The following is a 60,948-nucleotide window of genomic DNA, read 5'->3' on the forward strand; positions in this document are numbered from 1 at the left end:
CTTGGACGATTCATGAACACATACAAACATGAATGAAAAACAAATTGCCCAATCTTATTTATTGATAAGAATCAATTATAAATTTGTGCTCCAGATTACAAATATGCGTCAGCCACGTTAGCTTTTAGGGCATACTTCTAACAATCTTCCACTTGCACTAAAGCCAATCAGACATATATTTAAGTCCCATTTTCTCAAGATGGACTTTTAATTTCTTCTGACTCAGCTGCTTAGTGAATGGGTCCGCCATGTTATCAGTGGAGTCTACTCTCTGCACCTCTACAACTTGTTTTCGGGGTAGTCGCGAATTAGATGAAATCGCCGTTCTATGTGCTTGGACTTCTGGTGAGACATCGGCTCCTTAGCCAGTGCTATGGCGCCGTTGTTGTCGCATAAAAGGGTTATGGCATCTGATGACATGACTCCTAGTTCTTTGAAAACTTCTTGTACCAGAACGCTTCCTTCGCAGCATCCAATATAGCAATGTACTCTGCTTCCATGGTAGAATCTGCAATAATCGGTTGCTTGGAACTTTTCCAATTTACCAATCCTCCATTGCATAAGAATATGTATCCTGATGTAGACTTTCTATCATCAGGGTTAGTCATGAAGTCTGAATCAGTATATCCTTCTACTTTTAACTCTATGCCTTCCCCAAAGATCAAAAACATATCCTTGGTCCTTCTCAAGTACTTAAGGATATTTTTCACAGCTATCCAGTGTTCCTCGTCAGGATTCGACTGATATCTGCTCGTGACACTCACAGCATGTGCTATATCAGGTCGAGTACATAGCATGGCATACATGAGGCTCCCTATTGCCGATGCATAAGGGATCCTACTCATGCGCTGAATCTCTTCAGATATTTTGGGGTACATTTTCTTGGAGAGATTTATCCCATGCCTTAGGGGTAACAATCCCCTCTTAGAGTTTTCCATGCTGAACCTCTTCAGCACTTCCTCTATGTACATTTTCTGTGATAGGCCAAGCATCTTCTTAGATCTATTTCTATAGACCTTAATCCCCAAAATATAAGATGCTTCACCTAGGTTTTTCATGGAGAACTCTTTAGACAACCATAACTTGACCGATGTGAGCATAGGAATATCATTCCCAATCAGGAGTATATCATCCACATATAATACGAGAAATTTAATAGCCCTTCCACTGACCTTTTTGTACACACATGGTTTCTCTTTGTTCTTGATGAAATCAAACGATTTGATTACATCGTTAAAACAAGTGTTCCAACTTCAAGATACTTGTTTTAATCCATAAATAGATCTTTGCAGCTTGCTGACCTTGTGATCACTATCACTGGAAGTGAAACCCTGAGGCCATGGTCTGCCGTACCGGTCCGTACCGGCCGGTACCGGCCGATACGTATCGGTCCGGCCTGGGACCGGTACCGGATCAGCGTAAAATTCGGTACCGGTAATCTATTGTTGAAGAACCGGTACGGACCGGTACGGGACCGGTTCAGACCGGTATGGGACCGGTTCGGACCGATACGCCACCGGTACGGACCGGTACGCCACCGGTACGGACCGATACGGGACCGGTACGGAACCGGTTTCGTACTGGTCCGGGCCGCCACCGGTACGCCGATCGGTACCGGTACGGCGGACCTTGCCTGAGGCTGTTCCATATAGATATTTTCCTCAAGATATCAATTAAGAAATGCAGTTTTCACATTCATCTGCTATATCTCATAATCATGATAAGCTGAAATGGCAAGCAACGTTCGAATGGACTTCAGCATGGCTACCGGTGAAAAGGTATCCTGATAGTCAATGCCTTCGCGCTGACTATAACATTTTGCCACCAACCTTGCCTTATAGGTCTCTACCTTGCCATCCGAACCCATTTTTCTTTTGTAGATCCATTTACACCCAATAGGTACTATACCTTCAGGCGGATCTACTAAGGTCCATACTTGGCTGGAATGCATGAAGTCTATTTCTGACTTCATCGCATCCATTCATTTTTTGGAGTCAATGTCTAACATTGCTTCGTTGTAGGTCTTGGGATCATCACTATAATCTCTTTCTCCCATGAGGAACTCTTCCTCTATTTTCTCTGTAAGCATACCTAAGTATCTTTCAGGAGGATGGGAGATTCTACTGGATCTATGAAGTGGACGAGGTTCTTCATGTATTGGCTCAATGTGAATAGGTTCACTAGGCTCAATTGCTCGTTGCTCTTCAGAGATTTTTTTTTCAAGCTCAATTTTTCTTCCACTGCCTCTATCAAGGATAAACTGTTTTTCCAAGAAGATGGCATGTCGGCTCACAAACACTTTGTGATCTTTTGGAATGTAAAAATTGTATCCTAACAACTCTTTAGGATATCCAATGAAACGAGCACCAATTGTCCTAGACTCTAACTTGTCCGCCTGTTGTCGCTTGACTTGGGCTGGACATCCCCAAATCTTGAGATAACCAAGACTTGATTTCTTACCATGCCATATCTCATACGGTGTAGTAGGATCCGACTTAGAGGGAACTCTATTCAATATGTAGATAGCTGTAAGTAGGGCATCTCCCCACAAGAATAAAGGTAAGTCAATGAAACTCATCATGGACCTGACCATATCGAATAGGGTCCGATTCCTCCTTTCTGACACTCCGTTGAGTTAAGGTATTCTAGGAGGTGCCCATTGTGAAACTATACCATTTTGTTTGAGATAATCGCGAAACTCTTCACTAAGGTATTCTCCTCCTCGATCTGATCGAAGAACCTTAATGAGTTTTTCTGTCTGTTTTTCTACTTCAAATCTGAATTCTTTGAACCTTTCAAATGCTTCAGATTTATGTCTCATAAGATAGACATAACCATACCGTGAGTAATCATCGGTAAAAGTAATAAAGTAGAAAAATTGATCCCTAGTCTGCACATCGAATGGGCCACATAAATCAGTGTGTACTAGGGCAAGTATTTCAGTGGACCTCTCCCCGTGTCCAACAAAGGGTAATTTGGCCATTTTTCCTTGAAGGCAGGATTCACAAATCGGATATGACTCAGAAGTTAATGAACTCAAAAGCCCATGTTTCTTCAGTTTGTTAATTCTGTCTTCTCCTATATGACCAAGTCTGAGGTGCCACAAATACTTTTGATTTATCTCATCTTTAGATTTTTTAGATCCTATGGTACTCACTGTATGCTCAGATATGTTCACAAATACATCCATATGTAAGTGATAGAGACCGTCAATCATAAAACCACGTCCAAACAGTTTATTTCGAAAATAAATGAAAATGTAGTCTTTATTGAAATTGAATTCATAATGTTTCTGTGCTAAACAAGATACAGAAATTAGATTTCTGCTAGCACTAGGTACGAAATAACAATCTCTAAGTATCAAACTAAATCCTAATGGTAAATGCAAAGAAAATGTGCCCACAGCAACAACAGCAACTCTTGCTTCATTGTCAATCCGTAGGGTTACCGCACCTTCCGTAAGCCTTCTACTTTCCTTTAGACCCTGCATGGTAGTGCACAAGTGAACACTAGAACCAGAGTCTATAATCCAACTGAAAATAGAAAAAATCATTAGATTAGTTTCAATAATGAGCATATTAGACATATCTTCAGAAGGCATGTCACTCTTCTTGCTCTTTATGTTTCTCATATAGATAGGATAATTCCTCTTCCAATGCCCGTCTTCATTGCAATGGAAACATTTTCCTTTGGATTCGGCCTTCTTCTTAGGAACTTCCTTCTTCAGCTTTTTCTCGATCTTCTGCTTCTTCGCAGGCTTCTTCTTCTTCTTCCCAGTAGACTTTCTCTTAGAAGTAAAAGCTAGCTCAGCAGCGAGAACTGTGCCCCTTGAACCTTTCAAGGCTCCCTCATTTGTCACTAACTGTTGGGGGAAAACCCAAGTCGCGTCGACCAGAAGGCGCCCGACCAGGGAGCGCCGACCAAAATGCGCCGACCTAGCGACGCTTGAGTTCAAGGCGCCCAACTGGGCAACTGGCTTGGCTCGGCACCCGGCCAACCCCAAAATGCCTTGTCCAAATATTCGACCCCGGCCTGATTCCTTAGAGAGAACCTGACAACTAGATATCTAACTCCACCGTACTCTGCTACCGTCGTCAAGCCATTAAGGCACATGGCCTTCGCAGGCCTCCGGCACACCCGATCATTAATGCGTGTGGCCTCTGCAGGCCTTCAGTGCACTCAACCATTAATGAACACGGCTCAAGATGATCTCCGGATCACTTGACCATCAAAACGTATGGCTTTCCCTGATCACCGGTTCCCTCAACAATTAATGCGCTTGTTATCTACGGACTCCAGGCCCTCCACAGCAGGCGGTTGAACCACTCCACCAGGTCCGATCAACCACAACAATTCGCTGACTCCGGTCTGATCCGGTCTCATCCTCCACAACGCCATTAATGAACATGATCGTGCTCAATTATCACGAAGAGGACAATCTGCCCTGTCACCTCCCAGGTAATATCATATCCTTCTATAAAAGGAAAACCCGGGGGGGAGGGACGACAAGAACAACAGAAAATAAGAAGAGAAATATTCTCCTCCTATTCTCCCATCTACTGCTATCTCCACTCATATACTGCCCCCCTTCTGACTTAAGCGTCGGAGGGCCGGCGCCGGGAACCCCGACCACCGGCTTCTTGCAGGTCTCCAGGAGGACGCCACCAGCCGACGTACCGCCACCCACCGTTCCAGCAGCGGAGCTCCTCCCCCCTCAGCCGACGGTCGCCCCCGGGTCCAATTTCTAGCAACACTAACATATTCAACAATTCAAGATTGGTGCATTTAATTTTATTCATATGGTAGTTTACAATAAACTGCCCATATGAAGATGGCAACGATTGTAGGATCAAATCCGTTTGCAAATTCTTGTGCATGGTCATGCCAAGCTTCTCAAGTTTCTCAAGATCCTTGATCATGGTCAAACCATGTTCATGGACGGACTGCCCATCACGCATCTTGGCTTTGAAGAGTCGCTTGGACACTTCAAACCTCGCTGCGCGATTCTGTTCACCATATAACTCTTGTAGGTGATCAAGTATGTCCTTAGCAGTCTTCATGCTCTCATGCTGGCATTGCAATTCGTTGGACATGGATGTCAAAATGTAGCACCTAACCTTATTATCGTCATCCAACTATTTTGCATGCGTCTCACGCTGCTCATTGGTTGCACGGGCTGGTAACATCGGAAGTTCATGGTCAAAAACATAAGCTATCTTCTCGCAACTCAAGGCGATCTTCAAGTTGTGGAGCCAATCTTTGTAGTTTGGTCTGGTCAACCTATTGTTACCTAGAATTCGAACTATCAGGTTGGAAACCATTGACATCTGCAGAGAGTAAAGATTCTAATTAGAAATTTGTATTTGACATTAATTTGTTTTAGGAACTTTTAAAACAAAATTGGAACAAATCCTCCCACTATTTCTCGGATCTCTCACACTCCCCTGGTAAAGATATGGAAACCTGCGACTTAGGGTTTCGAGTGGGGTGTTGCGGTCCCACCAATCTACATGTCACCTCACCTAACAGTTACTAGCCCACTGTATCCAGCTGAGACTAATCAACGCCGGAAAGATCTTAGCAATTCTACTATGGTGGAAGACCAATCGACTTATTATTGGATAATCAGATCTTAGTGATTCCAACTTTGAGCTTTCCATAGAAGGTAGTCGATCAATTGGCCAGATAAGCAGGTGGGAGGCTCTCCTTACTCAGAGAGTAAGGTCCTAATTAAGTAACCACCTTTAAGCTTTTCTAGACACCAATTAGATCAATTAATCAAATATGGCTAGCTCAATGTATCATTCACTCTCGATTGATTTAGGAAGGTTTTAGGTTTTTTGGGATTTACATCTAATGTAACCATCTACCCCATACCATATGTTATTCGATTTACATCTTATGTAAATGTCACATTAGTTCAAATTTACATCTTATGTAATTATGAAACCCTTTCATATATTATGTGATTACATCTTATGTAACGTGACCTACAGCTAGGTCTTCGCTTTTTGAGACTTTCTCTACCCACATCTCTATGTGCCCGCAGCACTTCCATATGGAGAAAGATGGGCTTACCATGTTCCATCAATAGCACCTAACCTATGCCGACATAATTGTTTCAGTTTACATCTTATGTAAATGTCCTATTGTTTAAGGGTTTTATTTACATCTCATGCAAATAAATTTTGTTTAACTAATACATACATCTCATGCATACATTGTTTTAAACATATCCTTAAACAAGTATGAACATTATGATTACCACATGCATCTCATGTATATTTTCAGATCTGAAACTTTAAACCTATTATGCTATTCTCTAGATTTTAGATCATGCATTACTTGATTTCAAACATTGTAATCTAACTGCAATTCTAAAATAATTTGCAAGATCAAAGCAAATAAAAAATCTGCATGCTGAAAATTTCAGCAACCTGAAATTTCAGCACGCAGAAAATCCAACAAGCATAATTGTTTTAAACATATCCTTAAACAAGTATGAACATTATGATTACCATCTAGATTTTAGATCATGCATTACTTGATTTCAAACATTGTAATCTAACTGCAATTCTAAAATAATTTGCAAGATCAAAGCAAATAAAAAATCTGCATGCTGAAAATTTCAGCAACCTGAAATTTCAGCACGCAGAAAATCCAACAAGCATAATTGTTTTAAACATATCCTTAAACAAGTATGAACATTATGATTACCACGTGCATCTCATGTATATTTTCAGATCTGAAACTTTAAACCTATTATGCTATTCTCTAGATTTTAGATCATGCATTACTTGATTTCAAACATTGTAATCTAACTGCAATTCTAAAATAATTTGCAAGATCAAAGCAAATAAAAAATCTGCATGCTGAAAATTTCAGCAACCTGAAATTTCAGCACGCAGAAAATCTAACAAGCATAATTTCTTTAAAAATTAGATTAAAAATGTGGTAATCAATCCTTAAGTCCTAATCATGCTCCCTAGAATCATAGCTCTGATACCATTGATGAGTTATGCCCCGTTCGATGCGACGTTCGCAGCGGAATTCGAATGGGACGTCGTTCATCGTATGAACGCGCCTCGGATCGTAGAATTCAAAATTTTTTTTGATCCAAATCTAGAGGATCTTTGAACTCATTAGGGAGGGGAGATTAGGATTTGAGGAGGGTTGATTAAGATTTATAAAACTGAAACAAAAATCAAAAGTTTTAGATTTGAAGATTTCATCTTCAAAAATTCTGCAGGTGTAGAACACCGTAGCCTGATGATCTATTCTAGGTTCCTGTTTGAGCCGCACAATTGTCCGGCCTCTACAGGTATCCACACGAGAATTTAATCATCTGAGAATAGGTCTTACCGGAGTGCTAGCTCCTTGCAAAGACCTCTCATGACTATCATAAGTTGGAATAAGAATCTGCAATTTAGCTCCTTAAAATAGAACCTTTTCTTCTTCAACCTTGCTTGCGATGGAGGAAGAGGAAGAAGGAACCTTGCATGTGGATCTTCCTTGCCTTGCTACTGTGGAAGTAGAGGAGGATGAAGACCCCTTGCTGCCGTGGAGGAGGAAGAAAAAGGGCTATGTGGCGTGAGGAAGAACTCCTTCCTTGCTACCGTGTGGTCTTTCTTTCTTTCTTTTCTTCTCAAACTTCCAACGCCTTGGAAGAGGAAGAAGGGAACTCCTTTGCTGCCGTGGAAGAAGAGGATGAAGGCTCCTCTTGCTGCCGTGTGAAGGAGGAAGAAAGGAAGAGGAGGCGTGGAGAGGAAGAGGAGAGAATTTTTTTTAATCCATAACGTCTCCCTTACTACCCTTTTATAGTTTGGGTTTAGGGCTTCTCCTAATCTTATTAGGAGTATGGGACTATAACCCATCTTTGGATTAATGCCAAGTGTCCAATCCTTGTGCTCAGAGATGTATGACATGTGTCCACTTAATCAATTGATTAATTCCTAATCACATTAGGACTCCTAATCTCATTAGAAGAATTAATTGATTTGGGAGCATGCATCCAATGATGCCATGTGGACTTTAAAGTCCGCATAGTGTGAATACGACTTAAGTCATTTTTATCCTACGACGACATGTGGACTTTAAAATCCGCATAAATTCTGGTTTAATCCAATTGACCCAATCATGAACCCAAATCAATTTGGATCAAATCCAATTTGATTTGGCTCATTAAATCAGCCCAATTGCAATCCAATTGCAATCAATTCCACTTAATTCTTCTTCGATTAACTCACTGACACTTAGTGGGTTAATTCAATCACCAATCATATTGATGATTGATTTCTATTGTGATTCCAAATCACAATTATGATAGTCTGACTAATTAAATCCTCTATGTGTGTGACCTCGTAGATTATATTCTTCTTCCATTAACTCACTAACACCTAGCAGTATGTGGTGGCAACTTAGTAGAATGGAATGTCTAAACCTCTAGGTGCAGTTAGCGTATGATACAGTTCCTCTATCATGGATCCCGACGTGACGGAGGTTGTAGATATCTCGTCAAACCCCATCGTCCGTCATATGTTAAATTTATTCGACTTCCGGTTCGAGATATGGAAAACTCTTTTTCCAAAATATCTGATCAGGAATTTATCGAACTCAGTCTCATAAATCACATATGATCACTCCTAATCTATCAAGGTCGATAGATCCCATCTAGATACAACCCTATTCCAAACCTACTGTAGCCAATCTGCACTACAAAGATCCGAATGGCTAGGGCCCAAGTTCACATGCTCGTCAAAGTACAACAACCTCACAGTGAATAGCTGAGGCATCGTAGGTCAAAGGATCGGTCATACAACTGCAGCATAAGTAGTCACTGACGAGTGGATAGACATCCATGTGACTACTATCTTTCGTCACACTCAGTACCTTGTTCTCTAACAAGTACTCGCATAATCACTCCAGTGTCTCTACACTGTGGACTCGAGACTCGTCCATCTGACTAAGTGATCCGTGCACTAATCTCAGCGGATCAATCACTGTCCCTCGTGATGGATCCATCGATCAGGAGCATTTAGAAATTCATCTCTAATGACACATGCTTCAAATTCTCAACTTCTTGAGAATATGTGTCATCATCTATTAATTTCTTGGACGATTCATGGACATATACAAACATGAATGAAAAACAAATTGCCCAATCTTATTTATTGATAAGAGTCAAATTACAAATTTGTGCCACAGATTACAAATATGCGTCAGCTACGTTGGCTTGTAGGGCATACTTCTAACAATTTATGCTTCATTCTGTGAATTATTTGTACCTTTCTTCTTCTACTTCTTTTATTGGATCATCTATGAGGTCATTGGTTGTTTAGGTTGTCTTTAACAGAAAATCTTTGCTTCATTCTGTGAATTATTTGTACTTTTCTTCTTCTTCTTCTTCTTCTTCTTCTTCTTCTGCTAAGCTGGATATATTATACATTCCATGTTGCCACCCAATCGGCTGCACTGTTTTCCTCTTTGTATGTGTGGACCACCTCAATGAATTCTAGGCCTATCAGCATTTGCCAATAGTCCTAAAGCAGGGAGTGAGCGCAGCCATCACTAGATGCTAAAGTTGGACAGCCATTTGATCACCATTCTATGTGTAGACCACCTCAATGCATTCTAGGCCCGTCAACATTCGCCGATGGTCCTAAAGTAGGGAGTGAGTGCAACCATCACTAGATGCCTAAGTTTGACAGCCATTTGATCACCATTCTAGAGTCCCATGTTAGCAAAATGTTGGATGCCCCCAAGACCTTGGTTGCATAAGTCACCCCTTCTCAAGCTCCATGAACTTCGGCCCATTGGAATAGATGTATCGGAGATATGTGAGTCACCTGCATGAAGGAAGGAGTAGCTGTGACACTTGACAACAAAATCGGCTCCACCAAAGGCTCCTTTCTTGTGCACACTGCTATCAAAGTTAATCTTGAGGAAGCAAGGGGGTGCTGGCTCCCATAAAAAGTAATTTTGGTAACCTGTATCTTTCTTTTTTAGGATAGAGTTTTATAGCATTACTAATTTGCATGAAGCCATGGTTGTATGCCAAGCACCTCATCCATTTTATTAACCATTAATGTCCATCATTGTCATTAACTTGTTTTGGACATACTGCAAATTCTATTTCTATTCAAGATATGGCAAGCGGGTGCTCTATTTAATTGTTCTTTTAAACTGAAAGTGATCTTTTCTTTTTATTAACTTTTTAATGCATATACCTAAATGACTCTGTAGTAGTAACTCCAACAGCATATACAAAGCTTAATTTTAAAAATATCTAATGCAACAAAAGTATTCCGAGCATCTGTCATCTCAGAAATGCTAAATTATGATCTTCAAGTTATGGCTTACATATGAAGTGAATGATAAAGAAGACTTGGTTAAGCTAACTTCAAAGAATTGAAATACGTTCTTAACCTAGGAAGAAACTACTCAACGTTGGATGTGTATATGGAAGCTCTTTTTTGTTGCTGTATAGGGAATCTAAAGTTAACATTCACGTCTCCCCTTGGAGAGTGTGAATTACAGTGGGTGCAGGAAATTGCAAAATCCTCTGAAAAAGGAGCCATTATCTCTATTTGTGGAACAACCTTGACTTTTCTGTTACAGAAAGTACCATCTCGGTATCTTAGATCTGAGAAAGATTGCATCTTACATGCTTTTATCCACATCTGTAATGCTGGGCGTGCTCCAGACCATTCAATAGTAAGCTGCCGTAATACTGGGCATAATTGGAGTTTTTTTTTCACTTGTATATTTTAGTTGCTACTTGCAATAGGCTACAAACATCCAAGCTTCTTTACTGCTTTCATCAGTAACTAGTAAGTGTTTTCTTTTGTGACCTTTCATAATGTCAAGCTTAACAAGCCTTGTCCTGTTGATACAGGATCCACTTTAATGGTCAATGTATGATCCATTATAGTTCAAGAAAGCTTAATCACTGGCTTGCAGCTCATATTAAACTTGCTTAACACATTAAATTAGAGTTGAATTCTGGAAAAGGTGGCTGCTTGCTTTGAAAGATAAAGGCCATTTGTAAAGTAGAGAAATATGCCTACTTGGTGTGACAAATTAATATGATGCAATTAGGAAACAACCATCTGCGATTGCACAGCTAGGATAGAGCTCTGAGAGGGATGAAGGCTGGTTTAATGTTGGAAACAACTTTCACTGCTAAGGCACGGATAGCTAGTATTGACCCTGCTATAACATTTGCTCTAGTATCATATTACCCATCCATACCATAATGCACAATTGGAGTTTTCACTTGTATATTCATATTTTAGTTACTGCTTACGATAGGCTACAAAAAATCCAGGCCTCTTTACTGTTTTCATTAGTAACTACTAAGTGTTTTCTTGACCGGCTATTGACCTTTCATAACGTCAATCTTAACAAGCCTTGCCCCATTGATAAGGGATGCACTTTAATGATCAATATATGATCCATTAAAGTTCAAGAGAGCTTTAATACTGGCTTGTGACTCATATTGAACTTCCTTAACACATTAATTTAGTGTTGAATTCTGGAAATGACAAATTAAAATCATGCAATTAGGAAACAGCCATCTGGTATTGCACAACCAGGATAGTTGCTCTAAGAGGGATGAAGACATGTTTAATGTGGGGAACTGCAGTCATTGCTAAGGCACAGACAGCTAGTATTGTGACCCAGCTCTAGTATCATATTGCATGTGCTACTGTCTCAAGACATGCAGCCTGTATGCAAAGTTTGAAAAACAAGGTTTCAGTTTTGACAAAATGAGAAATATCTCGATCAAAATCAATCTAGAACTGATGTTGATTTCAGGTTTTTTGTTTTTGACTGAAAGCAACCATTATGAGTCCCTTTTATCTGTTTTAGCAGCAGAAGCTAATAGAAATTGATGAACATCTAAATAGCATCACAAGTTTGCGTGTTTTCCTATTTTATTTGTGCATGCATGCTCCTGCTCACGTGTGTTGGCTGGGTGTGATTTTTTGTAGTTTGTGGTTAATCAGCCTGTGGGAATATATTTGCAAGATCAAACTTAATTTTTGCCAAGTTAAGATTAGGTTCTAAAATTTCTGGAAACGGCAAAACTTTTCTTAAACTTGTCTCTGTTAATGGGCATATATATGCAATTTAAGCAAGATCTCGTGGATATTATATGGCAAGGATTTCATAAAATTCTCAACTACTTTGTAGGAAAAAAAATGCTAAGATTCAAGAATAAATACATTTTTTAATCCAAAGTTTGCTGTACCGGTCGGTACTATATCATACTGGGTATATTGTATCGTACTGGTTCCAAAATGGTATGCAGTCTCGTATACCTCTCTATCTCGTACCGTACCATGTACCGATATTGCAATAGGATGGTACTGGTACGGGATCCGATACCGAGACGGCGAACCTTATTCTAATCATTATCATTCTAATTTTCATGAAGAAAACTTTTGTTACATCTGTAGAATTTGTTGGTTATGTGACAGAAATCAAATAAAAATGATGTCACAGGTTTACAAACCAGCTTGAAGAATAAACTGAGTACAAAATGGGTTAGGTGGTAAAGAGTGATTTAAAGACTACAAGGAGATTTGAGTCTCGTGAAAGAGATTCAGGGTCTGTAAGAATTCATAAATACAAATAGAATGACCATGCATAACGTGATGAAAAGGAAAAAAAGATATCTTGCAAGAGTTTGGAGGATGATACTACAAACTAAATAAATAAAATATTAGATCAGTAAGGTATCAAGACCTGATGGATCCTCCAAATAGGGACATCAGAAATCTGAAGTGGTAATTTATTGTGCATTTGATGGAGAAAATTTGGGAAGTTAAGGGACAACAGTGGGGCCGACGATGTTACAAAAAGTACTGGTAATTGAGACTGAGACAATCTTACAATATTCATAAGGTGTTAGTTTTGGATAAAAATGCCGAGGCTGAACCTGTAGTAAATCAGGAAGGAAAAAGTATCAACAAGTACATTTAGAAGATGCTTTGAAATTGCATGTACAGAGAAAATAATGACTGCATTGTAGGATTTGCACATGCTCGGTGCTTTATGGAAGGGTCAATAAAGTAGAAAATTTACCTATAAAAATGGGGTTGACAGTTATAATAAAACCTTTGAAAGATTGGGTAACAGACGATGGTTTATAAAGCTGATACCAAATATATTAAATTGGCTAGTTGATGTTTCACTTAAAACCTTGTCCTTATGTTTACTTTTTGTACCATTATCTGACCATCGTAAGTGAGATTGTTTTTTCTTTTTTCCTGGGCGGGGGGCGCAGAGGTGGGCGGTGTTCTAATAAATTGAAAATAAGTAGCATAAATGGTTTGAATATCTTAAATTTGATTGAGATAAGTGAGGAGAAAATAAGATCAGTTGTGCCATAAAAGTTCTATTGTGTATAACTTAATCCATTTAATGATATCTAGTAGCTGTGTACATTACTTTTCCTTGCTTAATTCATAATATTGGAACTGTTGTTTATGAGCTTTTCATCAGAACTGTATTAAATATGAGATTGGGAATATTCAGGGCCTATGATTTCTGTATTAATCTTGGTACATAAAATCAACTGAAGCTGGATTTGATAAGAACTTTTTATTCACCTTAGTATTAAGTGTGCCTTGTTTTCAGGAAGAACGAGAGGCAGCACTTAAGCAACTTAGAAAGAGCCTGACTTTCAAAGCTATGCCTATGCCGAGCTTCTACCGTGAAGGTCCTCTACCAAAGGTTGAGCTTAAAAAGGTACTAATCTAAACTAACTGCTTCTATGCAACCATTTGTCTAGTCCATTAGAAAGAGATATATGCTGGCTCTGTACTATGTAACAGATTTTGAAGCTTTCATTATTCATGGATATGGTTCTCAACAGGCCATGATTTGGCTGCTGTAGATGTCTAACCTCTATGACTTTTTATCAGTGAATTTGTCCAATAAATGCACAGGTTATACATCTGTAGCATAATTAAGGTTTGTCAGATTGTAGTTCTTGAGTGGCTACAGCATACTGAAGTCTTTGAGAGCTCTAGGTGTTGCAGTTGAATTTTTTGCCATGATGGGCTATGGTAAAAACGAAAAACATGCTTCTTAGTAGCTTGCTGCTTGACTTGTTATAATTCAGATATATGCTCTTCCACCCAACCCACTTGAAAACCTGTTTAAACTTGGAAAATTAATTTATGAACTGTTAAACTCAAGTTCAATATAGACTTTAGTGATGATCGGGTGGCTTTCGGGCTACAAATTATGTTGACATATGTGGTCATAGTCCCTTATATTGAATTGCTATGCAACCGTTCAGATTTTAATGCTAGATAAATAAGGCTGTTCTACTTCATTTCCTACTTCATTTGAAGCTACCTACAACTCGTCCAAAGTCACCAAAACTTGGTCGAAGGCAAAGCTGTAGTGATGTGAACAATCCATCCAATGGAGATAACAATGATGGAGCATGCGGTCGAGTGAACCGTCACAGCTCAGGGAGTTTCAAGGAAGAGACCAACAAACTGCAGAGTGGTGTGAAGTATGGAAATGCAGTTTCTAAAGATAAAGAAGAGACCAAACTGGTGAGGGAGAGTTCCAAGCCCCTTTCTCAGAAGGCTGATATCACTGTGCATTCCTAGCATGTGAATTTCTCCTATATTCTGTTAATTTGTCTTACGTGACATAAACGGACCCTTTTTCTGGAAGATGTAGTGTCGTTATGAGAACTTGTTGCTAGAATTTGTGAGATTTATGATGGGGTAGATTTTGTAAGTCATACAGAAAGATGCTGATATCATTTTTGAAGCCGTCTGAGTAGCAATGATTTTGGTTGTAACTTGCGACAGTTATGTAGTATATGTTGTTATCATTATAATTATAGTTGTGATTGCTGTTATAGTGGTAGTAGTTGTTCTTTTGTTGTTATTGCCTTGGTTATTATTGCACATTTTAGATTATTACTCATTAGAGCATATGAGAATTAGATTATCGGTGCAATCACCTTTTACTTTTGCTTTGCTTATTAAATATACTTTCTTTCTAAGTAAACCTTGATATTTCTTTAAGTTGCCATTGAAGAACATCACGTGTGATCTTATCAACATTAAACTTGGACTGTCTGAAGTTCCCTTCAGTCTTGGCTTTTGTACCCATGATAGATTCATGCTTGGTCCTTCTCTTGTTTTAATTTTGGGAGATGCCATGCTTGGTCTGCTTAAGATGGATCGGAACCTATTCTGCAGCTTGATCTGTCAAATCTTCCAATTTTGCAGCCATTCAATCCCATTATAACTCAGTCAAATTCCTTTCTCTACTTCCTATCATTGACCCTCCTGTAAATTTACTGCAAGAATTATGTTAATTTTCATTTTTCCTCATCTGTGATGGTACCTCTGTACTGTACCAACTTTATCAGATGTCTCCCAAGAGAGAATTTATGATGGTGATTTTAACATTCTCTTCATTTTAATTGCTGGCCAGTTTGGAATGTGGGCTCAGATGTGGAGATTCATCACTAGTTTGTCGCCCGTTTTATTATCCATCCAATGGTTGAACATCTAGATAATCCTTCTTGATCAGGTTCCTGGATTATCTTGATTGAAGAAATCAATTCTATCCATATTATGCTCCTTTCTTCTGAATAAGCCTTAGCCATGTGCATTCTAGTGGGACGGCTTTCTAGTCTACTTTTATACTTGATGAAGTTATTGTGGCTTGCTTCGCATTAATATCTGGTGCTAATGATAGCCCAAAAGAGGTCATTTGGTAGATGGATCACTCATCCGATCCATGTTGCCAAAACCTATTTAGTGAATAATGGAAATAGTTGTATACAAGCTAAAATATGGTAGTGATAACAAGTATTCTTTTTTTTTTTGCGGGTGCGTGTTTTCAAGACAAGACTTTCTAAACTTTTTGGATTAATTGATTTATCAGCTAAATGAGAAATAAGATATTTGTTTTACTAATGGTTAAGTAAAGCAAATCCTAACAAGCATTCAAGAGACATCACCATCTGAGTTCTTTTTCGTTGCTTGCTTCTCGATGAGAGATTATTTGGGTACCAATGGTCTGGCAATATATTATGTTGAACTTTTCAGGAATTTTCCTTTAGTATACTATTCTTGAGATAGAAGCATGTTTTCCTTGCAGACCTTCTAATCTAGTAAAGTTATTGAGCTTACTAAGGTGTTTTTTTCCAAAATAAATTGCATGTGTATCTTTTAACCTACCAACTTCTTGCTTATTGTCTCCTATAATTGTCATATCATCCACATATGACAATATTTTATACCAAATTTGTCTCATTACTGAATGGTTTAGCATTGGCATTTGAGGCAGCATAACACCAGTACCAAAGGGGCCAAGTTCTAGCTATTTTATCATACTATGTCTGTGGCTCTTGATTGAGTACATAAAAAGCATTTTTCAAGTAGGAGTATATAATGGGGAATCTCCATGCATGAACCCGGGTGGCATAGGAGGGTGGGTGAGACAGGGTTCGAAGATGGTTTAGCCAGAAAGGATGGCGCTTTGGCTAGAGTTAGGCCGAGCTATTCGAGCGGATTTGGCTTGATTAATAGCCTTGAAGAGCCAAATAGTAAATTTGAATGCCTTCGTCCTCCTCTCTAGGGTTTCTTGGATTGGAGGAGATACCATCTTCAGCATGGTGGATGTGGTGCCGCCGTAAATCATTCGAGGGAGATCGACCCTAGGGTCCATTCCAAAAATTCCCATTTGTATATTCCTCCTTGCTTTTGATCGTTTTGAGGGCTAGAGGAGTCTTCAAATCGGGGAGCTTGCTCTGAAATATAATTAGCAGATATTAGAACCGAATAGGTGAATAAACTAATAGCTACACTAACGTCTTCTAGGATGTTTTTGAGCTGTTCGTAGAAGAAAACCACATCCAAGCGAAGAACCGAGGGTCCTGCAGCACATGAATCTGAGACCTGGTACCTAGCTACCATATAAATTGGAATTGATTATGTGAAGCAGCAGCCACTATTTTCCAACCATATGATGGAACTTTGTTGGGGCTGTTGGTAGTTGTACCATGAGCTTGCAAAGTGGCATTTAGCAGCCTCTAGTTTAGCCCACAATGATTCCGATTTAAATACTAATTGGCTAGCAAACTTACGCATGAATGCTTGCTACCGGACTCGAAGTGACTTGAGGCCTAGTCCTCCTTTTGATTTAGGAAATTAGGAGAGCACATCACATTCCAAGAAATCAGGTGGAACCCTCTCTTGTCAACTTCGTGGCCCCACAAGAAGTCTTTAAGGTCCTTCTTGCAGCCGCTGAAGTATACTGGTGGGGACATGCACGGCAGCCATTAGTATATATACAGGCGATGATGACGAAACTGAGTGCGGCAAAGTTGCTGCGCTCGCAAAGGATAGATAGAGCGTCCCATTGCCGCACCCCTTCTTTTATCGGAACTTGGAATGGTCGCAAATTTGAAATTTTAGATGTGTTACGAGTGAGAGACTTGAACTTGATGTAGGATTTTGAGGCATTAATGGCCTGCTTCAATAGGTTGCACTACAGGCTAAGCAACATCTTCAAACACAGAGTCCCTGATTGTTGCTCTAGCCACCAATAAGCAGTTATCACGCCAAAAAAAAAATAAGGGAAATTGAAGGCCCCATCCAGCCTAGCATATAAACTTGAAGAGCATTTGCTTCTACTGCAAACTGCGTCAATCTAGACAAGATTTCAGAGTAGACAATAAATAGATATGGCGAGAGAGAGCAACCTTGTCATAGGGCCCATTGATAGGTTGAACCGGAGGGCAGGTGTGCCATTAATTAATAGTGCAAACCTAAGAGCACACATTTCTGGATCCACTTAATAAATCTTGGATGAAAGCCGATATTGGTTAACACTAGGAAGAGGAATTGCTAATTTCTACGATCATATGCCTTTACCATATCTACCTCGATGGTCATAAGGCTTCTAAAACTAGGTGCTTTCATCAAAGAATGCATAAGCTTTTGTACAAGCAATATATTTTTTGGGCGACAAAGATATGATTTTGATGCCACTTCAATGTAGGGACTGATGAAGAAATTTGATATTTGTATTGCCCTCCTTAGGCCAAGGTCATCCTGGATTTCTATCTCCAGAAAGTTTTCTGCATTATTAGGTTCTTATGATAGACTCGAAGGACCTTTAGTAGCTGCATGTCCTCTTGTTTTTTTGACCCTCCAGGCTTGGCCTCCTTAATGCTTCATAGAAGGCCCCGCCATTTCGGAAGATATGTCTTCTATTCCATCTCCAAAGTCCGGCCCTTGTATTCCATAGCTTGAGCGAACCCTTGGAAAGTGGTCACCTGCACATGTCCATGCTTGTCGAACCACTTCACGGGTACCTTCACATACTAACCAGAACTTTTCAAATTGAAATGGCTTAAAGCCTAGTATTGTATGATCCATTATAGATAACAACACTGGGCAAGGCCTATAGTCGGCACCATATAGATGTGCCACAAAGGGCCAAGCACACATTGTACTCAGGGTATTGACCCTTGTGACAATCATATCTCCAAAAAGAAACAGATAATTGGGTTATGAGTACGTAACACATTTTTAGTGTAACTTACAAAGGAGTGTTTGGTAGCTCCTCTATATTTCTAAAACAGCCCCTTCATATTTGCAGATCGGTGGTTTGCCTTGGGCGACTCATGACCCACTCTATTATCATAGGTTTTGCTTGCTCAATAGGCCCAAGGGCCTTTTTTTTGAGGCTCACTAGACCCAAATACTCGTTGTGAACCATACATTGCGCACCCCTAAATAGATAACTGATCTAAGTACATGGATGCATGTCAGAAACATTACCCTCGTAGTTGACTCGCCATGGGGAGCTTGGAGATATAGTGGCCCCATTTGTGATCTTCTGCTGAGTCAATGAGTTCCTTTCTTGGCCAGCGGGGGAGGCTATGGTCCCTTCTTGCTCTGTCGTTGGTTTGGAACCCTTCATTGTTGTCGGAGTAGCAGAGCTGCAGAGGTAACCTCAACCAAGGATGATGGCTGCACACCTGCCTGGTTTTTACACTCCTCCAAAATGAGAACATTGGCTTGTGGGAAGGATTTGAAACCTCGCATGCGCACAGCCCCCAAAGATTTAACCTCTTTTTCTTTACCCTTGCCTGCCATTTGAAATCTAGACCCTTGCAATAGCTGTAATAACCCAGAATCTCATCCAAAATTGCTAGTCGGAAGGTATTATTTGAATTCCTTGATTCTATATAAGTATCCAAGATCTACCCAGCAAATAACCGATGTAAGAATAAACAAACACCCGCATGGGTCATCACATACTTTTCCTGTTTAAGCTCTCACATCCTCATCAGGCTAAGAGTTCAAATCTATTTAAATCTAATCACAAGCACCACGATCAGCCCGTGGTCAGGCCTAGTGGATCTGTGCTGTAGTGTCTTTTAGTTCATATAGGTTATGAACTGGATCCGCTCTGACACCATTTGTAATAATTCAGAACCTCACTCAAAATGGCTAGTCAGAAGTTATTATTTAGATTCTTTGATCCTATATAAGTACCTAAGATTTACCCAGTGAATAATCGATGTGGGAATAAACAAATACCTGTACAAATCCTCACAATAACGATCCATCTCCGCAAGCATGATTGGTGGACCTTAGAAAGGGTCGATGTGTAGCCTTCCTTGATAGAGCCCAACCCATTGTTTTAACGGCAGAGGGTGCCATTAATGTTAATGATTTGCAACTTCTCACACTAGTAGCTGCCCCCAATAGAACCCTAACTGCTCTGACTAGGGTCCGTACAATAGCCTATTTTTTTTCTTTGTTTTGCTTTTTTTGATACAACAACTACTTACACTAGCCTAGCATAAGGATAGCCAATAGAGTCAAGAGAGACAAGATGACTTAGGGGTGGAGGAACAGTTATATGACATATCTACAGGAGCTCTCCGGAGTGTTAGATAGCAAAGGAGGCGACCTAGTCAGCAGCTCTATTCATCTCGGGGTATACATGCACGACCTGAAAGGCGCTGCACTTACGCTGTTGGGAATTGTATCCTAAATATCAATCGTCAGCATATTGATGATTGAATTTTGTAAATGAATTGACAAATTAATAAAGTATTATTTGGCATTATTCAGCATTTCATCTTCAAATGAACTCTTATATGATGAAGTCCTTAGGACTTATGTTATGATAAAGGAGGATTTATCTTTGAGTCCTTAAACTTGTTCGCGACCAAATGATATGTTGTTATTAGGACGACAACATTATCGAGATTAGGTTGTTGTGTGACATATACGTTGGTTGTCCTTTTAACCAAGGAGTGTGGAGACACTGGTATGCCATACAGGTGAAGTGTAGGAGTACATTTCACTGAACGTGACCAATTCCGGAATGCTCTACTATCAAGAGATATTCCGAGTAGATATGGGTATAAGTTTAGCCCTCTGACCTGAGATCGCAATCTGTGACTAGCAAGCAACTCACTGTACTTTGGTACCGGACTACCTGAATTTCTAATTCAGTGACGGAAGATCACTGGGTGCAGTCAAGTACTTGCGTAGTCAGTTGTGAGTCGAGATGGAATTGACCCCTCCTGAAAACAGGAGATAATGTCTTGTGATTAATTTAGCAAAATCTTGGCCAGGGTAATCCCAGTGAGGAGTCACGGGATATCTAAAGTTAATCACATAATGGATGTACTAATTATAGGGTTGATAGTGAGCTCTAAGTCATCCTAGCATTAGGAGTTAAAGGGATTGAATTATACAGTAACCATAGTCCAGGGTTCCAGAATATTTGCTTCGCATATATTCGGCCTATCCGGACGTCGGGCACCATTGCTAGATGGTCACATCAATTAGTATAGGAAGATGTTCCTATACTACCGGCTTAGGTTCGAACCTATGAGGTCACATGCATAGAAGTTTCTAGGTTGATCAAATGGCTGATTGATGATTAAGAATCATTCAGGGATAATTTGGTCAATTCGATTGACAAATTATCCTAAGCAAAAGTTACATTAAAATAATTATTGAATTATTGGAGGATTAATTAGCAATTAGATTGCTAATGAACTCAATTTGATTGAGTAATTGGGCTTAGGTTGAGCCAAATTGAATAGGATTCAATTTGGGCTGCATCAGGGTTTGACCTAATTGGATTGGGTTCAACCCAAGTAGATTGAGCTTGACCCAATTGATGGGACTTGACCCAATTGGATTGTACTTGATCCAAATCAATTAGAAGACTTTATTTGATAAGGATTATGAGTCCAAATAATCAGAATTGGATAAGGAGAAGAATTCCTAAATTTTAGGAACCCATCCTTATCTTCTTGGAGAACAATGATACCTTAATTTATCCCCAATATTTTCTATGCCTATCCTCTTTATTTTTGGCCAAAAAATGGCGTGAGAAGAGAGGAGGCGTCGGGCTATATTTCCTATAAAAATGGCGCCTTAAATTTTTCTAGCAAGATTTAGATGAATTTCCTAATTTGTAGAGATTGCATGGCGCATGAAATAGGGTGGTCTGCAACTGAACTTTGGACGCATGAATTCCTATCTTTTAGGGATCCAAAATGCACGAAATTTGGATATGTTTATCTCCTCTTACCTACCAAACCACCAGAAGTTTTTGGAAATTTTATCAGCCAAATTAGTTGGCTAAATTAGGTGTGAGTCATGGGGTGGTCTTTTGGCTATAAAAGACCCCCATGCCTTGGGTTCAAGATATACCATATTTAGAGGTTTCAAAAAATTCTGAAAAAATTCTCTGAGGGCCTCCATCCCTTCTCCTTCTTCCTCACGTCCATCCTCCATCTCCTTGAAGAACAATCAAAGGTTGAGTGTTTAGAAGGAGAAAGCTTCAGCCATTGCAACGTTCCTGCGCGAGCTAGCACTCCCGCGGAAGACGATCTACCTAGGGCTTCGCGTGTACTTCTCATAGAGGCCATTCGTGTGCATGGCTGTGAAGTCAAGGATCAGATCCACAAGTTTCTTCTATCATAAAAGGTATTAATCCCACATCAATATTTTATTTTGGAGTCAGGGTCTAGGTCTGATTCCCCGAGGTTTTACCCTCCTTTGGGGTTCCTCACGGAGTTATCTCCAGAATCCATTCGATGGATATTCAGAGATTAATCAAAATAGAGTGTTTACCTTTCAGATCTGATAGTTAATCATGCATGAATATTTTAACATAATTGTTTAAACGATTCCGGCATAATCCTATGTATTCTTAAGGTGCTGATTTTTAGATTTGATATTGTAAGCATGCATGAATTAAATTGTTTGATTTGGTTTTTCTGCTGCATTTTAAAACTTAAAAAGAACTACGTATGGCTTGATCCCCCTTATGAAGGGGTACGTAGGCAACCCGATCAGGTTCAGCCATGGTTTTTTTAAAAAAAAATTCAGCATGCTTAATACCGAAGAACCTAGGAATCACTTTCAGTGGTATCAGAGCCAGGTTTATGTTTAAACTTTTATGTTTTAATTTTTATAATTAAATCTGAAATCATTAGCATGCTTAGATTAGATCTAAAGTATTTTTATGATTGATTTAATTGCTGATTATGCATGATTAACTAGATCTGAAATTTTGATGCATATGATGCATGCTTGTGTTAAGATTTGTAACATAAATAAATCTGAAATCATAATATTGTTTAGATTAGATCTAAATAAAATTTATGATTTATATGATCTCTGATTTTAATGAACAAATCAGATCTGAAAATAAAAGTGAAAAAACAAATACATAAAATGTATGTTGTTTGTATTAATTCATGTTGTTATGTATATGTGATGCATGAACATAAAATATAATGACTTAAATATGAATTAAATCTGATTACATGTGATTAATTACAAAAACTCAGATCTGAAAATATGGTTTAAGAACTGAAAGATTGTAATTAATATGTAATTAAAAAGAAATATGCAATGATCAAAACTTTCATAAGTCTAAACTTAATTGAGAATTAAGTGTTATGAAATAGAATTGTAACTCAATTAATTGACATTGCATAATTCTTTGGGCATATGGGTTAGCTTGAATCAAGTTCCTAGGATTGGGTTAGACCTAAGGTTAGAATCATACATGGACAAATAGAATTAATTGATCAAATCTAATTAAGTAGTAACTAGATTAGGTCAAGAAAATTCTAGGTCAATTTACAATAGTTGTAGATGGATCAAGTCCATGTCTTTGATTAGACCAAGATGAAACTTGATTTAGGCTCAGAGGTGTAGCCCGAGTCATTTGAGTAATCAAATCGAAATTGATTAACCAGTCGGTGTCTAAGGTAAGTTTGGCAGTTTTGACCGGTGGTTTTTAATTGGGAGCTACTCGCACTGATTCATCTTTGTCGAGTTAATGGCATATCCCTTCCACCGATCTCACTTACCTGGCCGATATGGTCGATCACATTTTGATTGGATCACTTAATGATTCGAGTTAGCCCATGCCTATAAGGAAAATCAGTTTGACTGATTTAGGTGCCTCCTTAACCGGTTTGAGTCTAATCTGATTTGGTGAAGTCAGTAGGAGAAATTAGACTGATCCAATATCTCATAGATTGGCATTGTGGAACTGGTTAGCCTCTCCAATTGCTTAATTTCTTCCTTGTATCTCCTCTTCTCAGTTCCCATCCCCATTCTGGAGGATGTCCTTATGACATTGGCAAGAGGGCATCAAAGGAGGCACTTAGGGCGTGTTTGGATACCGAGAGATCTTATGTCTGATGAGATCATGCTGTGGGTGTTTTCTTCTAATAACTGCATCGAAATGAGGAAGGAACTGGTTATTCTCATCTATCCTAATTATGAAATCCTCTCAAATTATTAGGTCCTTAAAATGAAATGGTTATGGAGATAACTAGGTCATAGCCTCCCATTAAGTTGGGTGATAATGGGTCTAATGTTTTGATAATTATTGGAGGCGCCACACGTCTGGTACTTATCAAGCATTGAAATTGTCATTCAATATATGATGAGTTAAGTGTACCTTCAATAGGCGGTCAGGTGAGCCCTCATTGATGGCTTTAGGACAGTGTTCTTTCATTAGAATGAATTAGATAGCATTGCTGTGCTTTTGCACAATTTTGAAAATTATTGGAATGAATTATCATTCTGACTCTTACCATTCCTTCTTTACCACCTATCCATCCACCATCTTCGGGACTCCTTGTAATTATTCCTTATATGTCATGCCGCAATGTTAGCATCTTTTTTCCTGTTTGGGGTCCATCAGCATGCATGCAACACACAACCGTCAAGAAGCAGATCACCATATAAGCCATGGCTGGATATCTGCAAACAGTTTAATGAGCAGGATTTGTGCCTATGTACTTTTTTAATGAAATACTCACTAATTTCAGGCAAAAGCCCTTGCAGGGAAGAATATGTGTCATTTTCTTGGTCAAAGAGAGCAAGCGGAGAGAAATGTGAGATGTATTTCTTCATGAACACCATGCTGTCAGGGAAATTGCAGGCTTTGCTTTCCCATCTACTTGATCCAACTGTGGCTGCAGACGTTAGCAGAGTCCTTTGATGCTGAAGTCGGAAGGTGGTCAAATGGAAAAGAAGGGAATTTGTGAGCATTGCTATACACACTGCAATATGTGTGCATTCTCAAACCATTGTCTTTCATGCTTGATTGTTATATTTAAGACATCACATGTGACACCTAAAATTCATAGCCAAAAATAGTTTTTATGTAGATGTAGACGGATATGCAGTGGATTTTTCATTTACTGTCAGAAATTGAATGATAAGCAACAGCATGTCCAATGCTGTACGATAAACCCTGCTAACGATCAATACATCTGAATGGCCTTTACTGTCAGAAAAGCCTTTTGTTTGTTGCATGCGATAGGCACGTATGCCTAGCTTTGCGAACTCTGACCAGGAAGCCGGAAACATCACTTCATTTTCGCTGTTTTTTGCTTCTTTATTCTTATTTGTACTTTTTTGAACAGCCAGTCTACTTGTATTTAGCAGCATTGCAGTGCAGTACTTTGACAAATAATGGATTCAGTTACAGGCTACAGGAATGTGTGTCACTCCGTTAAAAATTAATCACTGTTGAAGATTTCTTTCTTTCTGACTGAAAACTCCATCTAGAAACTATCAATTTTCTCACAAAAATTTTCATTCTAGCTGAATTTCTGTTGTCACTTTCATCCTTTTTCAGTTATTTGTCTTTAAAAAACTTAGCAGACTTTTATAAATGTTTGATCCAATTTATATAAGCCCAATTGCCCAGACACTAGCATTTCACACCTAGAAACTTCGATAATGGTTACAAGAAGGCTACTCTCTAGGTTGTGGCAGTTGCTGCCCCAGAGAAAGCTTACAAGAAGGCTACTCTCTATGTTCATCCCAGACACATTGCAGCAGAGGGTTACAAGCATTCACCAGAAATACATATGCGAGAAGGTTTTTGATCTTCTCAAGGTATATGCCAAGTCTTGCTAATCTTTCTATGCCATCTGTTTATCTTGTTCTTGCCTGCACCCAAATTCGTGCTCATTCGAGTGCTTCCTGTAGAAGTGGAATCACATATATAACATGTTTTTGGTTGATCATGCAACCTATCTTGTGAGACAATGCTAAGGGTGGTAAGTCATTGTAGCAGGCGTTTTCTTGGACAAGCAAAATAATACAAGAGACTCTGGTTCTTACTAGTTAAAGCCATGTTGGATTTTCATCATTGAGCTATTGTTACATTATTCATATATGAGTCTATAGTTGCTTAAATTTTATTAACTTAGAAAAAAATTAATTACTTTTAATCTATGCTTCGGTCACCAGAGAAAAAGCGGTTTGGCAAAAAAAAAAAAAAAGAGTCCACGGTGACCCCATCTACAGAACGGATAGTTTCTAGAGAAAGAGACTCTGGGGAGAGAAAACTTCTCGGAGGTGTTTTAACGGTTAGTTTCCACCGGTGAAGTGCCCGGTGAGGTCGTCGCCGGTTAGTTTCCACCGGTCAAGGAAAGGAGGCTCACCGGCATCGCGTCGAGCCGCTCGGTTCCTGGTGGGGCACGACGGCAGGGCTCTCGTGGGCAGTCCGACGACTCAGGGGAGCTCTCGTCTTCATCTAACCCTTTCTCCTTGCAGGTGTCTTATTCTCACAGGGCTCCATCTCATGGACCGAAAGGGGAAGAACCCGGCGGGGAAGGAAGAGGAAGGAACGGTGAGAGGCAACGGTAAGCCGAAAACTGCTGATGGAAAACCTAGCGGCGGTCGGGGGGAACATTCCGGTGCCTGGTCGAGGCCGGGGCTGTGGGTGACTCAATGGCCCTCGGCCGCAGAGGTGGAGCGGCTGAGCCGCCGCTTCCCGGAAGTCGTGACACTTCCGGAGGAACCCATTGCGGCGGCTCAACAAGTGGGACGGGCGGGCGGTCATGGTACGGAGCCTTGGCCGCCGCATTCCGGCTGAATGGGTAGCCAAGGACGTGGCTGCCCGGGCTAAGCTAAAGGAGGTGGTGGCCGTCCCTTTAGCGGACGGTTACCTGGCTCTGCGCTTCCGGTCGACGGCGGACCGGGATCGGGCCTTAAATGAGGGGCCCCGGGTGGTGGCGAGGCAGCTCCTCGCCATGGCCCCTTGGGTCCCTGATTTTGAGCCAGGGGAGGAGGCCGTGACATTGGTAACAGTGTGGCTACGACTTCCCCGCCTATCGCCGGAGTACTGGACGCCGTCAACCATCCTCGACATCGCGACCAAGGCAGGCCGGCCGATCGCTGTGGATGGGGTCCCCGAGCAGCGACGGGCGATGGGGTTTGCCTGAGTGAAGGTGGCGGTCGACGCCTCCGCGCCCCTTAAACCTGGGATCTTGATCCAGGGGAAGACGAAGGTGCGGTGGCAGCCCTTCGTCTTCGAAAATGTCCCGATTCTCTGCCCCCGGTGCGGGCGGATGGGTCACCTGGAGGCGGCGTGCCGTTTTCCGATGATCACCCGACCGGTGGAGGACCGGCCACCAGGGGTGGTGGACCCTGGGGCGGGTCTGTTTCGACGGGTCCTGCAGCCGGGGTGGAGACCGAAGGGCCGATTTATGGCCCTTGGATGGTGGCGACACGGCAAAGACCTCCGCCGCGAGAGTCTCGACCACCACGGCCGAGGGAGACCGAACCAGGGCCTGAGTCGGCCTCGTCTCGGCCGCCATATCCGGCAGCTCAACCGGTGACGACCGTGTCTGACCCGGGGCCTGAGCCGCCCCAAGCCCGGTCGGCATCGCCGGCTGCCCTCCTGACCCTACCGGTGTCCTCGGCGGATACCGACGGCTGGCAAAAGCCGTCGAAAGTCGTCCGGCGACGGTCGCCGGCAGGTGGGGGGAGGGGTGTACCTGGAAACCCTGCCCCGCTCTGGGTTGACTCGGTCAACGATCTCGACGAGGCTGACCCGAAGCCAAGTGCGGTTTGCGAACCAGAGAGGATGAGCCCGGATCACAGTCAGACTGACCCTGGGCCCAGTGAACCGAGCAGAGGCCGTGGACGCGGTAACAAGCGGGCCAGGGCCCCGGCGGGCATCGGGCCGCCACAGGGCCCAGGTACGCTGGCCCAGTCGGCCATGTCTAGGTCAACCCAGCGAGCCCAGGCCTTCAGGGCCCGGCGTGTTTCCCCTGGGCCGGCGGGCGCGGCCCAAGGCGCGCCGCGCGACGGGAGCGCGTTGCGCGCCGACGGCGAGCTGCGAGCTGGGATCCAACGTGCTCGAGGCGCGCGGGCAGTGCGGACCCACCTGGGCGCGCGGGCAGTGCGGGCCCACCTGGGCGCGCGGGCTGCACGAGCCCAACCGGGCATTTTCACTTCGCGGGCCCAGCGCGGGCCCCGGGGGGGCTTATATCAGGACCGCGGACCCTGCTACAGGGACAGGGCCCGCGAGCCCAGTTTGGGGGGCTCCTCAAGCCCAGCCTGGTGGGGGCCCACAAGCCCAGTTAGCTGCATGCATGGGCTCCCAGGTTGAGCGGGACTTGCAGATCCAGGGAGATCTGACCTTGGATCTCGGGATGGCAGCAGGCCCGTTCCAATATAGGTCCCCGAGTGGGGGATTGGTCTCAGCGCAGGGGACCCCCTTGACTGTAGGTCAGACCCCCCCTCATGCGGGACCCCTGGGATGCACTGGAGGGCCTTGGGAGAGGCCCAGATGGGGTCTACCGGTTTGGCTCTCCGACCCCAGCCTTGGGCGAGCGGCTGGAGGCTGCCCCCAGGGGATGCGAGGCCAGGGGCCATCCTGGGTTGCACTTGGAGGAGAGTTCGACCGAGCCACTGACACCATGAGAGGGTGCGGTAGGGGTGCCACTCAGAGGGGCGCCCTATGGGGGTCCCACGGACAGTGGTGACAGTGGCGACTGCTCCATGGGCATAGCTACGGCAGAAGGGGACCACCCAGCTGTCGTGCGACTCATTAGGGCGGCTGTCATGTGCGATGCATCTGGCGATGCATCTGGTGAGGTAGAGCAGCAGGGCGACCTAGGCCGCCAGCCTGAGATAGCTCCCGAGGCCCGGGGGAGGATGAGCCTGAGGCCGACCATGCGGATTGTGATCCATGAAGATTCTAACCTGAAATTGTAGGGGGGCGGCCAAGCCGACCTTCATGTCTTCCTTTAAGCGGCTAGTGCAGGTCCACTGTCCAGAGATCTGTTTTCTTTGCGAGACGCGGTTATCTGGCGATGGGCTCGGTCGACTGAGGCGGCGCCTGGGGAGGGACTGGGAGACCTATGCAGTCGAGTCCCAGGGGCTGTCTGGTGGTCTTCTGGTTCTGTGGAGGCGAGGGGTGGCGACGATTGATGTCTTCCACAACTGCTCTCAACAGGTAGTCATGGTTGTATCGGAACCTGATGCTGACCCGTGGGTGTTGTGCGATGTGTACACGAGCACGGATCACAGGGTTAGGAGAGCCCTCTGGCAAGAGATCACCAACATGGCTGCCTAGGGCATCCCGACGGTGTTAGTTGGTGACTTCAATTGTATCCAGAGTGCGAGTGATAAGAGGGGAGGTGCGGTATTCACGGATAGAGCGGACAGAAGGGAGTTTCGCGACCTTGTGCTGCGAAACGGCCTGGTGGACTTAGGTTTTTCGGGACCACGGTTTACCTGGTGTAACAATCAATCCGGCAGTGCTAGAGTTTGGGAGCGATTAGATAGAGCCTTTGCGTCCCCAGACTGGATCCTTCGTTTTCCTACCTGCCGTGTTAGTCATTTACCCCGGATTGCATCAGACCATTGTCTTTTGCTGATCTCTACTTCATCGGGACCTTGTCATCATAGCCCCTTCCGTTTCGAGAAGATTTGGCTATCGTACCCTCAGTCTTGGGACATTGTTCGCGATGCGTGGCGTGTCCCGGTGCGGGGGAATGCGATGCAACGGGTCTCACGCAAACTCGAGATGACCAAACGAGGGCTTTGTCGTTGGAATCGCGAGGAAGTGGGCGACATTTTTCGGAGAGTGGAGGGGGTTGAGACTGCAATTACTGAACTACAGAGGAGAGAAGACCTAGGAGGTGAACTTCTGGAGGAAGACATGACCGACCTTCGGGGACTTCTAGCGACTCACCACTCATTGCTACGGCAGCATGAGATATTCTGGCGACAGAAATCCCGGGTCCAGTGGGTCAGTGAGGGTGATCGCAACACTAGGTTCTTTCATCGAACGACGATTATCCGGAGACAGCGGAGTATGATCCACTCATTGCGAGATGGGTCCGGTCACCGAGTGGAGGGTGAGCCTGCCGTCAGACAGGTCTTACTTGATTTTTTCCGCGCCAGATGGACGGAGGATGGAGGCCCTGATAAAGGTGACCTCCTTCCGAGGGCTGATGTGGGTATTGCTGATGACGAGAATACGACCTTGGTTCGACCGGTGTCGGCGCAGGAGGTGGAGGCAGTCTGGGCTCTGGCAGCAGATAAGGCTCCGGGACCCGATGGGTTCCCTCTCTTCTTTTTTCGGAGATATTGGGGTATCATTCGGGGTGCAGTGGTTGAGGCTGTGCAGTGTTTCTTCACTCAGGCAGCTATGCCTGAGGATTGGAAGGCTACCTTCATTATGCTCATTCCGAAGCGCCAGGAGGCGGTAGAGCCGGGTCACTTTAGGCCCATTAGCTTGTGCACGACCTTATATAAGGTTGTGGCGAGAATAATGGTGGGCAGGATAAAGCCCCTATTGCCGGGCATCATTAGCCAAGAGCAGGGGGTCTTCGTAGCGGGGAGGAATATCTCCCACAATGTTATGTTGGCCCAGGAGATGATGTGGGATCTTCAGTGAGCATCGAAGCGGCGCAGCTTGATGGTAGTCAAGCTGGATATGGAGAGGGCATATGACAGGATCAGATGGAGTTTTCTTCGGAGGGCACTAGAGGCCTACGGCTTCGACAGGCGATGGATTGGATGGGTCTTAGGGTGTGTCCAGGGGCCAAAGTTCTCTATTTTGGTCAACGGCACACCGTCGGATTTTTTTGAGTCACTATGGGGCTGCGACAGGGATGTCCCTTATCCTCTTACTTATTCATTATTTGTTCTGACATCTTGTCTCGTGCCTTGCAGGGTGCGTGTACTAGCCGGGAGCTGGAGGCCTATGTCCCAGCACCGGGGGCGGGACCTATCTCCCACTTACTTTTTGTTGATGATTGTCTTCTTTTCATTAGGGCGCGGGTTTCTGATGCACGGGTACTTCGAAGAGTGCTGGCAGGTTACTGTGCGGCGTCCGGACAGAGAGTAAACTTCATGAAGTCAGCCATTCAGTTCAGCCCTAGCACGGAGACCAGAGTCAGACTGGAGATCAGGAGAATTCTGCAGATACCAGAGCAGGAGGGGACATTGGTCTACCTGGGAGTCCCTATCACAGGCCGGAGACTACGGATGACAGAGTCCTCGGGGCTGGTACAGCGGGTCGAGAGCAGGCTAGAGGGATGGAGGGCATCATCTCTATCCATGATGGGGAGACTAACACTAGTCAGATCGGTGTTAGGATCTATGCCGATATATCTCATGGCAACACTGTGGTCCCAAAGACGACTCTGTTGAAGATTGAACGTCTTCTCCGGAGCTTCTTGTGGGGATCTCACGATGGGTGCCATGGGGTACATCTGGTGGCCTGGGAGCAGGTCTGCCTTCCCATCAGCGAGGGTGGTCTGGGAGTGTAGTCCCTCCTGGAGCGGCGTGATGCCCTTATTGCTCGGCACGCAGCCCGTTTCTTATTGGAGCCACAGGGGCTTTGGAGCCGGATGATGGCAGCCAGATATGGCCGAGGGGGCTTTGAGGTGGCACGGAGAGGCCGCCGAATCTCCTTTATGTGGCGCGAGATTGGGAGGTATCTGCCGACTGTGTCGGCTAACATCAGGTAGCTGATAGGCGATGGACGGAGCATCGATGTGACCGGTGATCCGTGGGTGGATACTTTTCCTTTGAGATGTTGGCCGACGATGGTGGATACTGAGGCAGCAGAGGGGCTCCGGGTGTGCGACCTCCTAGCACCAAGAAGGACAGAGTGGGACGACTCCAGACCACATCAGTTGTTTGGGGCACATCTTGCTGAGAAGATCTGATCCCTTCCAGTACCAGGATGCGAGGGACCAGACGTCAGGGTCTGGGGCACCTCATGCAGGGCCAGTGTCAGGCTGAGTGATCTGTCCCGGGTCATCCAGCAGGAGCATGAGCGGGGACCGGACTGCGCCTGGATTTGGAAGTCCGGGCTCCATCCGAGGGCAGCACTCTTCTTATGGAAGGTGATGTGGGACCGCCTTCCGACGAGAGCAGTGCTGAGTCGGCGTGGTTTGGGGATCCCTGTGGAGTGCGGGGCTTGCGGTGCAGATGAGACTGTGGATCATGTACTATTTCGATGCACTTGGGCGAGGTTGACATGGCAGTGGACAGGTATCCCGGAGGAGGTGTGGCATGAGAGGAGATTTTTCCTGCAGCTGATACGACAGTGGTTGGCCAGTCCCGGGACATGTCAGGAGGCCATCCGAGCGACTTGCACAGCCCATCAGATCTGGCGGGCAAGGAACGCTCACACTTTCGGCGAGCGCAGGATGTCGCCGAGGTTTGTTGCGGAGTCTGCTCGAGCACTGGCGATGGAGTCCAGACTTCCCACCCCCTCAGACATACCCTTGATAGCTCGGGAGAAGCAGCTCCTCGGACGGTGTTCTTCACCTGAGAGCCCCCACCCCCGAGTTTCCTCAAGGTAAATGTTGACGAGTCGGTGTTGGATGGAGGTACGCGAGGCGGGGCAGGCTTCGTCATACGGGACCCTCAATCCAGGGTAGTGGCAGCGAGCGGTTGTCGATTGTTCGACATATCAGTTCCAGAGGCAGAATTGCGAGCTACCTGGGCAGGTCTTCGCCATGCCCAACAGATGCTACGGGCCAGCTCGATCATCCTGGAGGGCGACTCGGCTACAATTATTGGGTGGATCCGGTGGGGACCGAGTGGTGAGAGCACTGACTACCCTCTGATCCGGGACATTAGGATGATGGTGAGGAATGGCGTGGCCTTTGAGGCCAAGCATGTATTCAGAGAGGCCAACGGAGCGGCTGACTGGGTGGCTGCATACGCGGCCCACCATTCCGGATACGTCCTCTGGGCAAAAGAGAGAGAGCTGCCATTGGCACTACGTGAGATTGTGTATTTTAATTTTCTTGGGTGTATTCAGACACGCGTTGTCTGAAACCCGTTTAAAGAAAGAAAAAAAAAAAGAAGCTGAAAGCTCAGAAAAAAAGGGGTTTGGCCAAAAAAGCTGAAAGTTCGCACCAGACCACTAGCACAATATTTCCATTTCAAACCTGACAAAAACCTACGGTCACAAAAGTCTATACGACAATATAATGGGGGCAAAAATGACGAAAACTCATCAAGCAGCCCACTTGTGTCTTTATCTCATGGAAACTTGTGATGGCGTGTCAGACGCCAAACAGGTGGAGCATGGTGGCATTCTGAGCATGCATTCGGTTCTCAGCCTGGGGAAAGACAATAGAGTTGGGAGCTTCAATAACCCCGTCGGTAACTTCTATCCCTCTCTCCGCTGGTAGGCAGTGCATGAAGTAAGCTTTCGGCCCCGCGATCTTCATTAAGGCTTCATCAATCTGCCAGGCAGCACAAAGAATTAGGTCATTCTCAACTAGATGCGCTAATACTAACACCATGTCTGGATGAAAGAATTTAGCCAGGTGAAGCCAGGTGAGAGTTTGAGTTCTAGTTCACTCGTAAAAGGTCACTTGCATGCTCCAGCGATAAAATTCACTGCTGTTGCTGGAATAAAGGGTCACGATGATCGGCGATGCAATGCAAGGTTTGTGCTTGTTTCATCCTGGGTAACTTTATCAGGGTTCAACAGAGGTAACCATTAAAAAAAAAAATTATGGTCCCAATATACAAGCTCCAAAGCACTTGCAAGGGCAATCAAGATGAATTTCTGTGCCATGCTTGGACAAAATATTACTGGTACTGCATTTACTTACTAAACTAAGAAAACAAATGAAATATCCAACTAAAATACATCATAAGATGTGTCATATTTTGTTTCTGCAGTTTTGAATACCAAAACTGGTTTTCTCAACAAATACACCAAATTCTAGAGAATTGGGTCACAACTATAGCTTGCTACCATGCATGGTGTACTCTCTCTTTCTCTCTCTCTCGCGCGCGCGCACAAAGTACCACAACTCTTCAGCTTGTATTGAATCCAGTTTCCAGGCATCCCAAAAGTGCCAAAAATGCTTGCTCTGCCTCCAATAGTCCCTCTTAGTGCCAATTGACGCACTAATGCACTCTAATCCTCAATAGTTTTGCCACCTTTTCATCTTAAAATCATCCTCTTGTTTCATGACATACACGCAACAATCTCACACTGTGCTAGATACACATCACTTCATCAATCCTCATCCCCTAAATAAAATCAACCTTAGCTACCTTCATTTCCTTCGTATGGAAGCTTATCAGCTTATCCACCACATAATGGCATTTGATTGGGGCCTCCGACCACATTGGCGCACCTAATGGGAATAACCTTCCATTATCATGTCAAATCAGAAGGGACTGTTTAGATGAGAGAATAAGCTGTCCTTGGATAAACTCAAGATGTGGCCAAAGATGGGGTTGCAACAGGAGAGAAGAAACTTGAGGACTTCACGTAGTTGAGGCTTCCACAAAGTGTGCGGTACCAAAAAAAAAGGATATTGAAATCCATCTCAAAGGTGACCTCCACTATAATTTTCCCAATCAGAGGTATTCTTCCCTCTGACCACTAACTTGTCCTCACCAGCAGCCATACAGGGGAAAATTTAGGGTTAATTTGTGCGGGCATCCAAACAACCCCGAAAAGTTCTCTGCCTCTGCTTCCTGCTACAATCATTCATCCTTTCCCATTTCTGTGAGGGCATTGCTAATGCAAATTTTAGCATCTACTCCATTTAGCCTTTATGGGTCCAAAGACCAGTGTATTAATACATGTCTCAACATGCACATGCTTAATTAAGTAGCCACTAGCATTGTCTTAAGAAGCAGCCTATGCACCTGCATATGTGCATGTGTGGTCTTCCAACTACCCCACAGAAGGTCTAGGCATCTCTGTGGGTGGATCAATGGTTGGTCCACATGGTGGGTTCCCAAGTAGCTGGCATATGCCCACACCCTGGATTTGCAACCCTCTAAACTCTATAATTTTTCTCTCTCTGATTTTTTTATAGAGATACATTTAGTGTTTCTGCTCTTTTATTTATTATTACATATTTATCTATTTTTAAGCTTTTGTAAAATACATGATGCATAGCAACCAACCTAAGTCGTTGCATACTGCTTCAGCTCTAAGCAGCACCTTGACTGTCTGAACACCACAGCCACGAGATAACATATTCAGACGTATGTTTCTTCATGTATACCACATGCACAGGCAAGTTTTCATTCCCATTCTCAAGGGTGCTATTCATCGAATCCTTCATTCCCTAAGAAAACAAAAGAGTTCATTATGTATTTCCTATTGAGTATTAAAAATTAATCTCAGACATACTGTTAAACCTTGGCTGCATGTGCTAATCACATCAATTTTGCAATCCCAACTTGGTTGCTATTGGCTTATTGCTCATTCTCTACAATTATATCATTGATAAGACCTTTGACCTAACATAAACAATGGAGCATATGAACATCAGCTAAATAGACCTAGATCCAACCTATCAAATTCAGATCCAATCTTGATCCAACAAGTCAAGTGGATTAGGCCTGAGTCCAAACTTTACAGTTTACCACCCTTACCAAGGTCTAGCAAAATAGCATCTGAACTGAACCCAACCTTGAAAACCTAACCAAAATTGTTCGAACAATAATATGCGCAAATCTTAGCCCACTCCCAACATGACCATTGGCTGTTAATCTGGACTCAAACCAGGTTAAGTATTAGGTCAGTCCGAACAGACATTAAAAAAGAAGGAAGAGCTGTGCCAAAACTGACAAAAGCCTAATTCACCTACACAATACTTCCAGTATTATCTGTAGTAAAAAGATTTCCCTGAATTCTTTAACTCTCACTTATGTACCTTTTGAATCTATCAGACCAACTACACTACTACATAATATCTCAATGCTCTGAACTGTAATAGTTACAACAATCCAACTACCAGGATTTTCCCTTTTAAACATCTCTACGTTAACAATTTCTTAGTGTGAGGACATGCTTGTCACCCTAACCTTAGGGGATGTGGAAAAGAAATTCAATATTCCAACAAAAATACAATAATTGCTGGAAGCTGAGCTACCAAAAAACTTGGACATCATCTTAAAAACTGAAAGACACTGAAAATATATTAAAGTCAAAATATCCAATATTAGCTGTCATAGTTAAGCAGTAAAAGGTCTCATGAAGAATATCTAGGTGACTAGAATCTGAACTGAAGACGCAGAGACCAGCTAAAAATTTTTTAGGAGAACAAAATTTAGTTTATAAAATCTATTCTCACATGGTCCTAGACCATTCAGATCAAGAATTCATGGAATGACTCATGAAGAAAAGTTTTATTGAGGTTCTCATCCTAAATTAACATTATATAAACCTTAATTTGGAGATAAGCCCCAAACCTGGTTGATGACTGTAATTTTCACTTTATATCTATAAAATTTACTGTGCTTACCCAACCAAAAAGGGGGGGAAAAGAACAAATAGAGAGAGAGAGAGAGAGAGAGAGAGAGAGAGAGATGATACCTGGAACCCTTGGAAATGTTGCTTCCTATATGCAGCCTCCTCCTTTTGGCCCATACTAGCCCAAACATCTGAATACACCACATCAGCCCCCCTTACTGCTTCCCTGGGATCATGTGTAATTTCAATCTTGCTGATTCCAGCACTCCTTGCTTTCTCGACAGTATTAGGAAGTAATTTGCAATCAATGCACATGACTCTTCGGTGTTGATACAACTTAGCATTCCAAAGAGTTATTTTGTAATCCAAAGAGTCATTTTGTAATCCAAAGAGTCATTTTGTAATCCAAAGTGTCACCTTGGAAATCTCAGAAGTACTTGTATTTCAAAGAGTCATTTTAGTACTCCAAGGGCATTAAATGTTACTTAAATTGTCATTCTATATAAGAATGGCTTTAGCAAGATTGTAAGATGCAGAAAAAAAACTATGAATGAAAAATATCTCTTGCTTCATTCCTAATCCTATCCCATCAACTTCACACCTTGTTCCAACAAATTTGGTATCAGAGCCTGGAAAAAAATACTTGTCAAGATGGCATCTTCATCAACTACCATGTTCTCCTACACTTCAAACCAAGTTCCCATCTTTGATGGTGAGCATTATGACTATTGGAGTAGTCAAATGCAAACCATATTCATATCCCAAGACCTTTGGGACATAGTCGAAGGTTCATATGCAGAGCCACCTCAACCACAAGAAGTTACAAAAAATTGGACAGCAGAACAACAAGGAGAGTACAAGGAGAATGTGAAGAAAGATGCATGTGCTCTTCGATACATTCAACAAGGAATAAGCAAAACCATCTATCCCAGAATTTTTGGAGCAAGAAAAGCAAAGCAAGCATGGGAAATACTCAAAGAAGGTTTCCAAGGTAATGAGAAAGTTATCTCATTAAAGTTACAATCACTGTGGAGAGATTTTGACAACATGCAAATGAAAGAAGGCCAAGGTATGCAAAGTTTTCTGACCAAAGTTACTGAAGTTGTTAATCAAATTAGAAGTCTTGGAGATACTATTGAAGATAGAAAAGTTGTTCAAAAGGTTCTTAGAAGTCTTCCTACAAATTATGATCATGTTGTCACTGCAATAGAAGAATCAAAAGATCTCTTTACCTACAGTTTTAATGAACTAATGAGTTCTTTACAAGTTCATGAGGAAAGAATGAATAGGTTTTCTACTCAACCTCTTGAGCAAGCTTTTCAAACTAAGCTCAACACCTCAGAGAAAAAGAATTTTAAACAGAAATACAAAGGAGGACTATTCCAAAAGAAGGAAAGAGGCAACTATCAAGGAGGAGCAAACCAACAACAATCAGGTGGTTTCAATCCTCGATGCCGAGTTTGCAAGAGGAACAACCATGACTCAAAAGATTGTCGATACAGATGCAATAAGTGCAAGATTCCCAACCATTCACAAAGGGACTGTTGGTACCAAAAGAAGAATGGAAATGAAGAAGCCAACTTCACTAAAAATGAAGCAGAAACTCAACAACTCTTCTCTTGCATGAATGTTCAAGAAGATTCTCAAAATGTATGGTATTTGGATAGTGGGTGTAGCAACCACATGACGGGGAACCAAAAGATCTTCATCCAACTTGACAAAAATTATTCTTCTCAAGTCATGCTCGGAGACGGCAAACTCCAAACTATTGAAGGCAAAGGATCTATTGAAGTTCTCACCAAAGGAGGTAACAAAAGGCTTATTAATGATGTTCTTTATGTGCCAAATTTATCTCATAACCTCCTAAGCGTTGGGCAACTTACTCAAAAAGGATATGCTATCAACTTCAATAACAGTAGCTGCAAAATTTTTGATAAAAAGAATAACTGTCTAGTTGCTATTGTTCCTATGAGCACAAACAAGGTGTTTCCTCTAACCATGTTATCACAAGATGTCGTATTCAAAAGTGAAGCTATTAATATGTCAACTTTATGGCATCTTCGATATGGACATTTGAATATGAAGGGGTTGCATCTACTCAAGCAAAAAAATATGGTGATTGGTCTCCCTCTCATCGAAGGAAGAAGTCAAGTATGTGAAGGCTGCATATATGGAAAAATGCACAAGCTACCATTTCCAAAGTCTTCATGGAGATCCAAAGCACCTCTTGAACTTGTTCATGCTGATATATGTGGACCCACAGCAACTCCATCACACAACAACCGAAGGTACTTCATTCTATTTGTTGATGATTATACTAGAATGATGTGGGTTTACTTCTTGCATGCCAAGTCCGAAGCCTTCTCTATGTTTCTACAATTCAAAGCACTAGTTGAGAAACAAAGTGGATTCCAAATCAAGACTCTTCGAACTGATCGAGGAGGAGAGTTTATCTACAAACCATTTATGGAGTACTGCAAACATAATGGTATCCAAAGACAACTCACAGTTCGTATGAGTCCTCAACAAAACGGAGTTGCTGAAAGAAGGAATCGCACCATTGTTGAAATGGCCCGAAGCATGTTGAAAGGAAAAGGCTTACCAAATAATTTTTGGGCTGAAGGTGTGCATACTGCTATTTACATTCTTAATATATCTCCTACAAAAGCAGTGTTTAACAAAACTCCATTTGAAGCATGGCACAAAAGAAAACCAACAGTACATCATCTTAAAGTATTTGGTTGTATTGCCTATTCTCACATTCCATCACAATACCGGGAGAAATTTGATGAAAAAGGAGAAAAACTAATATTTATTGGTTACAGTGATGAATCCAAAGGTTACAGGTTGTTCAATCCAAAAACCAAGAAGCTTGTCGTCTCAAGAGATGTAATTTTTGATGAAGCATCTAACTGGAATTGGACACAGAACTCATCTCAAATGTCAAACGCATATGAATTCATGGAGCCACAAGCTAGACAAGAAGAGCATCAACAAACTCCTTCTACACCAACATCAATTTCTTCACCAAGTTCAATTCATTCTTCTCCTTCATCACCAATACAAACTTCACCATCTATGTCACAAACTCCCTCTTCTTCATCAAGTTCAATCCATTCTCCCTCTTTTTTAGAAACCATGGATACAGATTCTTTACCAAAGAAAGTTCGATCTATGCAAGATATTTATAACACTTCTCACCTTGCTTTCTTTGGTTATGAACCTCAGAATTTTGAGGAAGCTGTTGTAAAGGAAGAATGGAAAAAGGCAATGGATGATGAGATTGCAACAATTCAAAGGAATAAAACTTGGGAGCTAGTCAACCTGCCAAAAGAGAAGGATGTGATCGGGCTAAAATGGATCTACAAAATCAAGTATAAAGAAGATGGATCTATTCAAAAGCATAAAGCTCGACTTGTCGCCAAGGGATACTCACAGCAGCCTGGCATTGATTTTACCGAAACATTTGCACCAGTTGCAAGAATGGAGACAATCCGTATTGTTCTTGCTCTTGCTGCACAACTTGAGCTTCAAGTCCTCCAACTTGACGTCAAATCTGCTTTCCTCAATGGCGAACTGAAGGAGGAGGTATACGTCAAACAACCTCAAGGCTATGAAGTGGCAGGTATGGAACACAAAGTCTATAAACTTCATAAAGCTCTATATGGCTTGAAGCAAGCTCCACGAGCTTGGAACAGCAGGATTGATAAATACTTTTGTTCAAATGGATTCCAAAGAAGCCCAAGTGAACCATCTCTTTATGTAAAGATATGTGATGCTACTAACTTTCTTGTTGCATGTATCTATGTTGATGATCTTATCTACATGGGTACTAACATGCAAGTTGTAGATGAATTCAAGCAAAGCATGATGAAGGAATTCGAGATGACGGATCTCGGATTAATGAAGTATTTTCTTGGAATCCAAGTAAAGCAAGCCAAAGGAGAAATTTTTATCTCACAGGAGAAATACATTAAAGACATGTTACGGAAATTTCAAATGGACAAGAGCAAACCAGTTTCAACTCCAATGGCATTGAATGAAAAGTTAAAACAAGATGATGATGCTGAAAAAGCTGATGCACAGCTCTATCGAAGTCTAGTTGGTTCATTAATATATCTAGCCAACACACGGCCTGACATTATTTATGCCGTGAATGTTGTTTCAAGATTTATGCAAGAACCAAGCAAACTGCATTATGCTGCTGCAAAACGCATTCTGAGATATCTTCAAGGAAGTCAAAGGCAAGGCATAAAATATATTAAAGAAGAAAATAACAATCTTGTTGGTTATTCCGATAGTGACTGGGCTGGTTCAATTGATGATAGAAAAAGCACGTCTGGCTATATTTTTTGTCTTGGTTCAAAGATGATTTCATGGAGTTCAAAGAAACAAAAATCAATTGCTTTATCTTCAGCAGAAGCAGAGTACATCGCAGCTACAGATGCTGCATGTGAAGCAGTTTGGTTAAGAAGAGTTCTCTTGGATCTACAACAAACTCAAGTTCAACCAACTATCATTTATTGTGACAGCATGTCAGCAATTGCTTTGTCTAAAAATCCAGTCTTCCATGCAAGGTCCAAGCATATTGAACTTCGACATCATTTCATTCGGGATTTGGTAAACAAAGAAGAAATCATTTTGAAGTATGTTGGCACAAATGAGCAAGCTGCAGATTTTCTTACCAAAGCTGTCACCATAGAACAATTCAGAAAGGTTAAGAATCAATTGCAAATTAAGGAGGAGTATTAGGAAGTAATTTGCAATCAATGCACATGACTCTTCGGTGTTGATACAACTTAGCATTCCAAAGAGTTATTTTGTAATCCAAAGAGTCATTTTGTAATCCAAAGAGTCATTTTGTAATCCAAAGTGTCACCTTGGAAATCTCAGAAGTACTTGTATTTCAAAGAGTCATTTTAGTACTCCAAGGGCATTAAATGTTACTTAAATTGTCATTCTATATAAGAATGGCTTTAGCAAGATTGTAAGATGCAGAAAAAAAAACTATGAATGAAAAATATCTCTTGCTTCATTCCTAATCCTATCCCATCAACTTCACACCTTGTTCCAACAGACAGTCTTCTCATCTGGCTCAAAGCCTTTCGAGCAAGCACACACAAAATGGAAAGGAACCACAGATGCCATCAGAAGCCATGAGTGCACAATATTGTTCCCATCTCCAATGTAAACAATCTGAAAACAGCATTAGAAAACCATAATTCGATTGAAATACATAACTGGCAATGTATGTCTATGCAACTCTATTAGTTTCATGGGAAGTAGCTAACCTTGGTTCCTTCCAGCTGGCCAATATGTTCTATAATTGTCAGTGCGTCAGCCATTATTTGGCATGGGTGGTTATAATCAGTTAGACCATTGACGACTGGCACTGAAGCATATGCAGCCAAGTCAAGAATATCCTGCCATAATCATATGAAAGAGTAAGAACTAAAAGATGCATATGCTTATGGAAGCAGAATACTGTAGAAGCAAATTATCTTGGAAGTACTTTTGTTTGGAAAAAGAAATGGATTTCAAATATGCATAATGGATTCTAGGCACATCAAATGACAAACCCTATTATGTATGTACAAGTTCAAGGTGAATGATTCTTTCATGCCATTGCCTAGAATGTTTAGTTGTAAGATCATATAAGGTATTCCATACTAAGGAATTCTCAGAGTTATCAATCTATATTCTACTATAATGTGATGCATGAAACCAGGTAAATATAAATCCTAGCTGAATACATAATGGGCGTTCAAGATCTCTTTCTGGTCAGAAGTGTCTTTATCAATACTACATGCATCCAATTCGTTGTCCAACAAACATGATAATCCTAGACATTATCCATCCAGAGCATATCAGACGATTTTACCTCATCATATCCCAAGTTTTAGATGTAGATACTAAAACTGACCTTAAATCTCTCTTACAGGCTTTTTCTCACCCTAGTGATGTTCAATTTTGGATTGCGTCTATTTGTACAAATTCAGTCAATGCCCACCGCATAGCCCAGACTTTGTTTAATTATGTATGAGATATCCTAGTTCATCACCACATCCTTTAGTAAATTTGACCAAGCTAGCGGACATGATCTATTTAGAATCTTAACATAATTCTAAATGCAACCTACACTTAAGAATTGCACCATATGCACACTATCAAGCCTGGCAAGTTGCATGAAGTGGTACAAGAGGATTTCAAACTGTTTTTTGAGAACTGGTACAAGCCATTGGATTCTCCAATGAGAATTGGATACGATAGCAGAGCTCTATATGTTTGGATTCTATATTTTGCATGTATATGCATATTTTGAGTTTATAGTAACAATCAGCTAGCTTCAGCACATGCAATGCATGTAATTGATCTAGGAGGAAGGAATACTGGATGGATGGCTTAGGTTTCATCAAAAACATAAAGGAAAATTTGATGGATGTTTGTAGTCCCATCACTTGATCCAGGTCAAAGAAATAAAAATTGTGATCCAACAAATTATTAGGGATGAAGACCTTATCGGGCAAATCACTTCTTATTGAATATTTACCTTCTGGGTTTAGTTTGTTAAGAGACGGTGGTGACGAATGGGATATGTGAAGCAGGTTAAGATAGGAGAAATGGAAGGGCAATTTTGGATTTTTTTTCTGAAAAATGTCAGGTGCGAAGACCTGCAGTCAAAAAGTTGTCAAGTTTCATGATTTTTATAGTACTATAATGCAGCCAATTAATGATATGCTTCTCAAATAAAATAATGCCAATCAAGTCATTAATCGAATATAAATAATGAAAAATCATAGCATCAAAAATGAAATAAGACCTTTTAGAAAAACAATGCACTGTAGATGCAATTAAACTACTGGTATTATTTCTTTAAGAACTGTACATTAAGGTCAACAATGCATCATAACTATGATGTTAGCGTTCTTTATATTATTTAGGTTTATTAGAAATGTTTTGGTCACATAATAGCAACATGAGAAGGTATTAGATTCTCTGAGGCTTTGGGATATAAGATCAAGACTCATTTAAAAGAATACTACAGAATCAGTGCCCAAGCAGGTGTCAACACCACTAGCTCAGCCTGATAGCAAAAATCCAGTTAAAATTCCAATCTTACTGCAGGGAATTGAACATTATAATAAAAATCTGATATGTGAAACATGTACAAGATCAATTTTTGAAGGCTCAATAAGCAGAGAAGAGCACAAGAAAAGAAAGACTCAGTACAGTTGCAGCTATTTCAATCTTCCAAAAAAGTTTTGTAGGAGTTAGTTTACTCATTCAATGTCTTTTTTTGTCATCGCTTCAGACAAAGCTCCTTAAGCATACAAAATAATAGACCTAAGGACAGTTTCTCTCACTATTCTCACAAATTTCCATCAATTGCTTAAGGAAAATAGCTTCAATGTTTGACTTTTCTTCTCATGAAGCCACAATGGTTCTCTAAAATGCTTTATAAATGGATTGGTTCACCCACTTATTCTCTATATGATTCTCCCCCATGTTCTATCCATTCTCTTCAGGCCGAGCTGTTCTCCCTTGTCCTTCAGGGTCAGGCTCATATCTCTAAGTAAGGATAGTGCTTGGTGATTCTCTGTTTGCTCAAGTTCTGGCACAAAAAATCTGCTGTATTAACTTAGAGAGAGAATACTCTTTCTTGTCATCATGTTACAAAATCTACAGCTTACAGTCATCTCGATACTTAAGTCAACTCTTGGGCTTGTTGTTTCTAATCTGCCCTCAATCTAAGTTAATACAGCAGATTTTTTGTGCCAGAACTTGAGCAAACAGAGAATCACCAACTACTATCCTTACTTAGAGATATGAGCCTGACCCTGAAGGACAAGGGAGAACAGCTCGGCCTGAAGAGAATGGATAGAACATGGGGGAGACTCATATAGAGAATAAGTGGGTGAACCAATCCATTTATAAAGCATTTTAGAGAACCATTGTGGCTTCATGAGAAGAAAAGTCAAACATTGAAGCTATTTTCCTTAAGCAATTGATGGAAATTTGTGAGAATAGTGAGAGAAACTGTCCTTAGGTCTATTATTTTGTATGCTTAAGGAGCTTTGTCTGAAGCGATGACAAAAAAAGACATTGAATGAGTAAACTAACTCCTACAAAACTTTTTTGGAAGATTGAAATAGCTGCAACTGTACTGAGTCTTTCTTTTCTTGTGCTCTTCTCTGCTTATTGAGCCTTCAAAAATTGATCTTGTACATGTTTCACATATCAGATTTTTATTATAATGTTCAATTCCCTGCAGTAAGATTGGAATTTTAACTGGATTTTTGCTATCAGGCTGAGCTAGTGGTGTTGACACCTGCTTGGGCACTGATTCTGTAGTATTCTTTTAAATGAGTCTTGATCTTATATCCCAAAGCCTCAGAGAATCTAATACCTTCTCATGTTGCTATTATGTGACCAAAACATTTCTAATAAACCTAAATAATATAAAGAACGCTAACATCATAGTTATGATGCATTGTTGACCTTAATGTACAGTTCTTAAAGAAATAATACCAGTAGTTTAATTGCATCTACAGTGCATTGTTTTTCTAAAAGGTCTTATTTCATTTTTGATGCTATGATTTTTCATTATTTATATTCGATTAATGACTTGATTGGCATTATTTTATTTGAGAAGCATATCATTAATTGGCTGCATTATAGTACTATAAAAATCATGAAACTTGACAACTTTTTGACTGCAGGTCTTCGCACCTGACATTTTTCAGAAAAAAAAATCCAAAATTGCCCTTCCATTTCTCCTATCTTAACCTGCTTCACATATCCCATTCGTCACCACCGTCTCTTAACAAACTAAACCCAGAAGGTAAATATTCAATAAGAAGTGATTTGCCCGATAAGGTCTTCATCCCTAATAATTTGTTGGATCACAATTTTTATTTCTTTGACCTGGATCAAGTGATGGGACTACAAACATCCATCAAATTTTCCTTTATGTTTTTGATGAAACCTAAGCCATCCATCCAGTATTCCTTCCTCCTAGATCAATTACATGCATTGCATGTGCTGAAGCTAGCTGATTGTTACTATAAACTCAAAATATGTATATACATGCAAAATATAGAATCCAAACATATAGAGCTCTGCTATCGTATCCAATTCTCATTGGAGAATCCAATGGCTTGTACCAGTTCTCAAAAAACAGTTTGAAATCCTCTTGTACCACTTCATGCAACTTGCCAGGCTTGATAGTGTGCATATGGTGCAATTCTTAAGTGTAGGTTGCATTTAGAATTATGTTAAGATTCTAAATAGATCATGTCCGCTAGCTTGGTCAAATTTACTAAAGGATGTGGCGATGAACTAGGATATCTCATACATAATTAAACAAAGTCTGGGCTATGCGGTGGGCATTGACTGAATTTGTACAAATAGACGCAATCCAAAATTGAACATCACTAGGGTGAGAAAAAGCCTGTAAGAGAGATTTAAGGTCAGTTTTAGTATCTACATCTAAAACTTGGGATATGATGAGGTAAAATCGTCTGATATGCTCTGGATGGATAATGTCTAGGATTATCATGTTTGTTGGACAACGAATTGGATGCATGTAGTATTGATAAAGACACTTCTGACCAGAAAGAGATCTTGAACGCCCATTATGTATTCAGCTAGGATTTATATTTACCTGGTTTCATGCATCACATTATAGTAGAATATAGATTGATAACTCTGAGAATTCCTTAGTATGGAATACCTTATATGATCTTACAACTAAACATTCTAGGCAATGGCATGAAAGAATCATTCACCTTGAACTTGTACATACATAATAGGGTTTGTCATTTGATGTGCCTAGAATCCATTATGCATATTTGAAATCCATTTCTTTTTCCAAACAAAAGTACTTCCAAGATAATTTGCTTCTACAGTATTCTGCTTCCATAAGCATATGCATCTTTTAGTTCTTACTCTTTCATATGATTATGGCAGGATATTCTTGCTTGGCTGCATATGCTTCAGTGCCAGTCGTCAATGGTCTAACTGATTATAACCACCCATGCCAAATAATGGCTGACGCACTGACAATTATAGAACATATTGGCCAGCTGGAAGGAACCAAGGTTAGCTACTTCCCATGAAACTAATAGAGTTGCATAGACATACATTGCCAGTTATGTATTTCAATCGAATTATGGTTTTCTAATGCTGTTTTCAGATTGTTTACATTGGAGATGGGAACAATATTGTGCACTCATGGCTTCTGATGGCATCTGTGGTTCCTTTCCATTTTGTGTGTGCTTGCCCGAAAGGCTTTGAGCCAGATGAGAAGACTGTCGAGAAAGCAAGGAGTGCTGGAATCAGCAAGATTGAAATTACACATGATCCCAGGGAAGCAGTAAGGGGGGCTGATGTGGTGTATTCAGATGTTTGGGCTAGTATGGGCCAAAAGGAGGAGGCTGCATATAGGAAGCAACATTTCCAAGGGTTCCAGGTATCATCTCTCTCTCTCTCTCTCTCTCTCTCTCTCTCTCTATTTGTTCTTTTCCCCCCCTTTTTGGTTGGGTAAGCACAGTAAATTTTATAGATATAAAGTGAAAATTACAGTCATCAACCAGGTTTGGGGCTTATCTCCAAATTAAGGTTTATATAATGTTAATTTAGGATGAGAACCTCAATAAAACTTTTCTTCATGAGTCATTCCATGAATTCTTGATCTGAATGGTCTAGGACCATGTGAGAATAGATTTTATAAACTAAATTTTGTTCTCCTAAAAAATTTTTAGCTGGTCTCTGCGTCTTCAGTTCGTCTTCAGTTCAGATTCTAGTCACCTAGATATTCTTCATGAGACCTTTTACTGCTTAACTATGACAGCTAATATTGGATATTTTGACTTTAATATATTTTCAGTGTCTTTCAGTTTTTAAGATGATGTCCAAGTTTTTTGGTAGCTCAGCTTCCAGCAATTATTGTATTTTTGTTGGAATATTGAATTTTCTTTTCCACATCCCCTAAGGTTAGGGTGACAAGCATGTCCTCACACTAAGAAATTGTTAACGTAGAGATGTTTAAAAGGGAAAATCCTGGTAGTTGGATTGTTGTAACTATTACAGTTCAGAGCATTGAGATATTATGTAGTAGTGTAGTTGGTCTGATTAGATTCAAAAGGTACATAAGTGAGAGTTAAAGAATTCAGGGAAATCTTTTTACTACAGATAATACTGGAAGTATTGTGTAGGTGAATTAGGCTTTTGTCAGTTTTGGCACAGCTCTTCCTTCTTTTTTAATGTCTGTTCGGACTGACCTAATACTTAACCTGGTTTGAGTCCAGATTAACAGCCAATGGTCATGTTGGGAGTGGGCTAAGATTTGCGCATATTATTGTTCGAACAATTTTGGTTAGGTTTTCAAGGTTGGGTTCAATTCAGATGCTATTTTGCTAGACCTTGGTAAGGGTGGTAAACTGTAAAGTTTGGACTCAGGCCTAATCCACTTGACTTGTTGGATCAAGATTGGATCTGAATTTGATAGGTTGGATTGAATCAGTGAACAGGTCCTTTCGACCAATCCTTGGAAACTACTAGTCTTTGCAATATTTTGTTATTCCGAACCCTTAGCTTGTGTACGGTCCAGATTTCACCGAGCACTCCAGTATAAATAAGTCTTACAACTCCCTAACGGAAACTTAATGACTTCAACTTGAATTGCATCTTGACCTAGGATTTGGGCTGACTTAGTAAATAAAACCATGTATGCTTTGAAATTCTTATCATTTATGTATCTTAAATTAGATTAAAAAAAAAAAGAAAAAAAAAGAAGAGAGTTCTCGAAATTCTTAGCTAGTATGCATTTGGAATTTGATTTTCACTTCATAGATCAATCGAATTTAAAAAAAAGAAATTAAAATAATAATAATAATAATAATAATATATATAATAATAAAAAAATATAAAACAAACAACAGCAACAAATTAATCATAACAATGAATGATTTATTGAAGTTTGTGGGTATCTTCGCTGAAAACCCTCACGAGACTATAACTCGTCCACTAGGGTAACCTAGGGGTTTAAAGCCTAGTTGCATATGGTAAATGCAATCGCGATGCCTGCGAAAGTGAGTTAGAGTTTTTCTTTTCTAATTTTATTTTGCTCGAGGACTAGCAAAACATAGGTTTGGGGGTGTGATAAGTGCTTAATAATTTATAATTTAGTTATCTTTCTATAGCACTTATCAATGTTTTTAAACTGATAAATACATATTTTACCATGAAATTGAATAAATATTGAATTAAATTTAAATTATGGTAAGAGGTAAATAATTCTTTTCTTAAACCAGATTCTGAACTTGTCTCTCTCTTGATTGCAATCTTTAATGAAAACTATAGAAAAACATATAAGGAGATTGTGTTGACCCGGCTAAGGTTATAATTAAATGGGCTTTGGTCTTGATTAGATTAAAAGTTATAATTGTATAGGAAAATATTTGATTAACCCTCTTATTAAGTCATGATCCTGCTTTTAGCCCTGCACCGCGTGGCGGATGAAGAGGCGGAGGAACAGGAGGCTGGCTGCACCGCGTGGAGGCTTGCGTGGAGGATCTCTTAGGCGACGCCATCTCGTGGCTGGAACGGGAGAATTGACGGGAATCTCGGCCGTAATGCACTGCGGGGGAGGGGGGGAAGAAGATGAACAGTGGAGTTTTCATTTTATATATATATATTTGTAACACTGTTCATATGAACAGTGTTTTCACGGGACACTGTTCATATGAACAGTGAATCGTGGATATTTAATTATTATTATTATTATTATTATTTTGTTTTTAAAATTATATATTTTATATGAAGGCAGGTAAGGAATTGGTTGGGAATTGGCTTTGGATTTGAAGTGGGTCATGATCGTTGATTTGCTTGAACTTGTTCTCGAGTCCAATGTCATTTAAATTTAATTCTTGCTGAACTGCTTCAGACCGGACTCGACAAGACTAAAAACAGGACCGTGACTTAATAAAAAGGGTTAATCAAACCTTTTTTCTCATACAAAAAATAATTATCTAATCAGGACCAAAACCTGTTTAATCATAGCCTTAGCTTGATTACAACTCCATCAGGTTCCTAAACCGGATCAACACAATCTTCTCCTTATACGTTTTTCTGTAGTTTTCATGAAAGATCGCAACCAAGAGAGAGACAAGTTTAGAGTCTGGTTTAAGAAAAGAATTATTTACTTCTTACCATATTTTAAATTTATTTCAACGATTATTCAATTTTATGGTAAAATACGTATTTATCAGTTTAAGAACATTGATAAGTGTTATGGAAAGATAACTAAATTATGAATTATTAAGCACTTATCACACCCCCAAACCTATATTTTGCTAGTCCTCGAGCAAAATTAAAAAAAAAAATGCTCTAACGCACTTTCGCAGGCATCGCGATCACATTTACCATATGCAACAAGGCTTTAAACCCCTAGGTTACCCTAGTGGACGAGTTATAGTCTCGTGAGGGTTTCCAGCGAAGATACCCACAAACTTCAATATTAAAATGAATCATTTATTGTTATAATTAATTTGTTGTTGTTTTTTTTATATATTTTTATATTTTTTTAATTTATTTTTATTTTTATTTTTATTTTTTTTAATTCCCCTTTTTTTTAAAAAAAATCGATTGATCTATCAAATTTCAAATGCATACTAGCTAAGAATTTCAAAAAACTCTCTCTTTTTATTAAAATCTAATTTAAGATACATAAATGATGAAAATTTCAAAGCACACACGGTTTTATTGACTAAGTCAGCCCAAATTCTAGGTTAGTATGCTATCTAAGTTAAAGTTATTAAGTTTCCATTTAGGAAGTTGTAAGACTCATTTATACTGGAGTGCTCGGTGAAATCTGGACCGTACACAAGATAAGGGTTCGGATCTCCAAAATATTGCTAATACTAGTAGTTTCCAAGGATGGGTCGAAAGGACCTGCTCACTGATTCAAAATCATCTTATCTGCAGGATTTCGAGAGTTGTGGATGTTTACTTTAGTACCTCACGGGCTTTATCTGTAATATTCCAGTTTACTCGAATTTTTACAACGACGGCTTTCACACTATTGTCTTTTTCAAGGTCAATACAGAGTTTTTTTTTATTTTTTTATTTTTATTTTTTATAAAAGATATATAAATTATGCACTTTTACTCTTGTGGTGATTTCTCCGTGTAACGAGCAATCAGTCGACAACTCTCACACCAGTTGGCATAAGGTGTCGGGCATCAAGACTCCCCTACGGACTTATGCTCGGAGTCCTCATCACAAGCCCACTTGACCTTTGACAATAGGTAGCCCTTTTCGATGTTCCTGACTAAATCCATTTTTATTGATGATTTTTTTTTGGATTAGATAAGTATGATTCATCAGGGTCCAAGGTTGCTACTATACTATCAACATATTGTCGAGCCTAGACCTTAGAAGGGTCGGCCAGTGTGTAGTGAAATTCCAAAGTATTAATTAGCTTACAACTCCCTAAGAGAGACTTAATAAAAAGAACTTAAATTTATATTACTTCCGACTAGTTATTGGGCTTTTTAGATTTTATATAACTTGTGTATTTATCATTCTCACATTCATGTATAGAAATTAGGTTTTTTTTATAAAAACAAAAACTTTTTTTATTTAAATTTTTTATTATTATTCATTAATTATTATTTTATGAAAAGGAACACACATTTTTTTTTGGATGAAAATCAAGATGAATACCCCCAAACCTAAACCTAACATTGTCCTCAATGTTAAAAAAAAATCTAAGAGAATTGGGTTGCCTCCCAACAAGCGCTAAGTTTATTGTCTTCAGCCAGACACAGTGAGGTAGTTTTTGCATCTCCTTTTATGATATCATCTATTTTGTCTATCATAAAACACTCAACTTCCCTCGCGGGTTGGTCGGCCGCATTGAACACATTTAATTTTACCTTCATGTTCCCAAATGATATGTTCATTACCCCTGTTCTACAATTGATGCACGCATTGGCTGTTGCTAAAAAGGGGCGCCCAAGGATCACGGGGATTTGTTTCTTAGGATTAGGTTCATGTTCCATATCAAGGACGATGAAATCTACTGAAAAATAGAATTTATCTACCTTGACAAGAACATCTTCAATTATCCCACGTGGTGTTTTTACAGATCGATCAGCCAATTGAAGGGATACTGAGGTTGGTTTTAACTCACCTAACCCAAGCTTCTCATAAACTGAGTAAGGTAAAAGGTTGACACTTGCCCCTAAATCTAAGAGTGCTCGATCAATAAAATTATTTCCTAAGACACAGGAGATGGTGGGAGCACCAGGATCTTTGAATTTCGGAGGGGTGTTGTGTTGGAGAATAGAACTCACTTGCTCAGTTAGGAAGACCTTTCTAGGCACATGTGTCCTAGATTTTTGCTTTTGGGTGCACAGGTCTTTAAGAAATTTGGCATAGGAGGGAACTTGTCTAATAGCATCAAGAAGTGGAAGGTTGATCTTCACTTGTTTGAAAACCTCCATCATCTCCTCTAGTGAAGTTCCCTTTTTGCCAAATGGAGAGGGTGAAGTAAGAGCTTCAGGAAATGGGGCCTTTGGGATGTGAGTTTTGGAAGAAGATGGACTAGCCGAAGAAGAAGAAGAAGGTTTTAGATTTTTATTTGACACATTTCTATCCTCTTCTTCACCTTCCTTATTGTTGTCCTCCCCAATCTTATTGTCTATTATACGTCCACTCCTTAGGGTAGTCAAAGCATTGGCTTGTTCATGATGAATTGCATTTAATTGACTTTCTTGAGCTATGTATTGTCCCCTAGGATTACTTAGCGGTTGGCTTGGAAGCTTTTCTTCCTCTCGCTTGTTCAGTGCATTAGCTAGTTGCCCCATCTGGGATTCTAGCTTGGTGATTGATTGCGTGTGAGAGTGCACCAATTGTGTAATGGTTTCCAAACCTTGAAGGGCGTTCAACACTTTCTCCTCAAAGGCTGTGTTTCTTTGGGGTGGAGGAGAAGTGTGTTGAAATTGAGTCGAAGGACGGTAGGGATGAATATTTTGTTGGGTTTGAAAATTCTGAGGATTTTGAAAATTTTGGAAATAGGGTTGGGCTGTGTTCGAAGCTTGCTGCTTCCAAGAAAAGTTTGGATGATTTCGCCATCCCGGGTTATATGTATTGGAAAATGGGTCATTACCCGGTCTGGGCTGTGTTTGAGCAGCATTGATGTGTTCTTGCACGAGTTCGGGGAATTGGAGCGCTGAGGGGCACTCATGAATAGGGTGGGGTGGGCTAGAACAAATAGTACACACTTGTGCTTGGGAAGAGTTCATGTAATGCCCACCTATCATCAGTTGGTCAATCTTATGGGACAATGCATCTACCTTGCTAGACAGGTCCATAGAATAACTTATTTCACAAATGGTCCCTTTTCTTTGAGAACTCGGGGGTGCTTGACGAGAACATGAAGCATGGTGGAGGGAGTTTTCATTAAGATTTTCAAATAATTGCCATGCTTCATGCTCATTTTGAAGCATAAAAGTGCCCCCGCATGCAGCATCGATCATCTGACGGGTTCGTTCTGTCAATCCGTCATAAAAACATTGCACTAGTTGCCACTTAGGTATTTGATGATGAGGGCATTTACGGATTAGGTCCCTAAATCTCTCCCAAGTTTCATGAAATTCTTCTCCCTCAGTTTGGGAGAAGCTTGTAATGGCACGTCTAAACTGGTTCGTTCTTCCTATGGGAAAGTATTTTTTAAGGAATTCTTATTGCATTTGATCCCAAGAACGAATCGAGTTGGCTTCTAAAGAATTCAGCCATTGTTTGGCTCTATCTTTAAGGGAGAAGGGGAATAATTTAAGTTTTAGAGCATCATCAGTAAAGTTCTGAATCTTGACAGTGGTGCAAATCTCAAGGAATTCATTTAGGTGTTTATATGGGTCTTCATTGGTGAGCCCATAAAAAGATGGGAGCATTTGGATCACACTAGATTTTATTTCATATTGTACAGCTGCTACTTCAGGTAATCGAATGCAAGATGGGAAAGTGTAAATAGTGGGAGTAAAGTACTCCCTCAGGAGTTTGGGTTGTTCTTCAGCCATCTTAAGAGGTGGGGATGATCCTAATGTTTTGATCTTAGCTCGAATGTTCCTAAGGGTTCGTTCTATTTTAGGGTCAAAAGGTAATAGGTTTCGTACTCTAGAACGACTACCTTGCATACACTAGTACTTGATCAATCAAGCATGCAATAAAAGAGAAAAGCATATCAATCCTAGTCTTTGTCCTAAAATCACTAGACAGCTCCTAACTGGTTTGAAGAGGGCACCTAAGCCTCCAATCCGGTCTAATGAACCGAGTTGACCAGGTAAGCTCCCAGGTAAGTGGAGGGGTCACGATGCGTTCGCAAAGGTCCCACTTAAAACCCACTTGCCTCGAACAGATGAACTGTCTCCCTTATAGGGACAAAGCTTGCCTAGACATCAACTAAGCCACAGAGCGAAATTGGTGCAACTTTCGGTGATCTTCGTCCTATTGAGCTCGAATGTCCCTAGGAGCCAACGTCTAATTGATTTTAATTAAAGTGACACTATGTGAGATTGAGTTCACCTAAGTTGGGCAAGAGTCCGGTGATGAAATCCGGCTCTTATCTTGTTGGGGTGATTGCCCTTACTAAGTGCAGATTAGTTGTGTATGTGTATCAAGCATGCATTCACACTTTTGCTGAAATTAAAATCAAACAATCACCACAAAATTTCAAGCTAATAATTAATTTAAATAAGAAAGGTTTAGAGGTTACCAAAGAGAATTTCTCCAACAATTTAAATTTTTTTTTAAGCAAACCTCTAAAGCATTCCTTTTTGATAGCCCAGATCTCCTCTTCGATTCCTGATCAAATAAGACCAAAAGAAAAATAAAAAAAAATTAGTAGAAGAGAAAAAAGAGATAAGAAAAGTAACAATAATAGAAAATAATTTTTTTATTTTATTTTAGATATATATATATATATATTTGAAAATTTTTTTATTAATTTTTTTTTTAATGATAGGAAAAATAACTATGCTAGCAATCCTCGGCAACGGCGCCAAAAATTGATCGGTTCTTTCAATTTCAAAAATAAACCACGCAATAGCACGTATCCTGTAGGATAGTGATTACGGATGTTGGTCCACAGGGATTGAAGACAAGTTATTTTTCCTAATTGAATAATTACTTCAAAGGGTATAAGCTAGAGTAAATGATAAAAACTAAGAATTAATATAGATGTAGTAGTATGAATTATCTATGGAGGGAGGTGTTTAGGGCTAGATTCCACCGATAGATTTTTATCCGTGACGCTTTCAATGATGGAGTTGTATTTAAGACTTGATTGCTTCCGACTACAAGCCAAAGCAATCATTAAAAATTATAATTAATTTCCAGCATGAATCATCTAAGTCTAGCACAAACCATCTACTCTAACGATAAGCATGGCCTGTCTAACCTAGCATGATGCATCTGATCATTAAATCATTAAATATGAAATTGATGTCACATGAATATCTCCTCCAAACCACAGGTGTTGGATTCGATGAAATAAATCAATCTATGTAAAATATTTTCTACAAGATAACGATTCACATAAATTGAATAAATCATAAGATCAATTGATAAATTCTTCCTCATGCAACAATCTTACAATACAAACTCAAATCAATAAAAACGAAACGGATACTCCTCTATGGCTTCGTCAAACCCCTAAATCGAGGTTTAGCTGCTCATGATGCTCGGCGACTTTGATCGGCTTGCTGAGATGCTCCACGCCATCCGCATCATTTTCTTTCACCAATTGATCCGCTCCCAGCCTCCCTTCATTCCCAAAATACCCAAAGTACTATCTCTCCCCCCTCCTTTCTCTTTTCTTTAATTTCTTTTTCTCTCGTTCCTCCCCCCTGTTCGCAGAGTAATCTCCTCTTTTATAGCCCCCCCCTTCTTCTCACGGTTTCATTCAAAATTTAAATTCAATTCTCCGCAGAGCTGATTTGCTCCAGCTGGATGACTGGATCCGGGGGATTTGAAGTTAATTCATATGGGGAAAAGCTGGATCTTGGCTTTGCGGAGGGGAGGAATCTGGAAGCTGAAGTGTTGATCGCGGAGAAGAGTTGGAAGCGAAGGCTGGATCCTTGCGGGCAGTGGGCGTGATCCGATGCTTCTTCAACGCGGAAGATGATCTGGATTTGGTGGAAGGTGAATAACGATCGATCACGCTGAGATGCACAGAGGATGTGGACGAGAAGAAGGCTGCGGACGTGCTGGGATGCGATCTGATCTTGAAACAGGGGATTTCTTTTGGCCGTGATCCGGAGGGAATGGCGTTGGATTTGCGAATCAGCTGGGAGGAAACCTTTGGGCGCGGAAGGAGTGGAGGATTGGGTTGGATGATCTGCAGATTTTTGGGAAGAGAAATCCCCTGCTTCGGGCGCTGGATTGGAGGGGAAGAATTTTTTGCTGGGAAAGTAGGCAGCCGTGAGGAGGCGGGGACGCGGGCTGATGCGGAAGACTTGCTGGGCAGATCGCGGGATGCTGGGGAGGACTGGAAGATTGATGATTTGCCAATTTTGGGAGGATTGCATCGCGGGAGGGACGCGGAGAAGGCTCGGATGCTCGAAATGGCTGCTGTGCGGAGGCGCTGGCGCAGGCGGATGAAGAGGCGGAGGAACGGGAGGCTGGCTGCACCGCGTGGAGGCTTGCGTGGAGGATCTCTTAGGCGACGCCATCTCGTGGCTGGAACGGGAGAATTGACGGGAATCTCGGCCGTAATGCACTGCGGGGGAGGGGGGGAAGAAGATGAACAGTGGAGTTTTCATTTTATATATATATATTTTTGTAACACTGTTCATATGAACAGTGTTTTCACGGGACACTGTTCATATGAACAGTGAATCGTCGATATTTAATTATTATTATTATTATTATTATTTTGTTTTAAAATTATAAATTTTATATGAAGGCAGGTAAGAAATTGGTTGGAAATTGGCTTTGGATTTGAGGTGGGTCATGATCGTTGATTTGCTTGAACTTGTTCTCGAGTCCAATGTCATTTAAATTTAATTCTTGCTGAACTGCTTCAGACCGGACTCGACAAGAATTAAAACAGGACCATGACTTAATAAAAAGAGTTAATCAAACCTTTTTCCTCATACAAAAAATAATTATCTAATCAGGACCAAAACCTGTTTAATCATAGCCTTAGCTTGATTACAACTCCATCAGGTTACTAAACCGGATCAACACAATCTTCTCCTTATACGTTTTTCTGTAGTTTTCATGAAAGATCGCAACCAAGAGAGAGACAAGTTCAGAGTCTGGTTTAAGAAAAGAATTATTTACTTCTTACCATATTTTAAATTTATTTCAACGATTATTCAATTTTATGGTAAAATACGTATTTATCAGTTTAAGAACATTGATAAGTGCTATGGAAAGATAACTAAATTATGAATTATTAAGCACTTATCAGCGACCCCGACCGAGATCCCCGCCTCGGCCGAGAACGCCCCCAGGGAGGTACGGAAACTATACTCCCCTCACCACTATTCGGGCCGAGATCCTCATGGAAATAGAAGGCCGAGGCTATCTCCGACCTCCACCACCGATGCGAGAGTCGAAAGCTCGGCAACACTTTAGAAAGTACTATCACTTTCATCAAGATCACGACCACGACACAAAGGAGTGCTTCCGACTTCGAGATGAGATTGAAGTGCTTATCCGTTATGGGACACTCAACCGATTTGTACAAAACCGGCGTGATGTAGGAGGACCAGTGGAGAACGCCGCGCCGCCTGAAGATCAAAACAATAACAAACCCATTGCTGGCACCATCAACGCCATAGGAGGGGGCTCTGCCGAAGGAAGCTTGGCTAAAGAACCTGCTGGGAAGGAAGGCCCCCTGAAGCGTCAGCGCACGACAGAAGCCTTCTCGTTCTTGGATGAAGACTTAAAAGGAGTTGAAACTCCCCATGATGATGATGTGGTCATCTCCCATGTCATAAATAAGTTTGATGTAAAACGTGTTTTAGTTGATAATGGAAGCTCTGCAAACATATTATTCTATGATGCTTTCCAAAAAATTGGAATGACGGAGGACCAGCTCCGAAGAATGAACGCTCCACTGGTCGGATTCACTAGGGAATCAGTCCCGGTTGAAGGAGTAGTTAGCCTACCTGTTACGGCCGGGCTGCCCCTAAAGAGAGTACCGTGAAGATGGACTTCCTAGTAGTCCGGGTGGCTTCAGTCTACAATACTATTCTCGGCCGACCTGGGCTCAACGCCCTCCGGGCCATAGTATCAACCTACCACCTGCTCATGCGATTTCCCACCGAACGGAGAGTCGGCGAAGCTCGAGGGGACCAAGCAACAGCCAAGCAAAGTTACATGGCGACCCTCAAAGCAAAACAACTGGCTGAAAAATCAGTCCAAATCTCGGCCTTGGCACTACCTATCGAGACCTTGGAAGTGCGGGACGAGCCTAAGAAGCAACGAGCAGAGCCCGGGAAGCTCCTACTTCAAATCCCCTTAAGAGAGGACCGCCCGGATCAAACCGTACAAGTCGGCTCCAGCCTAAGCCCCCGTGAGCGAGACCGCATGATTGAATTTCTCCAAGCCAATGCCGACGTATTCGCCTGATCGCCCACTGACATGCCAGGAATAGATCATAAAGTTATGGTTCAACAACTCCATGTGAGCCCAACTTACAAGCCCGTCAGGCAGAAAAAAATGGAGCTTTGCACCAGAACGACAGCAAGCGGCGGCTGAGAAGATAGACAAACTCCTCGAGGCTAGTTTTATCAGAGAGGTCACCTACCCGAACTGGCTCACCAACATGGTCCTCATGAAGAAAACCAATGGAAAGCGGCGCATGTGTGTGGATTACACTGATCTGAACAAAGCCTACCTGAAGGACAATTTTTCACTCCCTAGGATCGACCAGCTCGTTGATTCTACCTCGGGACACCAGTTGCTGACGTTCATGGATGCCTTCTCGGGGTACAATCAGATCCAAATGGCGTCCGAAGATGAGGAAAAGACAGCCTTTGTCACCGACAAAGGCCTCTATTGCTACAAGGTGATGCCATTCGGGTTGAAGAACGCTGGAACAACTTACCAAAGGCTGGTCAGCAAAGTCTTCAAGGACCAGATAGGCCGAAATATGGAGGTCTATGTAGACGACATGTTGGTGAAAAGCCAGACGGCCGAACATCACATAGCTGACCTCGACGAAGCATTCTCTACTCTCATGAAGTATCGGATGAAGCTTAACCCCACGAAATGTGCCTTCGGAGTCACCTCGGGCAAGTTCCTCGATTTCGTAGTAATTCAACGCGGGATCGAAGCGAACCCAGAAAAGATCCGAGCGCTGCAGGAGATGGCACCCCCAAGGACGGTCAAGGAAGTACAACGGCGCGCTGGACGAGTTGCGGCCTTGGGAAGGTTTGTCTCGAGGTCGGCAGAGCGATGTCTCTCTTTCTTCAAGATTCTCAAACGGCCAAAAAACTTTTGTGTGGACTGAAGAGTGCTAGCAAGCCTTCGAAGAACCCAGGTGTCATCTCGCCTTCCCTCCATTGCTCACAAAACCTCAGCAGGGCGAGCTTCTCTACCTATACCTTGTTGTGTCCGCGGTAGCAATGAGCTCAGTCCTAGTTCGGAAAGAAGACATCCCAGAAACTAATATAGTACACCAGTCGAATTCTGCGAGATGTAGAGCCCCGATACTCTAAATTAGAAAAAACAGTCTACGCGCTACTCATCTCGGCCTGAAGGCTCCGGCCGTACTTCCAAGCTCACACCGTGGCCGTATTAACTAACCAACCCATAAAACAAGTTTTGCAACGATCGAATCGTGCGGAAAGAATTGCAAGATGGGCGATTGAGCTTGAAAAATTTGACCTCGAGTACCGCCCGAGGCCAGCAATCAAGGCATAAGTGCTCGCCGACTTCATAGTGGAATGCACCCTCCCAAACGACCCCGAGACCGAGCTCACATCAAAGGAAGACACCTCAGAGCGGCCATGGGTCCTACATGTGGACGGTTCCTCAACCTCGGAGGGTAGTGGGGCAGGCCTCATTCTTACCAGCCCGGATGGAGTGGTCGCGGAGCAAGCTTTACGCCTCGAGTTTCCAGCCTCGAACAACGAAGCGATGTACGAGGCGCTCATTGCCGGACTGAAATTGGCGAAGGAGCTCAAGGTCGGCAGCCTAAAAATCCTCAGTGATTCCCAATTGATCATGAGCCAAATCTTAGGAGACTTTGAAGCTAGAGAGCCATCAATGCAAAAGTATCTCCAGAAGGTACGAAATATCACCTCTACGTTGAACACCTTCGACATTCAGCACATCTCCAGGACAGAGAATGCGAGGGCCGACCTGCTATCAAAGCTGGCGACTTCCCGCATGAGCGAGCTCCCGAGAACCACAACATGAGTATCTTCAAACACCAAGCACCGAGGAGCCTAAGTCGGCCCTCTGCATCGAAACTGAACCGAGCTGCATGGATGCATTTGTCGACTTCCTACAGAATGAAATCCTCCCCGATGATGAGCTCGAGGCCCGCCGAGTCAAGCGCCAAGCTTCCCGATACCTCCTGTATGAAGGCATGCTATACCGCAGGTCCTTCACATCTCCGCTCCTCAGTGTTGGGAACCCGCCCATGCCGCTGATATTTCAAAAAAAATCAGATGGCAGCGGAAGAGGCATGTGCGGGATCGACGTTCATCGCATGAACGTTGTTTCATGAACCGTTCGTAGTTAGGCAAGGATTAAAAACTTTTAAAAATAATAGAAGATCAGATCTTCACCTTGTGCGGGTAGATGATCACCGCAAATCTGAGTTCGTGGTTTAGGAAGAGGGTTCGCTTGAAGCCGTTCAAGTATCCGGCCTCTACGGGTATCCACACGAAGCAGAGATCCGATCAAAGCTCTCTAGTCTTCCCGGGGTGCTAGCTCCCTTGCAAAGACTTCTTTTGATGGCTGATTTCCTCTCTTTCTTTCAACTCTTGAATGTACTTGAGAGGAGGAAGAAGAAGGATGAAGAAGAGAAGGAGGAACGAACCCCACGCAGCCTTCTTTTCTTTTCCCTGCGTTGGAAGGAAGAAAGGAGGAGGAGGCCGCCAAGGTTCTTTTTCTTCCTCTTCTTGCTTGCGGCTGAACCAAGGGAGGAAGAGGGGTGGCCACGGCTTGGAGGAGGAGGAATCACATTCATCTAGGGCGCCGGCCCCTTGTCCTCTTTTATAGCCATCTAGGGCTCCTACAAATTAGGAGCCCTAGACAAGTTTCCAAAGAGGGGGCGCCGGCCCCCTCTCTTCATGCCGCACCAAGAGATCAAAAGAACCTCTTATGTTGCCCTAATCCTCATTAAGTAAGGTTTTGGTTGCCCTAATGTGGCTAAGCCCTAATCTAATTAGGCTTAGTCCAAGGGGAAACCAAATTGGATCCAATCTAGGTAAGTCCTAATCCAATTAGAACTTAAATCAATTTTGACTCAATTGAACTCTTCAATCCTAATCCAATTAGGAGTCTTATTGATTCATTAGATTAATAATTAATTGTGACTTAAGAAACCCTAATCCAAATTAGGACATATTTAATTTTAGTCCTAATCCAATTAGGACTCTATTTGAATCCGAAGTCCTAATCCAATTAGGATTTCTAGGAATCCTATTCTAAGTAGGAATCCAAAGATGAATTCAAAATCCTAATCTAATTAGGATTGTAGGAATCCTACTCCAAGTAGGAATCCCAGTCCTACTCCAAATAGGATTCCCAGTCCTAATCCAATTAGAACTCTAGGAATCCTACTTCAAGTAGGATTTGTGTTTTAAGTCCAATTAATCAATTCCCATTCCTTCTTCAACTTCTTAT

At 41.5% G+C, this 60,948-nt stretch overlaps 4 protein-coding genes and 1 non-coding gene across 7 annotated transcripts in view; 4 read left to right on the forward strand and 1 right to left on the reverse strand.

The window, feature by feature from the left end:
* The window catches only part of LOC103698458 (protein WVD2-like 3), a 20,903-nt gene extending 6,013 nt beyond the window's left edge, over positions 1 to 14,890 (forward strand). For 2 of the 3 annotated variants that reach the window (XM_039117164.3, XM_039117163.3), the window contains 2 exons: positions 13,645 to 13,755; positions 14,367 to 14,890. In XM_039117164.3, the coding sequence (XP_038973092.2) occupies positions 13,645 to 13,755; positions 14,367 to 14,633 (378 nt within the window). In that variant the 3' untranslated portion in view covers positions 14,634 to 14,890. Of the gene's footprint in view, positions 1 to 13,644; positions 13,756 to 14,311 lie in introns of all 3 variants that reach the window. The other variant, XM_039117165.3, reaches the window with a different exon arrangement.
* A 17,997-nt stretch (positions 14,891 to 32,887) lies between these two features.
* On the reverse strand, positions 32,888 to 41,504 carry LOC149750859 (ornithine carbamoyltransferase, chloroplastic-like; the record flags this gene model as incomplete). The annotated part of the gene is made up of 4 exons (XM_089928499.1): positions 32,888 to 33,085; positions 36,196 to 36,348; positions 41,137 to 41,268; positions 41,364 to 41,504. Coding segments are annotated over 4 exons (609 nt in total), but the record flags the coding sequence as incomplete, so codon positions are not given.
* Positions 41,505 to 46,034: 4,530 nt separating this feature from the next.
* Positions 46,035 to 47,519, forward strand: LOC149750860 (ornithine carbamoyltransferase, chloroplastic-like). Its single transcript, XM_089928526.1, has 3 exons — positions 46,035 to 46,172; positions 46,268 to 46,543; positions 47,454 to 47,519. The coding sequence occupies exons 1-3, from the start codon at positions 46,035 to 46,037 to the stop codon at positions 47,517 to 47,519; spliced, it is 480 nt and encodes a 159-aa protein (XP_089784652.1).
* Positions 47,520 to 52,674: 5,155 nt separating this feature from the next.
* On the forward strand, positions 52,675 to 52,780 carry LOC149750861 (small nucleolar RNA R71). Its single transcript, XR_016399048.1, has one exon. It is a non-coding gene; the product is annotated as a small nucleolar RNA R71 (small nucleolar RNA).
* Positions 52,781 to 56,686: 3,906 nt separating this feature from the next.
* LOC148699458 (uncharacterized) lies at positions 56,687 to 57,292 on the forward strand. Its single transcript, XM_088714553.2, has one exon. The coding sequence runs from the start codon at positions 56,687 to 56,689 to the stop codon at positions 57,290 to 57,292; it is 606 nt and encodes a 201-aa protein (XP_088570679.2).
* Positions 57,293 to 60,948: the final 3,656 nt, after the last annotated feature.

The sequence above is a fragment of the Phoenix dactylifera genome, chromosome 18 (assembly GCF_051530095.1).
Source record: "Phoenix dactylifera cultivar Ajwa chromosome 18, Ajwa_hap1_PhDact_Kaust_v1.1, whole genome shotgun sequence".
In the NCBI taxonomy this organism is placed as follows: domain Eukaryota; kingdom Viridiplantae; phylum Streptophyta; class Magnoliopsida; order Arecales; family Arecaceae; genus Phoenix; species Phoenix dactylifera.

Excerpts from the sequence above, each read along its gene's own strand:
- LOC149750860 (XM_089928526.1), top strand. The coding sequence starts at position 46,035 with ATGGCAGGATATTCTTGCTTGGCTGCATATGCTTCAGTGCCAGTCGTC. Across the intron at positions 46,173-46,267 it reads GCCAGCTGGAAGGAACCAAG|ATTGTTTACATTGGAGATGG; the intron begins GTTAGCTACTTC and ends TGCTGTTTTCAG. Across the intron at positions 46,544-47,453 it reads AACATTTCCAAGGGTTCCAG|GTTTTCAAGGTTGGGTTCAA; the intron begins GTATCATCTCTC and ends AATTTTGGTTAG.
- LOC148699458 (XM_088714553.2), top strand. The coding sequence starts at position 56,687 with ATGCGAGAGTCGAAAGCTCGGCAACACTTTAGAAAGTACTATCACTTT.